General features: G+C 35.3%; 2 protein-coding genes and 1 pseudogene across 2 annotated transcripts; 1 reads left to right on the forward strand and 2 right to left on the reverse strand.

Annotated features, from left to right (window-relative positions):
• Nucleotides 1-10,379: 10,379 nt before the first annotated feature.
• Nucleotides 10,380-13,754, reverse strand: LOC127541636 (NGFI-A-binding protein 1-like; annotated as a pseudogene).
• Nucleotides 13,755-31,691: 17,937 nt separating this feature from the next.
• Nucleotides 31,692-32,651, reverse strand: LOC127541256 (olfactory receptor 5A2). The gene has a single exon (XM_051966499.1). It carries the CDS (start codon nucleotides 32,649-32,651, stop codon nucleotides 31,692-31,694), a length of 960 nt encoding a protein of 319 aa, XP_051822459.1.
• Nucleotides 32,652-59,566: 26,915 nt separating this feature from the next.
• On the forward strand, nucleotides 59,567-60,511 carry LOC127541084 (olfactory receptor 5A1). Its single transcript, XM_051966176.1, has one exon. It carries the CDS (start codon nucleotides 59,567-59,569, stop codon nucleotides 60,509-60,511), a length of 945 nt encoding a protein of 314 aa, XP_051822136.1.
• The last annotated feature ends 11,578 nt before the right edge of the window (nucleotides 60,512-72,089 follow it).

Below are 72,089 nucleotides of genomic sequence, written 5' to 3' on the forward strand. Positions count from 1 at the left end.
AAACATAGAAAACCAGGTCAAACAACTTTCACAATTCAGGGTTATTGTATAGATTCTTGTTATGGATTGTATGGACAGATTTCAGGAAATCTATGAACTTAGAGAAAAATACTTGTTTTTATTAACCTTTAAAATTTAACATTTCTTTCAAATATGAACTTATTTAACACATTATTTTAATAAGTTCAAAGATTCATCAGATTGCCAAAGTGGACCATGAGACACAAGTTGGCAAAAAATATGAAAGATTAAAATAGGCAATGATAGTAGAGTTATGGAAAGACAGGCATACTGAGATGCTTTTGGTAGCGATGGGAATTAGTCCAAAGGAGCATGCATCACCTTTAATCTAGAAATCATCCTATGAGGCATATGCCCCAGAAGGTCAAAGATAGATCAAAAGATCAAAATATTGATTGAAGTACTTTTTGCAGAAACAAATAATTGATAGTGATACAGAATCCCACTAATTGAGGAATGACTGAGGTATACAATGGAACATTATTCTGCCATAAGAAACCATGAATATGAAAAATTCAGAGAAGTATAGAAAGAGCCATGAACTGATGCAAAATGAAGTAAAGTAAGTGATGAATGAACTGATGCACAATGAAGTAAAAAATCATCAAGCATTAGAATAGTGTATAACCCAAACTTTAATAATCCCTCTCATAGAGACTTTAAATACATATACAGTATTGCATTATATCTGAATAAAATCTTAGGTACTGTCAATTAACTTTGATGGCCAAAGAAGTCCATGAGAGAAAGAAGTTCCTTCTTTCCTAAGGACACTTGAAGAGTTAATTGTCATATAGAAAGAGTCTGTGAGAGATCAAATCCCCAGGGTCTTAACCTGATGTTCATGAACTGGTTTACGTTTGAAAAATATTTACTATATTTCTAGATAAAAGATTTCTGTTGTAATATTTTATATTATGCAATTAAAACATGATTCTGAGAAGAGATCTATGGATTTCATTGGACTACCCCAGAGGTAAATGACACTCAAAAAAGTAAAAAAAAAAAACACTTGTCCGAGAGTTAACTGTTATTTTTAGCATCCAATGAGATAATGGAATTTATTATTCCACAAAGGAACCAAGTAACTCCAAATAAGAATTCAAATGATTTTACTCTTATTCCGAGGGGATTGCATCCTGAAGAAGACCAATTTGTTGGACTATGTGTGGTTCCAGTGTTTTGGGGGAGACGGCCATTGCAGTGTTGGTAAGAGAAATCCTAGACGGCAACTTATTATCCTCTATCTTTACAGAACACTGATGTAGTTCTGGCTTGTTCAAAGTTGACACATTGTGTAAATATTTATCTATGTCTTTGTATAAACTGCTAGTGTTAATTAATGTTAGGGACTATGACATTGTGTTTTTCTAAGCCTATGAGTTTAGAGCTTAAGACTGGGAGGAGAGAGAATTTATTGGTCAAGTTGTTCCTTTGAGTGTCTTTGAACCCTGCGAGGGAATTAATTAGGTAGTAAATTAGTAACAGACTGAGTGAAGTTGGCGGGATGGGAGATTGCTGTACAAGAGCACCTGAAAGGTTTTCTTCTCACCTTGTTTCATACTCTGCACCATTGCTTCCTCCTCTACAACTAGTGAGGGAGCTATATATGTTACATATGAGTAGCATGTAAATGCAAAGGGGATTAAGGAGGGTAAGAGAGATTACGGGAGAGGGAAAGAGGAAAAGAGGAAGGGAAGAAGGAAACAAGGAGGAAGGGTGGAAAGAAAATAGAACAATACCTAATTATAATGAGCAAATCTTTCCCTGAAGATAGAGTACATTCATCTCTTCTCTGGTGGGGGACTACGGATTGTGGATATTGACTCTACTGGCAGAATTAATAAATATATGAGTGAATTTCATGGAGATTATTCTTTTCCTTAATTATTTTTGTTTATTTAAGGAATTGCTCACTAGATAGTAGAATAAAAAAGAGAATCAGGGATGATACTAATTAAAACAAAAACTTCAATAAAAAAATTAAAGTGTGAAAAATTTTTGCAAGAAGTGAGTATGATAAATACAGTTAGTACAGAGTGGGAGTTAGTTACATTAGGATACAAATATGATGTTATTAATAGAACTTTTCATCTGGTACACAGCCATTTCAATTATTGGTTCCTAGTAACATATGCTACTAAAGGAGTGCTAGTACAACCAACAGCTTAATATGGACATATTTTTAAATCATCATTTAACAGTTTGTGCCTTTTGTTTGTGCTCTGGATCAAGGTTGCAGTTTTCTTGTTCTAGTTGTAACTCTGGTCACTAATCAAGACTAAGATTACTTAAAGATCACATCCTTTTGGCCCTTTCTCTATAACACTTGTTCTCTATGTCTCTGTCTCTATCTCTGTCTCTGTCTCTCCATCTCTGTCTGTCTCTGTCTCTCACTATTTCTCTATCTCTGTGTGTCTCTGTGTGTCTGTGTCTCTTTGTGTTTGTCTCTGTCTCTCTGCCTGTGTGTGTTTGTCTCTGTGTCTATCTCTGTGTCTATCTGTCTCTCCCCAGCCACTTGTCTCAGAATCATCCTTCTTAATTCTTTCCCCCCACATTCTCCCTTCATTAGAATCTAGTACCAATAACCAGCTTGGGGGCTGGTGCTTATTCTGAATGCAAACGGACTCCAGAATATGAAGTATTTATGACTGACACTAATCATGTACATAGTCTCACTTCACTTCCACATCTGGTCACATGGTATACTTGCTATTTCAAGCCCACACTTTATCTCCTATAGCTTCTGTATCTTTCCATTGGTCAACTCCCATACTTTCAAAGCCTTTCTTCCTTACCTTTGCGTTTTAGTTTCTCTGACTTCCTTTAAGTCCCATTGAAATCTTGCCTTTTGCCTCAGATATTTCCTAGTTCCCTGAACTGTTATGCCCTACTCTCTTAGATTAACTCATCATCTCTGTATATATATATATTTTATATCTGGTTATTTAGTATCCATTGTCCATTAGAATGTGAACTTCTTGAGTGTTCATTTGTGTGTGTGTGTGTGTGTGTGTGTGTATTTTTTTCTGTATCATCATTATATTGCACAGGTGCTGGCTTAATAAATGACATTTTCTTGATTGATTCCTCCTATACCTCTCAGGACCTCAAAACACAAAGCAGTATATATGTGGATCATTATATGAGATGACTATATTGCTCTCACTCATACTAATAAGTCACTTCCTCAGAGATAGGATGACTCTCTTTCTTCTCATTATTTGTAACTCTGAGGGATTGATAGTTGGTGTTTTTTCATACTATAGCTAAGAAATTCCCACCATTATGCTTCCTACCACAATCATCAGTCAATATTAATACATAATCCAACTTAATTAACTTTTAGAAAAGGATATTTGCTGCAGTACTATATTGGTACAAATATATTTCCCTACAAGTTTATTACACGTTTTCTCAAAAGTAAATAGGAAATCCAAGGAAAAATAGGTAAATTTTTAGACAACATTCTGGCGAAAGGTAATAAATCCTGTAAGTCCTTTCACAAGTGTCATCAAGATATTCTACTTAGCCATGTTGTACTATTTTATTGTGCTCTTTATAGATTCTTGAATCTGTAGTCATTTTGTCTTTGATTCCCAAAATACCTGTGAAATATCTATTATGTAGAAAGATGGCAGAATAGGTTCTTCGGATATCCCCCATAAACAAGAAAAAAATGTGTCTTAGGGCAAATATAGAAATGGCACAAAACAATAGTCCTCCTGGGATAATCAGGAAAAGATTGGAAGGAAAATCCCTCAGAGGTATCTACATGAAGCATAAACACTTCCAGACTAGTTCTGCTGAAACAGTCAATGGTGAGCCTCTACAGGCTACAGGAACTTTTACCTCCCACAGAATATGGAGAGTCAGATGTCTACTTCCAAGACACGACCCTGGAAGAGTAAGAATACTCTGTGAGTGAAGAAGCAATTGGGCACTTACGGGAGGGTAGCCTTCTTAATATCCAGTTGCAGACAAGAGGTAAGAACTGAACGATGACATGAGGTCAGAGGCACCATTTCCCATACCCTAGGACTAGAAATGATTATTCAAATAATCTGCTATATAATTTTTTAAATGAGCAGGCAAAGAAGAAAGAACCAAATTATAAAGGACAATACTGAACCCAAAAAAAAACCATCCTCTATTCCAAACAGTAATATTAAATGGCCATCTGCCTGAAAAGACTTTATAAAAAATCAAATGAGATTGAGGAAAATCTAAGGAAAAAAGGAACAATTCAAGGAAAACAAGAAGATCATGAAAAGAAAAGTCAGTCAACTAGAAAAGGAGATGTGCAATCTTAAAGAAGAAAATTATTCTTTGAAAACTAGAATTGGAAAAAGGCAGGCCATCAAAGTAATAAGAGATCAAGAAATATAAAGAAGGGAAAAATAGAAGAGAATATGAGAAATCTCATAAGAAAAAACAAGTGATCTGGAGAAATGGTCAAGAAAAAAAACATAAGAATAATTGGAGCCCTTGAAATGTAGGATCAGAAAAAAAAATCTTGATACAGTAATACAAGAAATAATTAAAGAAAATTGTCCTGAAGTGTTAGAACAAAAAGGGAAAGTAGAAATAGAAAAAAAAAACACCAATCACCATCTCAAAGAGTTCATACAAGGAAAAACTGATAGGAACATTATAACGAAATTTCCAAAACTAACTCCAGGATAAAGAGAAAATATTATGATGAAAAGATGAAAACAATTCAAATATGGCAGAGTCACAATTAGAATCAGACAAGAATTAGTAATGGTTCCACTAAAAGATCACACGTATTGGAATACTATAAAGCAAAGAGCAAAAAAAAAACTTGAGTTGCAGTCAAAAATCATACCCAACAAATCATACCCAACAGAATTAAGCATATTCTTGAGCAGGAAAAAAAACCATTTAATAAATTGCCAGACTTAGGATTTTGTTTCAAAAAGACCTAAACTTAATTTTTTAAAAAAATGATGTATAGGTTGCAAGAGAACTATTAAGGTAAATATCAAATACTAATTTCAAAGGAATCAATAAGAACAAACTGTTTATGTTTTTATGTGGAAATGTAAACCATATATTTAAGATTGTCAATAGTAATTAAGTAGTTTGAAAGAAAGATTGGATTAAAGTTGAGTATAATATGATTATAAAAAGCAATACTATGCAGGAAAAGGTAAAAAAAATGTTATCAGAATGAGGTGTGGAAAAAAGTGACAGAGAAATTAGGGGAGGAGGGCTGATAGTTATATATATATATATATAGTAGGACATATAAAAATCTTCAAATTTATAAAGAAATAGGGTGAGGGAATATATAAAAATGGTATAGATCAATGGGAATGGGATAAGAGTATAGTTAAAGAGAAATGGGATAAAGAGGGAGGAAAAGGATTGGGGGGAAAGGATAGTGGAGGGATTCTTGGCAGAGGGGGGTAGGTTAAATGATAAGGCAGATTCTGGAGAGCAATTTGGAACTATGCTCAAAAAGTTATCAAGCTGTGCATACCCTTTGATCCAGCAGTGTTTCTACTGGGCTTATACCCCAAAGAGATACTAAAGAAAGGAAAGGGACCTGTATGTGCCAAAATGTTTGTGACGGCCCTGTTTGTAGTGGCTAGAAGCTGGAAAATGAAAGGATGTCCATCAATTGGAGAATGGTTGAGTAAATTGTGGTATATGAACATTATGGAATATTATTGTTCTGTAAGGAACGACCAGCAGGATGAATACAGAGAGGACTGGCGAGACTTACATGAACTGATGCTGAGTGAAATGAGCAGAACCAGGAGATCATTATATACCTCACCAATGATACTGTTTGAGAATGTATTCTGATGGAAGTGGATCTCTTCGATAAAGAGAGCCTTAATTGATCAAAGATGTACAGAAGCAGCTACACCCAGAGAAAGAACACTGGAAATGAATATAAACTGCTTGCATTTATGTTTTTCCTCCCAGGTTATTTATACCTTCTGAATTCAATTCTCCCTGTGCAACAAGAAAACTGTTTGATTCTGCACACATATATTGTGTCTAGGATATACTGCAACCCATCCAACATGTAAAGGACTCTTGCTATCTGGGGGAAGGGGTGGAGGGAGGGAGGGGAAAAATCAGAACAGAAGTAAGTTCAAGGGATAATGCTGTAAAAAATTACCCTGGCATGGGTTCTGTCAATAAAAAATTATTTAAAAAAATAAATGATAAGGCAGGGTAGTGGGTAGAAGTGGATAAGAAAAGTCAACAAGGATGGGAAATGGGACATAGAAACAAACAATTTTAATGATCAGGAATAGAATTTATTAGAAAAAAAGGAGGGATAGTAATCATTAGTCTCAGGCAAAGTTAAAGAAAAAATGAATTTGGTTAAAGAGTAAGGATAGGGAAGCTGTACCATATGTCAGCCACATTGATCATTATTGTTTTAGGCCATTTGAACAGATAGTATAGGGATGAAATTTTATCATACTATGGGAAATGATGAGTTGGTGGATTTAGAAAAGTGTGTATACACACACACACATATACATACATTATATATGTTTAATCATGGCTTTTTTGAGGGAGGTGTCAGGAGAGGAAAGGAGAAAAAAAGAGTAGGGTAGAAAGTGATAGCAGAGAATAAAAAAAAAAAAACACCTATAGGGAAGTGGAAAGACAGCTCCAAATATAATGTATAGTGTTTATTGTACAAGGTTTCTTGAAATAGAAATTTATTGTTTCATTAAAAAGAATAAGATAAAATGAGAAAGCCCCTTCTGATGTCTCTGCCAAATGTATATTTCTCTTCATATACTATAGCCCCTTCCATCTTATACTTTATGCTCCAAGTTTTTTTTTTCCTGGTCTGATGTTCTAGGTTCTGAAGACCTTCTGGCTGTAAACATATTATGTTCTAAAGTTTATTTGAACTCTTCCACTTTAAGTTCTACAGAACCTTCCACTCTAGCATTTAATGTTCTATGATATCTTTTCATTCTAACATTCTGTATCCCAAGACCTTTTCAGTCTTGTGATCATTAAGAATCAATACTATTACTAGGACTTCTTATCTCTATGACCAAGAAGATTTCAATAGACTCACAGTGACATCCTGGGTCCCGAAGAGAAAGTTATATTTACTATCTTGACCTGAGCAAAGGTGTATTCTACCCTGGAAACAATAAATCATAGAACTTATAACATTTTAAGATTTGCATAACATCTCATGTGTTAATTCTCATTTAATCATCACAACAACTCTGTGAGCTGTTACTAAGTGCTATTATCTTCATCTTATAGATAGGAAACCAAAACTAAGAAAATTAAGTGATTCACTCACAGTTACACAACATTTTTCTGAGTTAATACATTATTTACTGCACTTTTCATAACTCAAAGTTTAAAACTCTGTCCAGTGCTATCTATTTCTAAAATATTTCTAAGAATGTCAACTCATAGCTCTATTGGTAAAGAATCTTCATCATTTCCAGGAAGCTATATTACTCTCCTACTTACTTTTCATTGCTCTTTGGGTCTCACCACCCAATGCTTAATGCCAAGGGAATTAATTCCCTCACTACATACATCAACAGTGTTTCTTTAGATAATCAGAAGCTCTTTGCAATTGAAGCTTAATGACATGTAGAAACAAAGGGAATTTCTTCAGCTAAATCATTCACAATATACATATGATGAAATGTGGGCACTATTCTTCCCATGCTTAGGCTCTTAATATTTACACCTGAACAAGGATTTAGAAGTTATATAGCTCATTTTACATATTAAAAAATAGAGGCATACAAAGGAAATTATTTGTTCAAGATTTTATATCTATCTATCTACCTATATATATACACACACACACACACACACACATACACACACACATATATGTATGTGTATGTGTAAATACTATAGCTGAGAAGAAGCAAAGAGAGGATTTCAGATCCTAATCACTTGATTTCAAATTCAGTAATTCGGTGATCTTTCTACTACATTTCACTTCCTTCATGATCATTCTTTTTTCTAATTACTACAATTATTCCCACAAGACTCATCCCATAACTATCCTCGGTCTCCCCATAAGGATGTTTAAACAACTGATCTATTTCTTTGTCTAGTTTCCTCATCAACCAGAGCCTCCTCTAGGGATTCTTCCAATTCTGGGAAATTCTCCAGAGGGAACACTAGAGAGCATCCTAGAGGGAAAATCAGGCAACACTGAAAACTCTGAGAGAATTCTTTCCTACTTAGCAGATTCAAGGCAACACTACCTTCTTAGCCTATAAAAACTATTTTCCTCCCATTGGTTCACTGCCTAATTATAAAATAATTAGGAAAAAGCCAAGATGATGGATTAGGGGCAGCCATCCAGCTAAACTCTTCAAACATTCCCTTCTAAACAACTTTAAAATAATGTCTTAAGTTAAATTTTGGAGTGGCAGAGACAACAAACAATTCAGGTGATACATTTTTCCAGCCTAAGAAAACTTAAAAGATTGACAGAAGTCTGTGACACCAGGGTGGAAGCTTGTCTGGAGCCCACTAACACACTGGTCACAACATTGACCATGACAGCTTTGAATGCTCTCAGCTCAGAGCCAGTAAGGGAGTCAGACAACTAGTCAGAAAAAGAATACAATGAACCTTTTGCTGGCACTGAGTACATCTGGTGCTGCTTGGCAACTCTATTGCCCATACATAGTTTGGAATTGATTCCAGGGTAGAGAGAAGTGTGGATAATCAGCCACAAGGGAACAGGGGTCCTGGTCACAGTTCCAAAGCAAAGAGAACATTCATACTTGTAGTTGCAGGGTACTAGGTTCCCTTCCTGAGTAAATATCAGAGCACAAACTAGGAGAGCAGTGACCAAACCTTTCCCAGGATCATAGCATATTGGAAGCAGCAAAACTTACAAACTCTCAGAACTAGCTCTGAAAACAGGAGCATCAAAAATCCTAAAGCTTAGGAGAGTGCCTTCCCATTGTCGGGTGAGCAGAACTCAACTTTAACATAAAGATCAAAGTCAAGAAATGGCTAGAAAATAAGCAATCAACAACAACAAAGAAGAATCTGACCATAAAAAGCTGCTATGATGGCAGGAAAGACAGACATTAACTCAGAAGAAGACATCAATTTGAAAATAGCTACAAAGCCTAGGAGAAAGTTGGGTTTTTGGGAAAAAATACTAATTGGACTTAAACTGAACAAGAATTCCTAGAAGTATTAAAGAAAGAGATGCATAGTGAAGAAAAATTGGGGAGAGAAATGAGAGGGATGCAGGAAAATTGTGAAAAAAGAATTAACAGCTTGGTAAAAGAGATTCAGGATAGGTAGGTGGCACAGTGAATACAGTGCTGGGCTTAAAATCAGGAAGACTCACATTCCTGAGTTCAAATTTGGCCTTAGACATTTACCAGTTGTGTGACTCCAGGCAAGTCATTTAACCTTTTTTGCCTCAGTTTCCTCATCTGTAAAGTGGGAAGAGGAAAATGCCACATCACTCCAATAACTTTGAAAAAAAATCCAAATGGAGTCCACAGAGTGAGACGTGACTGAAATAACTACACAACAAAAAGGATGTATTCCAGATAAACTAATCATGGATCAATGAAAATTGATAATACTTGGTCAACCTGCCATCTGAGGGAGGAAGTAGAGGGAAGGAGGGGAAAGGTTGGAACAAAGGGTTTTGCAATTGTCAATGCTGAAAAATTACCCATACATATATCTTGTAAATAAGAAGCTATAATAAAAAATAATAAAGACTAAGAACTGAAAAAAAGAGAGAGAGAATTGATAATACTTAGAATTGAGACTGAGATAGGCTTTCCCTTCCTGATACTTGCTGCTGTTGTTGTTAAATGCCCAAAGTCACATAGCTAGTAAGTAGCTATCTGTCAGATTTGAACTCAGGTGTTTCTCACTCAAGAACTGGTATTCTAACCACTGCCCACCTACCTGTCCTTTCTTTCCTTAAAAATATTAGCTGCTTATTTACAGGGCAGCATAGTGTGTATAGGGAAGAGGGAAAGAAATGTGTCGGATTTGGGAAAAGAGGATATTCATTCAAATATCAAATAGACCACTAATTCTGTGAGCTAATGCATGTAATATAACTTACTTGGATTTTACTTTCCCCTGCAAAATGAGAGGTTTGGACTATGTTAGCACTATGGTCTCAGCTTTAAAAGAAAGATCTCATGATCCAGTAGTTCCAGGCTGCTACACAACGTTTCACAAAGGATATGGCTCTAAATGGTCCTGACCCAGACCTTAACTGGCTTATTTTCATAGCAACAGTACCAACCAACCACTAAGGTTACCACCACCAGAAAATAGTTAAGCAATAACTAAACAAAAAGATTTTCCAAATCATTGAATTATATTCTTTATGCAAAGTAAGAGAAGGATTTTAGGAGTTAATGGGCTGATTTGATCACTGTGGAAGGTCAAATAGATCACTCAGTTCCAGAGTAAGATTTTAGCAGAATCATTTTATCTGGTTTGGCTGCTTTCTATATTTAACTTTGATGGGGATGGAGAGGAATAAAAACCACCTATTTTAATAATAGAAAAGTAGACTGGTGTTTCTACTATATAGCTTTTCCATAGATCAAAAATGATAAAAACAATTATACACATTAGAGTAAATAGATTATAGTTACAGACACCTCATTTAACACCAGGCTGACAAATTTTTCGTATGACATATGAGATGACTGAGTAATGATTACATATCTACTGAAATGGAGACAGAAAAGGTGCATTTCATGGTGTCTATCATGTTCTCAACAAAGGACTGAATTACTTTGCAACGAGTATGGAGATCTGTCTACTACTCATATCTTGTTACTGCCTGTCAAATCAATAGGGAAAGTATGTTTTGATAAAAGCCTTCTATTCATTTTATCAGGGAGGAAGGATTCAAATGTGAAATTCTTATTCTTAAGTAGAAAGGCAGATATATGTTCTTATCATGTCAAAATGACTAATATGTATGTAAATATATAAAATTTGTGGAACAGTTTTATAGTGGAAACATCAGTCAACAACTTTTCTGTTATTAAAAGAGGGTTTTTCCTTCCTTCACCAAGTAAAATGTAGAAGACATAGACAGATAAATCCAAATATCATATAGCTATTTATCAATCAATCTATCTATATATATATATCTACATTTATACAAATATTTGTACACATCTGTACATATATTTACACATATACACACATACATCCTCTTTAAAAAGCCCAGCTTTATCTAAGGTAATAGCCACTCAAACTTCCTTCAAAATATGAAATAAAATAAAATAAAAATATATTTAAAATATAAAATATGAAGTGCTTATTTTCTATTTTCACAAATAAACCTGCTATTTACCTGTCACTTTCATTAGCTTTTTTTCCTATAATTCCATAGATTTCTAAATTCTGATGTATAACAATCATATTTAGAATTAGATTTAAAGTAGACATTAAAATTTTAAGTAAAACAAACTATTTATATCTACTGAACCCAAGACATATCCCAACATCTGGATTTTACTTTTATAAGTTATACAAACACACATTACATTCTTAAATCATGTATAACTACAATATTAATTTGCAAGCTTCCCCACATAATGAAACAACTTACACAGAAATATGAATTTATTAATATTACAATTCCAGATTGTGATGTTTTCTCTATGCCTTCATCCCTTCCCCTATCCTCTCCACTCAGTTTCCACAGACTGACACACCAGTCCTTAAGCTTTGGCTATGAAATCTATTGACTTGAATGAGACAACATTGGCTATTAAGGCTTGTTTTTGTAATATAGCTCTATCCTCAGATCTGATGCCATTTTCCCCCCAAGGTGCAGTGGGAGAATCATGACTACATTGGACCTTGAGGCTGTGTTTTAAAAAATCTTCCATTCCAAGTTAAAAGCTGATTTTGGAAAATCTTTTAAACTCCCAGGGTTTTCTGATGACTGAGATTTGGCTTCATGACTGGAATAAACACATCCCAAAATGTGGAAGCTGTCAATTTTGTAAATTGTCTTTGTCCTGTTCACCCTACTATCAAGCCATATGGGTGTGGTCTTCAGAGCTCTGCTGTAAAATCCAGCAATCACTTTTCTGAATGTTGTAGTCTCTCATTACCAGTTTGGATGCAAAGGAATTCCATCTGTTTTGCCATCGCCCTTTCAGCCTACTGCAAATCCTTCATATTTAGCTTTGTCTACTGTTCACTGTATTTTTACAGCTTCCTGCTGGGAAAGGGTCTGCACAGTATCCTGGAAATCTGAGAGTCCATCCTCTATTTTAATTCCTTTGGGGGATAATTCATCTCTTCCTCCACATTCAAGGCTCCTGTCTTGAATCTGCTCTTCCATCCAAGACTTGGTTGTTTTATAAATGTAAGTGAGCTCTTGAGAAATCTGCCGAGAAAGGGTCTCTCTCTCTCTTCTTATCAAAAGGTATATTGTCTTTTGCACAGAGCCGAGAGGCTGCTTCATTAACAGTCAGCTCATGAAGTGTAAAATGTTTGCCATCTTTTCCTTTTTGAGTCGAATCTCCCCTATATTGTTGCACTATATATCTCTGAATCTCCTCCTCCTTGAGCAGAATCGTCATCATTCAGCTCAAAACCACGGCCAATCATTTTAGAGAATTTCTTGTCGGTTTGGGGGAGTGGGGAGCTGTTCATTTCACACTCTCAGCCGCAGACAAAGCAGCGGCTGCATCTCGAATCGCTGTGCTTTCCTTTGGTGAGCCTGGGGAGTCGAGATCTGCTGGACAGAGGCTATGCTCACTTCCTTAGCGTGCCAAAGTCTGGTGTGGAGTGGCAGGCTTTCTGGAGCCCCCCCACAGCATCCCGCTTACCTGGTTCCCAAGCTCTGCACACATTTTGAATCTTTAAACAGGTTCCCTTTTGTAAGTGCTACCGGGCATTCCCCATCCATGCGGGAGAAGCCTCTGAAAATTCATAAATTGGGGTGTCGACAGGCAAGGAAGTCAGGTTAGGGTTTGGATCGCAGCCCCTCAAAGCTTTCTCTAACCTTCTGAGGTGAAGGGGTTTGCTAGCAAAAGCGCACCGGGGCCATGATTTCCCAGAACTCTTCTCCGGCTTCGTCGAGCTATTAGACATCATCACCACTTTGCTGGAAGAAGGCATCAAATAAGAAAGAAGGTTTTGTGATTTTTGGTGCAACAGCAACTCCCCCAGGATCCTACGGAAAGCCGAAGCCGTTTCTGAGAAGTTCCACTGGGCAAGAGGATGCAGCTGTCTCTTTCCTCTCTACCCAGCTTGCCCCAGTTCCGAAATTAGGACCAATCGCCTTCCCCTCAGGTCTCTCCAGGCAGTGACATCAGTTAAGACTCCTGCTCTCCCACCTTGGAGGAGGGTGAAAAGATGGGAGCCTTTCCCCTCTTTTTAACCTCCCCCAAATATCTCCTCTTCTTCCTCCTTCTTCAATCCTCCTCCCTGGGCTCAGGGTGTGAGCTCTGTTGTGCCCCGGGCTTGGAGACTCCTCATCTCTCCACGAGCACCCGAATTGCTAGCTCCGGGATGATTGTGGGGAAGAGGGGAGCCAGATGGATGATAGCAGCGGCAGCAGCTGCAGCAGTAGCAGAGTCAACTGCGGCTCCCTCTCTGCCTGTCAGCTTCCACCCTCACTCCCATTCCCCACTCCCTATCCTGATGCTCTCTCTTTCCCCTCAGTCTCCTCTCCACATCTCACCTGACGTGTCTACGGGAGACATGGGACAGAGAAGCCCCTCTTGTCCAGTGAATGCTTCGCTCAAGTTTATCCACTGGCACTAAGGTTACCACCACCAGACAACTCATTTAATAATTAAATTGCCTGGGAAATATAGATCTGCCATGATTTCTGATGTACCATCGGCAGCATTGGGAATTGGGTCATATATTCAGTATTTGTCAGAGGACAGACTTAAATCAATATTCATGTCTTTGAAGCCAGCCCTCTGTTCCTTATTTTTTTTTTAATTTAAAGCTTTGAACGCTTCTAAATTTCAAAGAAAAGAAGAGGAATATGGGTGCACCAAAAATGGTTGATTAATTGCTGCTGCTGCTTCTGTATTCCAACTGTGCAAAGACATTCATTAAATAGGGATACTTTTCCTCTTCCCTTCTTCTTAGCTTTCTTTGCTGAGAAGAATTAGTTATGCCAGGGTGTGGAGACAGAAAGGACAAGGAGAGATCAAAAGTAAATGCTTCCACCCAAATCACAACAGACAATTTTGGAGGTATAGTATCAAGCATCAGGTAATAATCTTAAAGGTGATTAGCCTGGAGTCTGGAAGATGAGTTTAAATTCTACCTGTGATATAATAGCCAAGTCCTTTAACCTATTTCAGATTCAATTTCCTCAACTGCAAAATGAAGAAATTAAACTAGATAGAATTTCAAAATTCTATGGATTCTACATAAATTGAAGCATGTGAAAGCTTGGACTCAGATCCCATCTATGTTACTAGATAACTAGATACTAGATAATAGAGATTATTATTGTTATTCAGTCGTTGTCAGTTTGGTTTGACCCCATTTGGGGTTTTCTTGGCAAAGATGGTCATTTGTCATTTCCTTCTCTGGATCATTTTACAAATGAATAAACTAAGGCAAAAACAATTAAATGACTTGCCTAGGAGAAGGAGTATCTGAAGGTGGATTTGAATTTAGGAAGATGAATCTTCTGGACTTCAGGTTCAACCCTTCATCCACTGTAGCACTGAACTATCCAAGTCATTAAATTTTTCTGGGAATACTTTCTCAGGGAACTGAGAAATGAAAAAAAGAGATAGAATATCTAATTTTTGGGGGGGTTCACATGGCACACGCTTGGAGAATCCAGGTTCCACAATGAGGCATCAGAGCAGGCTGTCCCAGGAGAAAGCCCTCATTAATTTACCAATGACAAAACACCTATTTATTCCTATTCCTATATTGCATATAACTTAGCAAAAGGTTACATACTACTTACTGACCAAAATTTGTCTATTCCTTATTCCTACCAGTGAGAAGATAATAATGTGGTCCAGGGCAAAGGGTCCTGGATTGAAAATCAAAAATACAGTTAAAATTCTGGCTTATCCATTTACTACCTGTGAAGCTATAGAAAAATTGTTTAATATCTCTGAGCCTCAGTTTCCTCATCTGAACTCAGTTTCCTGAGCCATTCCTTAAAACAAGAATACTGGATCACTTGGTTTCTATTTTCTTTTCAGGGTCTGTTTGTTTGTTTTTTAAGGTTATTACTGCTAACTCTTCATGCTTTTTTTGAGAATGACTTTAATGTTTTCATTACAAAACTCTAATGTAGCTGTCCCACAAATGGTCAAAAGGATCTTAAAACTTCCAAATTTTTCATACTCTATGATGTCCCTCCTTAGTTATTTTAAGAGAAAGTCTCTAAAATGGTCAATGAAAGAATACTTCTTTCAGGCTATGGAGATAATATCATTAATATTGTGATCCATATGGCTGTCAGTCCTTGTAATATCATTGGATCTGCTCTCCCATTCCAGAGATCTGAGGAAGGGGAACAGAATAGGGAAAATATTCTCAGAAAGTGCATTGTGCATTAATGGAAGGATAAAATCCTCATCAATACGCATAATCTCAGGAGACCCAAAAAGCAATGGAAAACAAAGTAGAGCTATTCTGTTGGCCTTCTGGGAATCGTAATTCTCAGTTAATGGAGCCATTCGTTGGTATTCCTAGCAGGATTTCCCGGTTCTGAATTAGAATATGCTTTTGTTCAAAGCTTAAGATAGCAATTATTTGGCTCATAATACTTTCCCTCTATATCTTCCTGATCTTCGGGGTGAGCAATACCAGTCATAATATGGAATATTAAAAATCACAGTGTTACAAGGGATTGTAAAACATTAGAGTAGAAAGGATCATTATGGCAAAGACCTTAGATGAAACTAGATGACTAGAATGGATGGAGTTTTATAGTTGTGGAGCCAGGAATATCTGAATTCCAATCCTACCTTAAACACTTAGCTGTGAGATCTTGGAGAATTCACTTAAACTGTCTCAATCTCCATTTCCTCATGGGGAAGAGGAGAGGGAACATAGGGAGAAGGTACTAATAGCATCCTCTTTCCAAAATTGTTTTGAGGATCAAATTAGATAATATCTATCAAAGTGATACAAATCTTAATAATTATGACTAACATGGAAAACAGAAGAGAAAATATTTATTTGGGAAGACACAAAACATAGAATTTAATTGCCAGATGCACTATAGGATGATAAGATGTCAGATTTCAAAGTGACCAAATGCACAGAATAAAGGATGCTAAATTTAAAAGAGATATTAGAACCTCTCATTTAGTCCTGATCTCTCATTTGATGCCCAAAGAGGGCAGTGTTGCAGTGTCACTACAGGCAGATCACTTAATATTTCTGACTCTCAGTTTTTACTAAAGCTCCTCTTCTTTAGCTAAACATAAATCTCCAAAGTCATGAAAATTTCAAAAAATCAAAAGCCTGAAGCAAAATTCTCCCACATTAGGCAAAATGACATTAATAAAACTCATTTATTCTGTTCTTTCTCTGGTTCTAGAATGATGACATCCAAAGTGATTATATTTCTATTAAAAATGAGTTTTTCTTTTCTATTTCAGAGATATGAAGCAATGGAATTAGGATGTCTTTAAAGACATAATTCACCCACTAAATTTCTTCTTCCTCATATTAAAAAGAAAAGATCCCAGGCTTGATGATTAATAAATGCTGATCAATTGATCATATTTCTTTAGTCAGTTACAGTGCACAAATCACTTTTATCATATCAAGGGAATGTAGGCCAGTCATGGTCAAATATTTTGAAGTTAAGTTTCTTGAGGCAGAGAAGTAAAAAGACCTTTTTAAAATTATATAATAGTTAAGTAATAAACAATTAGGTGATAAATTAAATATTTGGGAATCAGAAACAAAGATAAAAATGCAACAGCTCTGGCCTTAAAATGTCAGCACATTTTTAAGAGATAATATGATATGTGAGCAGATCTTTCATATAATTTTTATGCAAAGTCATTTCAAAAAGCAGAGAAATCGAAGTGATCTGAAAAGTTCTTACATAGAATGGACAACCTGAGGAAGAGGAGAGGGAATAATCATGTGTACAACACTCACTATGTATCAGAAACTGTGCTAATTTAAAAATATTATTTCATTTGATTCTTACAACAACCCTACAAGATAAGTACTATTATTATCCCCATTTTACAGTTGAGAAAATGGAGAAAAACAAAGGTTATATGTCATATTGCATTTGAGACTAGAGATAAATTCTTGATTTTATTCATTGTGGCTATAACTGAGCTATACTTTGAGGGCAGTCAGGGATGGTAAGAGGTTGAAGTGAGAAGAGAAATGTTACTAGATATGGGAGACTAACTGAGCAAAGCACTGAATGAGGAGTTAAGACAGAAGAAATAGAAACTATGCTAACTTGGCTAGAACAAGGAATGGAGGGAACTCACCCAAAATAAATTTGGAAAGATAGACGTATCTAGATTGTAGAGAGTTTTGAATATCAGGCTGAAGATTCTGAATATTTTTCTAGAGGAAATCAGGAGTCTCTTGAGTAGGGGAATGACACCTGCAATAAAAAACCCTACAAATATTGTCTTCCTTTCAGTTTTTCCTTCAGTATTTCTGTAGATATAGAGAAGAAATGAGACTTTTGTGACATTGGCCATTGTCCAGGGATTCTCAGATCATTCAATCTTTTTAATATTTCTAGAAATCTATCTCATGACTCTGAAACCATGATTTGGAAGCTGGGTTTAATCATTCTAATTAAGACTCCCATTTTCAGAGGAACATTATGAAAGGCAAAATGGACAACTTTGATTACATTAAATTAAAAAGGTTTTGCACAAATAAAACCAACAGAAACAAGATTTGAAATACAAAGCTGGGAAAATATCTTTACAGCCAGTATTTCTGATAAAGGTCTCATTTCTAAAATATATAAAGAACTGTGTCAAATTTATAATACATGTCATTCTTCAATTGATAAACAAACAACATGAACAATTTTCAGATGATGAAATTAAAGCCATTTATAGTTATACAAAAAATGCTCTAAATTACTATTGATTAGAGAAATGCAAATTAAAATAACTTTGAGGTACCACCTCATACCTCTCAGATTGGTTAAGATGACAGGAAAGGATAAGGATAAATGTTGAAGGGGATATGGGAAAATTGGGACACTAATGCATCATTGGTGGAATTGTGAAATGATCCAATCATTCTGGAGAGCAATCTGGAACTATGTCCAAAGGGCTCTAAAACTGTGCACCCTTTAACCCAGCAGTGCCATTACTGGGTCTGTATCCCAAGGAAATCATAAAGGAAGGAAAGGGACCCACATGGGCAAAAATGTTTGTAGCAGCTCTTTTTTTTTTTTTTTTTTGGTAGCAAAGAACTGGAAAAGGAGTGCTTGCTCATAAATTAGGGAATGTCTGAATAAGTTGTGGTATATGAAGATAATGAATATATTGTTCTATAAAAATGATGAATAAGCTGATTATAGAAAGGCCTGGAAAGATTTATATGAACTGATCCTGACTGAAACAAGCAGAACCAAGAATACATTGTACATAATAACAGCAAGAATGTGTGATGATCAACTATGAAAGATTTGGTTCAGCAATTCAAAGGAATCCCAATAGACTTTGGATAGAAAATGTCATCTGCAACCAGAGAAAGAACTAAAAAGACTGAATGTAAATCAACACATGTTATGTTCACTTTGTTTCTGTTTTTTTTTTCCTCTCCCATGGTTTTTCCCATTTCTATGATTTTTTCTTTTCCAACATAATTCATAAAACAATTATATTAAAATAAATTACCTAATTAAAAAAAAAGGACTTTCACCTCCACTCTCTCAGTTTCCTGAGAATATTTCCTTCCTGGCCTGTGTTACTAAGTATTTCTTTATGGCCTGCATGGGAATGGGACAGTGCCATCTCTTGGCAATGATCACTTATGATCATCTGTAGTCCACTAAGATACTCCACTATCATAGATCTCTAAGTCTGAGGGAAGACGGTAGTTGGAGATCATGTGTAATGGGCTGAGGCTTGGAGGAGATGGCTCAGTGGATAGAGCACCAGCCCCGAAGTCAGGAGGACCTGAGTTCAAATCCAGCCTCAGACACATAACAATTTCTGGTTGTGTGACCATGGGCAAGTCACTTAACCCCAACTGCCTCAGCAAAAGCAAAAAAGAAGAAGAGAAACAAACAGAAAGGTCGTCCCAATGGCAATCCCAAAAGTCTCTCCTCCCCTTCATTTTCCACTCCCCTGCCTCCACCCACCAAAATCGTCATTTCCCATACAACACATCAGGACTTGCACAAAGAGTGGGTGGGGACCATTCTTTCTCCAAGTTTATATATTAATAGAGTATGGTCTAATTACTATTTAGCCTCATGTGCTTGGGACCTCAGTGCATCAACTCAAGCCTCAGCCCATTACAATCATGTGGTTGGATTTTTTTAAATAGCCTTATTCAAACAATCTCCACCACTATTTTAGTGGAATAGACATAGCTAATCATTTTTCTGTGATGTGTCACATATCACAGCCTTATCCTGCTTCAATTCCTTCATTAATGAAATAATGATATATTTATAATTTGCATTGTGTTGTTCTCATTCTTCATTATCATTGTGCCCTCTGGATACATAGCAATTATAATTCTAAAAAATGACCTCCCCCAAAGGAAAACTCAAAGCCTTCAAAATCTTTTGCCTCCTATTTGACAGTTGTGATATTCTTCTATGACACTACTTTTTTGTGGATTTTCTTTCCATCTCTGACCACTTTCCAAAATTGGGCAAAATTATCTTCTATTTCATCCTTACCCCTGTATTGAAACCCTTGATCTACAATTTCATGAACAAGAAGATCAAAGATGCCCTGAAGAGGCTGATAAAAAGAGACATTTCCCCTTAATAATAACATTTATCTTTATCTTTATTACTTTGAATTGATGCTGCTCACCTTAGTAACAATTGGGGGAAGTGAAAGCCACTTATCCCATTGGCATTGGTGAAACTGATTAGGCTGAAACTCTGTTCATTAAAACAGGTGAGCTATATCCTTATAAATTGGTTTTAGAATGTTTCCTGGGTCACTAAAAGGTTAAATGACTTGCCCATGACCAAGTAGTGTTAACCCAGATCATCTAGACGAGTCTTCTATTTACAAAATTATACTTGTTTATAATAATCCTAATAATAATCATCTATGCAATTATTCCCAAAATTACCAGTGGTAAATTTTGTGTGAGGAGTGAATTAAAATATATAAAGAGGTCTTTTTTTAAAAGTAATTTTTATTAATATTTTGTTTTTATATTGCTTAATTTCCCCCTCTCCATATTTTTTCCTTTCCTTTCCCAGAGATCTGGCTCTTATAAAAGTTAATTTCACCTTTTTTACTGAAAAATTAATTTGGCCCATCATTTAATGACAGAGAGGATAAACTAGGAAACGCAAAGCTGAATTGATTTCTTCAAGATATAAAAAAGACACAAAGGCATGCACTAATCCAGTGAGTAGATCTTCTCTAGAAAACATGTAGACATCATTAAATGAGATCACACATATATCTATTGGGGGTAATTCATATTTCTGGAGCACTATATATTTTTCAAAATGTTTTTCTTATAGTCAACCAGAGACATTGTAACTATAAGAATTAATCTTTCTATTTGACAGCTGAGAAAGGATGGAAGGAAACAGGCATTTATTAAATGCTTCCTATGTGGCAGGTACTGAGTTAAGAGTCAAGGATGCAAATACAAACAAAAAGATAGTTCCCGAGCTCAAAGATCTTATATCCTAATAGGGGAAAATAACACAAGAAAAGGAAGGTAAAAATAGAGGAGGAAAGATATCTGGAGGGGTGACATGGTTCTGAAAGTCAGAAACAGGGCCTTGAAAAGAATGAAAACAAGCCGATCTAGATTTAGCCAGAAAATGGAGATTCCAAGGAAAGGTCCAAGGGAGCAGGCCACAGGCATAATAGGCTATTCCAATGTGAGGAAGTCCCAAGCACTCAAGGAAGATTGGGGGTGAGCCAGGACTAGAGAAGGCATGGTTTTGAAGTCCAGAAAGTTGGAGATAAGACCAGGAGGAATACAGAGGAGATGAGGAAATGAGAGTTCACAATGAAAGGTTTTATCCACATCAACACAATTAATAAATGTCAAAGGGAGAATTTGATAAATCTTGGAGCCAAGTCTCCCACTGCAAGTTGGGAATGCAAAATGGGAATAATAATATTTGTTTTATTATGATACCTATCTCATAGGGTATTGTGATGCTCAAATGAGATAATATATTCTTATGGTTCTCTGGCTACTCCCAAGCTTCATATGCCTGTATGGGGTATAGTCTTTTCTAATTGATGCTCAAAAATCTACAATCTTCCTGAATTTCTTCACACAAAAAGTGAATAAAAAGAATCATCATCAATCACACAGGGTTAGAGAAAAATGAATAATTCACTTAAAAGAAAAATGATAACACATATTTCTAACTCTTATGTTGCAAATTAAAGTACCTCCCAACTCTTCTGGGTTAGAAACTTGTGCATCTAGCCCAATCCTGGTCCTACAATGAAGCTAGAAGTCAAGCACTCTCTCTATAGAATCTATAAGCAAGCATTGGATGACAAATTTCTATCAATGTGTCCAATCTATCATCATGCATTTATGTCTACTACTGACCTATTATGTTTTATTCACTGTGCTAGAATCTGGAGAAATAAAAGCCAAAAAATGAAGTAGTCATCCTCAAGCAACTTATATAGTATAAGTGGGAACAACTTGCACACACATAGACCCATACAATACACACAAATATATAATACAAGGTCATTTGAAATCCAACATCATCATTTTATAAATATGGAAACTAATGCTTGAAGAGGCTAAATTAATTTGGAATATGGGTATAAGTTAGCCTAAAACTCTTACATGGGGCTCATATAATATAACACCTTAGGATCAAAGTACTTAAGAGACCATTCCCCTTATTTAGGACTAAGGCAGTTTAAGTGATTTAACTAGCAAGCAGCAAATCCAGGATTCAAAACAAGGTCTATTAATTCCATATGCAATGAACTCAATATCATACCCCAACGTATGCCTTGTTTCTGCAGAAACAAAAAGGCTTGTGTTCATTGGTGTTCTAGGAAGGGATAGCAAAATCAAAGCAGGCCTTGAAGCTGGTGGGATAAGGAGGCCCAGCAGTTTGTGGAAAATGGGTGTGCAGGCCAAATGGAAAACAGAATGGGAGAGTATGTGGAAGAGATCATCAGATTAAGGCAAGATTGTCCAAGTGATTTGTTTTCATTGTAAGTAATTTGCATCCTAGAATCTCTTCACATTGGAATAAAGACTACACTCTGCTGTCTGAGTGTGTTAAGCTAGGGTGAAAAAGGTGAGAGTAAAGAAATCCTTCTAAAGAAGGAAAGAGATAGAGGGAGGGGAATGGAATTTTTGATAAATATTTCCCCTGATAATCAGGGCTGTAACTAGAGCAGGATAACCAAGTGCTTGTCCCAGGATACCAAAATTTTTTTTAAAAAAAAAAGGAAAAATAAATAAATAATGATTTTAAAAGATGATACAATTTTACATTTTGTTACATTTATATATAAAAAGCTTTCCCCTAAGCCCAAAGGACTATCAAATTGCACATAGCCTTTGATCCAGCAGCTTATCTACTGGGCTTGTGTCCTAAAGGGATCATCAAGGAGGTAAAAGGATCCACATTTGTGAAAATGTTTGTGGCAGCACTTTTTGTAGTGGCAAGAAACTGGAAACTGAGTGGATGCCCATCAGTTGGAGAATGGCTGAATAAGCCATGGTATGTGAATGTTACAGAATATTATTGTTCTATAAGAAATGATCAGCAGGATGATTTCAGAGAGAACTGGAGAAACTTACATGAACTGATGCTAAGTGAAGTGAGCAGAACCAAGAGATCATTATACATGGCAACAGCAAGATTATAAGATGATCAATTCTGATGGCTCTTGTTGAACAATGAGATGATTCAGGCCAGTTCCAATGATCTTGTGATGAAGAGAGCTATCTACACCCAGAGAGAGGACTATGGAAATTGAATGTGGATCACAACATATGTTATTGTCTGCTTGAATTTTGCTTTCCTTCTCATTTTTTTCCTTTTTGATATGATTTTTCTTGTATAGCATTGTGAAGACTGTATATTTTAAAATCAGCCAGAGCCAGGAATTCAGGTTAAGAGAAAATCCTTGATCTTTATTCTTTGTGGAGGTGAAGGGGGAATGGCGATAGGAAGTGAGAGGCATCTCGACATGAACCTGCCAGCAGTCTCTCTGCTTCTCTCTCTCCACCCACCAAAATCATCTCTACGTCATTTCCTATACAACACGTCAAAACTTGCAGAGAGTGGGCAGGGCCATTCTTTCTCCAAGCAATAGAGTATCATCCAATTGCTATTTAGCCTCACGTGCTTGGGACCTAAGTGCATCAATTTGAGCTTCAGCCCATTACACTGTATGATAATTGTGAAAATATGTACAGAAAAATTTCACATGTTTAATATATATTGGATTACTTGCCATCTAGGAGAGGGGATGGAAGGAAGGGAGGGAAAAAATGGAACACAAGGTTTGCAACATACATATGTTTTGAAAATAAAAAGCTTTAATAAAAAAATAAATAAAAGTCTATCCCTCTCCTAATAGCACAGAAACTACATTTAGCACTTACTTACAAGAATAGTTAATCAATACAAGAACCTCCCTGATGTCATACATTGCTAATAACACCATATGTGAGCTATTAACTTTACTAATGCCTTCTTTTCAAATTAATTACTTCTTCCATTATTTTATTTTTAAATCAATTAAGGAAAAGTATTTGTTAAGTGCTGAAAAGACAAAGAGAAAAATGAGATAGTCTCTGTACACCAAGTATTCAGAACTTAATTGGGAGAGATGACAGAGCTCAACTTCAGGGTAGAAGAGAAAATACAAACAAACAAACAAACAAAAACAGTTCCAGAAGTTTATCAGTAAAGCAAATAATAAGGGATGACATTCTTAGGGTACACTAACAGGTTGATGACAGTGCCTAGGGGTATGGCAGGCACTGTGGTAGTGCAGCTGGTAAGATCTGAGTGACAATTTTGATATACCTACCCAACTTAATCAGCATTTATTCAGTTTGTTGTGATTTGATGAATATCAGTGATTTAAGCAAGTGATTAAATTTGAATTAGTTATTATCAGTTAAAACTGTTAGGATAAGATTCATGATTAATTAATCTACTACGTATTAATGGCAATGTCCATGTATTGATTATGTTGTTTAAATGATTTATATATTGACCAATGTTAAAGATAAGAGACCTGCTGAATTGCACTTTGTCCTCTTACCCCAACCCACTCCCACTCCACTGATGTCCCTATTGGTTGCCACATTCCAGAAAACCACAACTTTCTGTTTCTCATGCACCAGATGGCTGTAACAAACATTGGAAAGTCCCAAGAATTTGGTTACCCATCTACTGACTAAATAGTAGAAAGTCCCAGACTTCCATTTCCTGGTCAGTAATTACAAAAGACAGTCTTTCATTATGATCTTTTATTGCCAAGTCATGACTAAGCAAACAGGTGACTGGAGTACATGATCATCGACAAAATATGGAATTCTATTTCCTTCCTTTGACCAGTCATGCAACTTTTACTCTTTTAGAATTGACCAATCAAATGAATTGTGTTACTCCATTCTATTTTTAGTACATGCCTGGTGCTTGGGCAGAAAAGAGACTACAGATCTGGGATACAATTTCTTGGGAATGACCAGATTCCCTAATAAAATGAAACTGCTCATAGCCCTCATACCCCAATGGCCTTTTGTTGCAGAATTTTGGGGTCATAACTCATGCACCTCCATCTCACCATTGTAGTTAGTTATTCCCAGTTTGCCTCAACAGTATAAGAAGTCAGTTTTTACTCCTTATTTTAGGGTTAGGTATGGGAACTAGAGAGGTCTGAAGTCTCATCACTGAGAATCAGGGAATGTCTAAGGGGCTGAATGGAGCATTTCCTTCATGCAAGGATAAATAAATAATAACGTCCAATATACTCCTGTGTTTCTGTTTCTGCTCCTCCCCAGTTTTCCTGGCAAATGAGCCATGGAATAGAGCCAAATTGCTTTGCTCTGATCCTCCCAAGACAATGATAGATTAGTAAACTCTTGACCTACCTCCAAAACCTACCATACCCAACTAAAATAGACTCTTTTCCATGTTTCTTATACTTCATGAATTATATTTGTACTGGAAGGAAATTATTTGTATTTAAAGCTCACTATAGCTAACAGAAGAATGCAGTCATTCAAACTCTCACTGCTATAGTTTATTAAAACCATACATCTTTTCTATCTAAACTTGACCCAAATTACATGTAAACTATGGTATTTTTACCATAATATATGAGTTTCCATAAAGTCTCTTATCTTTGCAAAAAAGAAAAGGAGCTTCATTTTCTCATTTAAGGGTGAGGAAGAGTCTTGGTCACGATACTCTCAAAGCTTTCAATTTTGTTTTGTTTTTATCTTTTCTCCTATTTTTTTTGTTGCCCAAATATATATTCTTGTCCTAATTCTACTTATTTAATTTCACATTATTTAACTCATCCTTTCATACTTCTCTGAATTTTTTAGAATCATAATTTTCTTCAACACAGTAATATATTCCATTATATTCCTTCACCACAACTTGTTTAGCTATTCCATAATCAATGGAAATTTCTTTTAAATTCTTGGTTTTGCTAATACATAATTATGTAGAGAAGGTCCTGATTATTCATTTTATATCTTCTCTTTATCATTGCTTTACTTTCTTAATTTCTATCCTGAGTTCATTTTCCTCTCTCATCTTTTTAATTGAGTTTTAAATGTTTCCCAATTTTGTTAGTCTTTTTAACAGGCCAATTTTAGTTTTGTTTATAATTTTTATAATTTTAAAATATTTTATCTATTTTCTAATTTTCTTCATTTAAATTTTTGACTCACTTATTTCCAATGTTTGGTTTATTTTCTATTTTTTAAATTATATATTCAGTTCATAAATATCCTTTTTCCATTTTGATACTTGTTCTGAGGACACAGTTTTTTCTTCCAAGGACTACTTTATCTCTAGCCCAAAAAATTTGGTATTTTATTTCATTGCTATCATTGTCTTCTATATAATTATTAAATGTTTTTATGACTTATTTTTGGTCCATTAATTATTAATGATGAGATTAATTCTCCACTTAGATCTGTATCTTTTTCTTTTTCCTCCTTATTAATTACTATTTTATGATATTTATAAAGGATGTTTAATATTTCTGCTTTTTTACATTTATTTTATATTTATACATTTATAATATCTATGGTGTTGAATGTGATCTATTTTGTAGTTGTACCCTAGAGTGCTAAAATGTATATATTATTTATTGTTCCCTTTCATAAAGCACCATAACTCTTTTAGCTCAACAGCTCTGTTTTAGGTTTTCCTTTTTGATTACCTTCCCCTAAATTTATCTGGATCTGAGAGAGCAAAATTGATGTAATGACTGTGATACTCTTTTTTTCACTTCAGTAAATTTCTCCTTTATAAATATAAATACTATGTCATTTGATACATACTTGATTAATATTACTATCAATTCACTATTTGTGGTTTCTTTAAACTTAATTTACTTTTCATTTATCTCTCTTGTTATATTGATTTTATTTTTATTTTTGTTTTATCTAATATCATGAGTGCAACTCCTATTTTTTCTGGATTCATCTCATATATACTAAATTTACTCTCATGAAGTAAATTTTTCTTCTGTCTGCAATTTTAAATTATATGTGTCTTTATTTTTAAGATGGATTTCTTATATACAACAGATGATTGGCTTTTGTTTTCTTAGCCATTTTCACTCTCCATTTTATCAGAAGGTTTAAGCCATTTTTACTTAAAGTTTTAAGATTTTAGCTTTTGCTCCTTTAGATTTGTTTTATCTCACAAGCTCAAATGTTTGACCTAATTAATTCCTAACATCTTCTTTCATGAGTTTTTTCCTGGCTCTCTGAGACTTCTTATTGTCTCATGATCTCTGGGCAGTCCACAGCAGAGGTGCCAAACATGAAGCTTAAGGTTTGGAACATGATTCAAAGCAGATTAAATTAGAAAATATTTAATGTATTAAGTAAAATACAATAAAACATAAATAATATTAATTTTCTATGTCAAAAGACATCCTATAGGGATATCTGTGTGTGATTTTGTGACCTCATTTCTATTTGAGTTTGACACCTCTGACCACAGAATTCTGTTTTTCACTAAATAATATTGGTTCATTGTCCTTCATATTAGATTATTCAGAGGACTGGTTTATCTGAGTTTCAAGTTCATTTGAAAAGATTCAGCCTCTCATTGTAGTATTCATTCTTTCATTAATTGTTAACTAATCAGAGTTGATTACCATCCTCTGGGCAACACTCATCTTCCAATGAGTGTACAAATCATGAGCCAGTTTCCAAGATTATCTTTGGTCTAAGCGAGTGATAGCCAAATGGTTATCTTTTTAGTAATAAACATGCTGCCACTGTTAATAAAAGAATTAAATTACCCACAATTTATGTCTCCTCAAATTTTTAAACAGAACACAGGGATAATGTGAGAATGACAAAGTTAACAGATCTGGGTAACTGGAGAAATGACATCACCCTCAACAAAAATAGAAAATTTAGAAGAGGACAGGTCCAGGTGTGAAAATTTCTGATAAGTTGAGTTTAAGGTTGCTATGTGATACAAAGAAGAAGGCAGCTAATGAGCAATCAATGGTAAATGACAGAGGTTCAGTAAAAAGATGAAGGAAGAAGAGCTAGAGATAAAGAGAGAGATATAGGTAGAAATATAGGTGATATAAATAGATATAGATATAGACATGTTTGCCATTCATCTATTTAGGATGATACTTGAACCCATAGGAGCTGTGGAAGTGGAAACAGTGAGGGTAAATGCAGCTAGGTGGCATAGTGAATAAAACATTGGACCCTAGAGTCAGAAAGAACCGAGTTCAAAATTGACCTCTGACATTTACTAGTTCTATGACCATGGACAAGTAATTTAATTTTCATATACCTCAATTTCCTCAATTGCAAAATGAAAATAATTATAGCACTACCTGACAAGATTGCTATGAGAATCAAATGAAATATTTGTAAAGTATTTAGAAAAAAGCATTGACACATTTGGATGGTTTAATAAATACTTATTTGTTTCCTCTTCCCCCCAACTCTCCTCCCCAATTGTGAAGCCCATGTAAGCACCTTGGATATTTTAGAATCAGCCAGAGTCAGGATCCGCAAAAGTCCTTGATCTTTATTCTTTGTGGATGTGAATGGAATGGCCATATGAAGTGAGAGCAATTGGGACAAGAGTGATTCTGGTTTTTTCACTCCTCCACCCATCAACTCTTCCACCCAATCTCCTATGCAACAGATCAACCCTGCAGCACAGTGGGCAGGGCCATTCTTTCTCCAAGTATATACTGATAGAGGATTGTCCAATTGGTAATTGGCTTTAAGTGCTCTGACCTCAGTGCATCTGCTCAGAGTTTTCAGCCCATTACACCCAATGATATTTTATTTTTCTGAGAGTTTGAGAGTGTTGGGTGAAGAAAGGTGGTTTTTTTAAGAGAATAAGGAAGTATATAAAAGAAAATTAGGAATAAAAAACATAGAAACACCAAAAAGCAGGCAAACATCTATAGAGATAGAGATACACATAGATACACAACAACACAGAATAATTATAAGTTGATGAAGCAAGATCCTTGTTGGTTCAAAAGAGAAAGGGATTTACAAAATGTTAGGAATTTTGGCAAGAACAAGGGCCATCCCTTATTAAAGCAGAGAGTAAAGGAGTGGAATACAAGTGAAGATCTAGAACACATTAGAAATATGTAGAAACTAGAAATGATCAACTGTGAATTCCTCTTCCTATTTTCTACAACAGAGTGATATGGCAGCCAAAAAAGGGGGAATGTGCTCTTGAGAGGTCATAAGAAAGTTATAATGCCCAGAATGAGGAAGTACTAGTCCTGTGGTACTCTGTCCTTGTGAGGTCATGTGTTCATATGGGCAGCACAGTTAAAAAGGAAGTAGACAAGTTGGTGTGAATCCACAAAAGGAAGATGAGAATGGTGAAAGACAGAGACAACACAATATGAGAACTGTTTGAAGAATCAAGCACATTTATCCTGAAGAAGAGAATGGGAAGAGGGGGCAAAGTTAAGGGAAGGGAAATTATAAGTGCCATATAAATTTTAAACAAACAAACAAATAAATAAATAAAATAATTTTTAAAAATTCTATGAAAATAATTACATGTGATCTACTTGGCCCCAAAGTAAAGAAGGAGGAACAATAGAGGGTGGCCATAAGAAATAGATTTTGGCTAGGTGTTAGACAAACTTCCTTTCAAGCAGAGCTGTCCAAATGCTTCAGGAAGTAGTGAATTTCTCTTCACTAAAGATCTAATAGGGGCTGAATGACCCCTTGTTGGCACTGTTGTGAAGGGATTTTTGCTCAGGTACGGATCAGATTAAATGTCTTTGGAAATATCTTTCAAGGCTGAAATCACATAATGCCATGACCTCAGAGGAATTACAAGTTACAGTTGACTCAGAAAGCTGCAAAAAGAAGCTTCTAACATCTTATCAACAATGACCTATACATAAATGACAGTGTCAGTGTTCTTGTCTTTCTCAATTATTTTCATATATATCTGCAAAAATACTTAAAATATTAAAAGTCCTTAAAGGCAGGACTAATTTTCATTTATTCTCTGTGACCTTGAACCACACAGAGTGCCTGATACACATATGTCCTTAATAAATTAATGCTAGATTGATTAATTAATCCATGGCCAAATCCATGGTAGTTTGACCACAGAGATGGAGAGAAGCATAATATGACAGATAATATAAATCTACATTGGAAGAATGAAATTTTAAAAGGCAGAATATATATTCTTAAAAAGATGAAAGTTCATATGCTGGGTAAGAGCTCCATGAAGGATTTATGGAAAGAAGCACTTTCTTCTAGGAAGATATTGAATAGAGGTATGCTTGTTTGACTAAGAAACTGGCTAAAAATGAGCATAGGCACATAACAGTAAGCCATAAACTTAAAGCACATGTTTCATCTCTAGCTTTGGGTTTGTGGGTAACTGTAATGTCTCTATGGTCATTTTTCAGCCTTGTGTTATATACATACCCAACTCCCTCCCACACACACACACACACACACACACACACACACACACACACACACAGAGAGAGAGAGAGAGAGAGAGACACAGACAGACATAGAGAGACAGAGACAAAGATACATACACACACACACACACACAGAGACAGACAGACAGACACAGACAGAGAGACATAGAGAGACAGAGACAAAGATACATACACACACACGCACACAGATAGAGATAGAGAAATTTGTGATCTTCAGATATTAGCAAGAAAATACTGTTTTTATAATGGACCATTGTTGTTCTTCTTGGATTTTAGCCTTGGAAGGATTTCCTGCTCATGTGTGATTTCTTTAATTTACATAGATTTAAAGTTAAAAGAAGTTAAAGACCGTCAAATTCAATCTCATCCACAGGCTTTGCCTCATCACCCCTTTCCTGAAGCCCAGAGAAGTTCAGTCTCTTACCCAGAATTACCAAGTTAGTATGTATCTGAGGTAAGATCTCAGATCTCCCTGCTTCCAAGTCCAGCCCTTTTCCCAGTACACCATATTGCCTCTGCTTTATATCCTTATTATGGCTTTTCTGCAGACTGCCATGAACAGTTATAAACATTGCTGTCCATGTGGCCTTTGTTTGTCATTAATCTTGGCTATTTCTCAATCCTTTCAATGTTCCCTATCCTTTTCCTTATTCTAATTTATCAGAAACATTTAAATGTTCTGCAACACTGATCTCATGAAGCACTTTCTAGTTCATTGTCTTGGAGGTCAAAGAGCTCTCAAAGTACAGAATACCCTCTACTTTCACTAATAAATAATATTATTAAATAATACAAATATTATTTAAAAATATTATTAATAAGTAATAATAAATTTAAAATCAAATAAATGCAATTCTAATTACACAGTAGTCTTCCATACCAGTGAGGCAAGTGGAATGAGGGAGATTCAGGGAAAGAAAGTGTTTTATTGATGCCATCTATAAGTTCCATGAAGTCAGGGACTATGTCTTAAACTTTGTATTTCCTCTGACTTTAGTAGAATACTCTTTGGATTATAGAAATTTAATAATTTGGATAGTAGACAATTGTTTCTTAAATTTCTTTTTTTTTTCTTTTTTCTTTTTTTTTTTTTGCTGAGGCAATTGGGGTTAAGTGACTTGTCCAGAGTCACACAGCTAGAAAGTATTAAATGTTTGGAACCAGATTTGAACTCAGGTCCTCCTAACTTCAGGACTAGTGCTTGTTTCTTAAATTTAATAACCTGTGGATGGTTTTGCCCACTACTTGTCATCTTCTGCATGGCTTTTTCAGTTCACAGCTCAAATGCTAACCCTGACTAGTTCAAAAGTAGATAGGGTGATGAGAAATTCCCCATTCCCTCTCAATTATCTTCTTCATGGCATTTTTAATCTCCTTGTTTCGAAGGCTATATATCATGGGATTCACCATAGGGATCACCACCGCATAGAAGACCGACACCATCTTATCCCTGCTCAGGGCGTAGCTGGAGCTGGGACGCATGTACATGAAAAGGCCAGAGCCATAGAACAGTATCACCGCAGTCAGGTGAGATGCACAGGTGCTAAAGGCCTTAGACCTACCTTTGGTGGAGTTGATCTTCAGCACGGCAGCAACAATATAAACATAAGAGATGAGGATCACAAGGACAGACATTATCCCGACAACGACCCCCACAAGAAAGGTCACGATCTGACTTGCGAAGGTGTCAGAACAAGCTAAAGCTAGAACGGGAGGAAGGTCACAGAAGAAATGATTGATGATATTCGGTCCACAGAACTGATGATTGTAGACAGAGTAGGTTTCAATCAGAGAGCTAAAAAACCCACCCGTAAATGCGCCTCCCACCATTTTGATACAGAGTGTGGGGGACATGATGGCCGTGTAGAGCAATGGATTACACACAGCAGCATAGCGGTCGTAAGCCATAGCAGCCAGAAGAAAGCACTCGGTCAGCCCCATGCCACAAAAGACAAAATATTGAATGGCACAACCCAGGAAGGAAATGGTTTTCTGATCTGCAATGGTACAGGCCAGCATCTTGGGAGTGGTAGAAGAGCTGTAGCAGATGTCCACAAAGGATAGGTTGCTGAGGAAGAAATACATAGGTGTCTGGAGGTGGGAGTCCATCCGGATCAGGGTGATGAGCCCCAGATTCCAGGCCAGAGTCAGGAGGTAGATCCCCAAAAATACCACAAAGAGGATTATTTGTATTTGGGGATGATCAGAAAAGCCCAGGAAGATGAATACAGTCACAGTGGTGGCATTTCTGTTCCCAGCCATTGCCCTGATCCCTGAAATTATAGACACAAAGAGAGCTATTCCTGGGAAGTTCTTTGTATTTGTATTGATTTATCCTTTCATGAGAAGACATATAAATCTACTAAGAGGCAAATCTAATCCTGCCCCCTCTGTGAGGGTCATGTAATCAATCAACCAACAAACATTTATTAACCACTTATGATATGATAGATATTTATTAACCACATAATATTTGCCAAGCATTATGCTAAGAACTGGGGAACACAAGTAAGAAAAAGAAAGACAGTTCTTGCTCTCCAGGAACTTAAAATATAAAAGAAAGCTGAAAAGAATAAAAAAAAGTATACAATCATAGAAGAACCAAACTACGCAGAATGGTTGGTAACAAATGAAGAGATAGCTGGCATTTTGAGCCCTCTGAAAAAGGAAGCTATGGAAGAATTTTTATTTTTATTTTGCTGAGGCAATTGGGGTTCAGTGATTTGCCTAGGGTCATACAGCTTGGAGGGTTAAATGTCTGAGGTCAGATTTGAATTCAGGTCCCTACGGAAGAATTTTTTGATCCACCTTCCAGTAGTTCAGTCACAGAGATGAAAGCCATTGAGGCTACTACTGATAAGGTACTTACCATGTGCCAGGAAAAGTGCTAAGTACTAAAGATATAAAAACAAAGCAAAAAAATAGCACCTGCCCTCAAAGAGCTTACATTCTACTAGAATTCTAGTCTTCTAATTTCAGATCCCACACTTTTTTACCAGAAGCATAAGTAAGATAGGGCCATACTTGGGCTCCGGTATGACATCTTACAATAGGATCCACACTTCCTGGAGAGAGATGACTTTTCCTTCATGTAGATGTCCAGAAACCTTCATTTCTATCCTTCAGAAATTCTCTGCCAACCTGAGTTCATCCACAGGAACCCAATACATTACACAGCTTTACACTTTGTATTACATTTCTTTGAAGCCCCCACTTCTAGATGACAGATAGCACAACTTCTCACATTATGACAAGTTGCAGATAATTTTTCTTGAGCTTCACAATCGTAATACTTGCAGGTATTATTCCCATTTTATAGATGAAGAGCCTGAGACCTAGAATGTTATTTCAACATTGCCTAATGTTGCAGAAATGCTAAATAAATGGTGGAACTGAGAATATAACACCAGGATTTTGGCTCAAAGTCTGGAGCATTTTCCAGATTCCTAGGTTGCCTTTTTCAATGAGTGTGTTATCACCTTAAGAATAGGGACTGGATCTTCTATTCTTGAGAGTTGTAAGGACACAGGAGAAAAAGTGTTGATGGGAAAGTCATCTCTATGACTTCGAATCATACTGTAGACACAAACTAGCTTTGTGACCCTGAGTGAGATCACATCTGAGAGCCTCCATTTACTTATCTTCAAAATGGGAACAATCATATTTGTTCCACATATCTTTTTGGAATTGTAAACAAAAGACAGATCAAAAATGATCTGATCAAGCATATTATGGACATTTGCTATGTTTTTGTTGAGTGCATGCAAATATACCTACATATAAGTAGATCACACAAAGACCTTCCCCTGATGCTTCTTGATAGTGTATGGGTATTATGGGCTTTGCAAGGCTATATTCTATCAGTACAAACTAAAGTCGTACTAAGTTTGAAATATTTTCAGTAAGGGACAAGTAACCTATTGAAATAACAATTAATCGTCAATCTGGCTATTAGATGAGAAACTCACCAAATATAGAATCTATGGTAGCCCCAAGAAAATTACCTATTTAATACTCAAAAAGGTTAACCCTTAGCTTGGAGCTGCAGAGAAGCAAATTTAGACTCAACATAAGGGAAGACTTTCTAAAAAAGGAGAGTTAGCCCAAAGTTAGATTTTAAACTCGTTGAGGAAAGAGACTGTCTTTTGTCTCTTTTTGTATTCCCAGCTCTTAGCACAGTGCCTGGCACACATTAGCCATTTAATAAATGATTGTTTAATTTGAGGAGAGAAAGACTGCTTTGGGAGGGTGATATTAAGAGAGGCAGCACAGTAAAGTGGAAAAAACACTCGATTTGGAAGCAGAAGGTCTGATTTTGGATCCTAGCTCTTCCATTTGCTATGCAACTGTAAATAATTGACTTACTTCTGGTCTCAGTTTCCTGAACTGAAAATAGATGAATTAGACTAGATGGCCTCTGAGATCCTGACTCAGATCTAAGTCATTAATTTATGAAAGCAAATTTTCTGTCAATGGCAGATTTTAATTGAAGGTTAGAGAACCATTCTTCTGGGAATATATACTGCTGAGTGAATTTTTAAGACACTGTGGTAGAGTGGGTACAATACTGAATATGGAGGCAGAAGACATTGGATCATAGGTCTTCTACCCATTGCCTGTGTGATGTTAGCTAAATCATTTACCTTCTCTGGGCCTCAGCTTCCTCATCTGTAAAATGAGGATGTTGAACAAGATGACCTCTGAAAGTCCCTCCCACTTTTAAATTTATAATCTTATAGTTGTAGGTTGAGGTAGGAATTGGACTAGTTGGACTCCAAGGACACTTCCAGCCCTGACCCTGAGATTCAGTAAAACTGTAGATTTGCAGAAATTCTCAGGAGATCTCATTTGGCAATTCCTAAGAGAAACTTCAACAAAATTAACCTCTCTGGAAATCTTGCTTCAAGGTCTGTTGGCTATTATAGTCTCTATCCTTGTAAGTGATAATGGCCTTAGATCAAGTTTAACTGCCTCCCAGTTCTACCTTCTACCCCATAAGCCTCTGAGATTACCCTCTCCTTTTTGGGGCTTCCCCTCTCACCCCTGTCCCATGAGGCAGTTCATTCTATTTTCCAACAATCTTAAAGAAAAGTTTCTCCATATCCCTTCTACCTTGATGTTCAGAGAAGAGGATACTCCTTCTCTTTCTTTGTCACATGGTTATTAAATGTTAAAGCTGGATTCCAAGCTGCTGATTCTAAGTCCAGTTTCCCTTTTATCACACTATCTATTCAGATCTTAAATTTAAAACATGGTTTTTAATGGTCTTACTTTGGAAAGTAGAGAAAACAACTACTTTTCTCTACTTTGGAAAGTAGAGAAAACAAAAGGGTGTGGGGGAAGTAGAGTTTAATGATAAAATAAGCTTTTGGATCATAGATTTAGAGTTGGATGGAATCCTGAAAGTCATTTAGCTCAACCTCTTATCTAACAGACTTGGAAAATGAAATTCAGAAAGTTGTGGTTTGCCCATGGTTACATAGGTAGAAAGTAGGAGAGTCTAGATTGAAATTCATTATTTTTCCATTACTCTGGGAGTGTGGAGCCTGTTTGGATACTTTGGTCTGAGCTCCATTATATCCAAGCAAAATCTCATTTGGTAATTTTCACATAGGCAGGTGTATTTAGCAATAATATTGGGTTTGATCATTGTAGTATCAGAATTGTTCTGCTTCTTGATGTGATTGTCAGTATTCGGTAGACTAATTCTGAGCTAAACAAAACATGCGCATCAAGTTTTAAGATCTTTTGCTTCCTGTATAATTTGGGGCAAATGACTTCATTTCCCAGTATCTCAATTTCCTTACCTGTAAGGGGATTGAACTAGTTTACCTCTGAAACATCCTGTATCTCTGTGATTTGTATAAAGTGTCTTATTTAGAGGATGGGAAATTTGCTACAAAATCTCCATTATGTCAGCAAAAATGCTACTGATGGAATCTTTGAAATAGAAAATTTCCCTTTGATATAGAGCTTTAAGGTAAGACTTCTCAAACTTCTATTTGTTACCTTTTTTATCTGAGAAATTTCCATATGCCTCCAGGTATATAAGTATATAAAGTCAAATATCTACTGATAATAAGTCAAAATTTCACAACCCCAATATTCAGGTATGAGACCTCATATTAGGTTGAGAATCATAGTTTTAAGAAATTGGGCTGCCAGGTATGCAAAATATTTTTACCATAGCACCTCCGAGGTAGATTATCAATGTCATGTCAACACTGTGATGTGTCTATAATAGATAAAAGCTCTCTTTGAAGTCAAGAAGATCAGGAATCGTGTTTGAAGCAAGAGGCCATCTAAAATCTCCTGCTTGCAAGCCCAGCACTATTATGTTCTACTATGTCACAGTGCCTCAATTGAAAGGCCGCCTGTTCCTCAAAGTGTATTCTTTGACTTTCTCCTTTTCCTTTTTCTAATTTTTGGAGTTACAGAATTGGAACTCTGTTGACATCCTATTACTGTGGAAAAATCCAGAGAGGAAAATGGTTAAGGGACTTTGCCAATTTGCTACCATATTTGCATGGATATGGGGCATTCTTTGTGATCTCAGGGCCCGTTGAATTAGTTAATCAAGCTTGCCCAGAAGAATGGAGGGGAAGGAATCCCCCAAGAGCTCTTTGATGAAGATCTCATTCCTGTTATCAGTCTCTCTTGAATTATTAACTCTCCTTAGTGAAAGGGCAAACGAGATGGCATGCCTTCTACTGGCTAGTACAGAACCAGTACAAAATAAAGTTAGTGGTCTCATCTTCTCCATTTACCCTTCAACTGCCACCCTCAATAGCTCTGGGTAAAAAAAAATACAGGAAAAAAAATCACAGGATGAGGAATAAAAAAGGTCTGGTCCAATTTCTGTTCTACTACTAAACATATGTGTAATCCATCTCAAATAAATTCCCTTCTCTGGCCCTCACTTTCTCCATTTGTAAAATGAGGGATTTACTGCCCTTTCAACCCTTCAACACATTTTAAAAAATATGTTAAGAAGCTAGAGAATATGCAGGATAGTGCAGGGTTTTAGTCATATGAGGATTGGTAGCCAGGTGGTACAATGCATATAGTACTAGACTTAGAGTCAAGAAAGACTGAATTCAAGTCTGGCCTCAGACAATTATAAGTTCAATGATCCTGGGCAAATCACTTTTAAAAAAAAGATTTAGAATTTAAATTCAAAATGAAAAAAAAAATATCATGTGCACAGAGAGAGTATTCAAAATATGAAAAATAAACATCCATTTCATGAATGTCTATATAACAAATCTTATACATTGTGCTTGGAGCTGTCCATCTTTTCTTTCCTGTAAATTTTCTTTTGTTCTCTGCATTGTACTTTATTCTTTTTCACTCTTTCCTCCTCTTCTCTATTTGCTTTAGTTTCCCTCTTTGTAAAAGGGGGGAATAATAATACCTACCTATTTGGGATTTTATGAGGATCAAATTAGCTAATAATTACTTTTAAAGTGCTTTTCAACCTTACATTATACAAATACTAGTTATTATTGTTATGGAAAATAGGAATTGGGAAATTGGAAGGGTGGGTAGTATGTGTGACTAGACAGCCATTTTTAAGCATTCAAAAGGGGGTGATGTAGAATAGGAATTACATTTGGCTCACCAAAGAGCCAGAAGCAATGAGTCCAAGTTGCAATGGCCAAAATTTAGGCTTATTTTCAAAAGAAACTTGCCATCAATTAGAACTGTCCAAAAAGGGATGCACTGCCTCCAAGGCATCTTTATGTAAAGATGAACATCTTTAATGAGAGGTCTAATTACCATATTTATATTTGGTGTATTGGAAGGAAAACTATCTTTTTTAGGTCTTGCTTCATGATGGACACTGAGGTCCCTTCTAACTTGAAAATTCTACATTTGTATGACTGTCAGAGAACATAATTAGGACCCTTAAGTTTTTGTTGTTCAATCATTTTTCAAATAGGACCCAATGCTCCTATTTGGAATTTTCTTGGTAAAAATATTGTAAGGATTTGTCATTTTCTTCTCCAGCTTATTTGATAGATGAGGAAACTGAGGCAAATAGGGTTAAATGTTTTGCTTAGTCATACAGGTAGTGTCTCTGACCATTTTTGAACTCCAGAATAGGATCTTCCTAACTCCAGACCTGGTGGAGTGCTCTCCACTTAGCCACCTAACTGCCCACCCTAATTTCAACATTCTATTTTAAGCGCTCTACCTCAAGACATTTTTATCTTCTGAGTTAAGGTCCCTTTTACATTTTATATTATAAGACCATTTCCAGAACTTATAGTCTATAGTTTTAGGCCTCTCTGCTGTGATTTTCCATTTTCTTTTTTCTAAGGGCCATCCTAGCTCTGACAGTTTATGTTCTAAGGTCTCTTTTAGTTCTAAAGTTTGTGACCACTAAAATAGAAAACAACTTTGTAAAGCAAATGGCAAGGAATGCATTCAGGACTTCCGGGGATCATATGACACAAGTAAAACAATGAGTGACTTGAATTGCTTGATTGAATTAGGTCAAATCTTTTTCAATGTGCAAGACAAAAGACAACGTGGGATGAGGTCATCAGTTGAGAGCTTATATAGAACTGTCACTTGACCAAGCTTCTTCTCTAAGGCTCAGTGAAGATGCCCCAAAGGCTCTAATCTATTTTTGTGCTGTCCTCCTATTCCGTTTTTCCTCTCTCTCCTCTTTTCTCCAGCTCAGACCTTGTACCCTTGCTTGATTAGTTAAGAAAACTAGGAAAAAACTTAGGAAAATGTCTAAGAGTCTTTAACAAGATGTCAAAGACATTGTGATAACCAGGTCCTTGTTCCTTTTGAAGAATATTTTCATCTCAAAATTAAACTTTCCCCTTGGAGGACAAGCTTCATCCTCTGATCTTGGCAATCATTGAGTAAATAAGGAAAGAATTGGGGCAATAGATGGATGGAAGGGATCATAGGAATCACTGTTAGAAACATAATAAAGTTAAATAGAATCACAGACTCAGAATTGAAAAAGAACTTAGAGGCCATTTAGTTTAAACTGGACCTGAGTATCAATCTTTTCAACAATATCCTTAAAGATATTGATGGGATAATGTGAGTAAAGAGCTTTGCAAACCTTAAAAGATCAGAAACATATCAGATAGCATCATCATCATCATCATCACCATCAATTTGACTAGAGCAAAGGATGATTAACTCTAATCTTCCTCTTTCTGGATTATATTAATGCAGTCTAAAATTACATTAGATTTTTGACCATCTTATCCCATTGACACATTGAATTTATGGTACAATAAAAACTCCAGATATTTTTTTCAGACAAGTTGCTATCTAGTCACACTGGTTCTGTGATTTTTAGAACTCAGTGGTCTGGATTTATATTTTATTTCTCTTAAACGATAGTTTATTTGATTTTAATCCTTGTCAAGAGAGGAAGGAGAAAAGCAAGAAGTCAAGAAGGGAAGGAAGTGAATGAATGAAGGAAGAAGAGTGAGGGAGATAGAGTGACAAAAGGCAGAGAAGGGAAAAGAAGGAAGCAAGGTGGGAAGGAGGAAAGGAGGGAGGGAGAGAGAGCCAGAGAAGAGGCAGGAAAAGGGAAGGAAAAAGGGAAAGAAAGAAGAAAGAAAAGTGGAAAGGAAGGGAGAAAAGGAGAAAAGGAGAGAAAGGAGAAGAGAGCTGAAAGGAGAAAGAAGAGAAGATAGGGGAGAGGAGAGGAAAGGAAAGGATTGGAATGGAAGGAAGAAAGGAAGAGAGGGAGAGAGGAAAAGAGAGAGGGAGGAAGGAAGGAAGAAAGGGAGGGAGGGGAAAGGAAAGGAGGAAGGGAGTGAGAAAGGAAGGAACCAGTTGAACTCACCCCCTTATTCTGGGTCAAGAATATCTTGCTGTCCTTCCTGCCAAAGGAGTGGAGATACTAGTGGGATTTCTAAATTTGCATCTTCTGATATGACTCAGATGTAATTCCTAAAAAACGTGGGTAATTTTTAGTTATTTCATTTTCTCATAAATTACCAGCCAATGGATAATAGAGTCTCCTCACAAAGACTTGGCTGCTGCTCTTAGATCAGGCTCTGCCAGAGTTAGTTTTAATATGACAGGTAGCCAAGGTATTCCCCAGGGATATCATAGCCTCTCATTTCTGGGCCCCAGACAAGGAGCTCCTTAATGCTGTGTAATCCTGGAAATTAATTGTTCTCAAGAGTGATGGCTATAGGTATTGTGATGAGAATTAGAAGTCCTGCACCTTAACCTTTGCATTACCTTTCTCTTCTAATTCCCAGACTAGAATTCTGCCCATCACTTCTCTATTTTCCAACAGTCAATGAAACACTGTTCACAGGATCATAGAATCATAGACTTGGAGCTGGAAGAGACCTCAGGGGCCATCTATTTCTCCCCTCACCCATTTTTAAAATGGACAAATTGAAACTTAATGAGGTTGAATGATTTAACCAAGATCACACAGGTGGGAAGCATCTCAGTTAGGACTCAAAGCCACTTCCTCTACCACTACTTTCAATGTCCTTTTCACTGTACCACAATGGCCTCCCCAAACCAATGGAACTCAGCATCTCATTGGGTGAAATATCTATAACAAATAATATTGATGTACATGCATTGTTGTTTTTGTTTTTGTTATTGTTGTTGTTACAGACCTTTATTTTCATTACTTTAGTGAACTCCCAATGTTGAAGACCATTCAGAAATCAATTTTTTGAAAAGGAAAATGGAAACTTTTAGAAAAGCTAAAAGGAAACTCAGAAGAGCTAGAAAGAATCCTAGAGTTCAAACCTTACATTTTACAGCAGAAGAACTCAAGTCACAATGAAATTAAATGTCTTGCTCGGAGATGTACAGAAGTAAAGTCTCTATATAGAGAGTAGATGGTTGTGTAATTAAATTAACAAGAAGGGTGTTGGAAGGAAGACAAGATAACAGATCCAGATTCCTTATTGGAATCTGATACTTTCTTTTTAATGCAGTCAAGATGTGATTCTGGTATCATCAGCCATCACTCCAGTGCATGTCGTCATCTGAGAAGAAATCAGGTAAAAGACAGAAGCTATCTTTCTTCCTGGTTTTAGAAAATCAACTAAAGAACATGCATCATCAGCATCATGTATAAGCAGCAACTAGTGGGAAGAACAATGTCTTTAAGTTCAATCAGGAGGGCCTCTTCCTTGTAATTGCAAATCTATGATCTCTAATTTTGATGTAGATTATTATAACAGGCATGAGAACATTCAGAACTTTAGATAAAAAGAGGTTTCAGTTTGGGAATAGGCAAGGATCTCTTGGAATGTTGATAGCATAATAGAGTCCAAATGTGATTTTTAATGCTTTTTGAAAAGTGAAGAAATCAAGTATGTTTCATGTTTACATTTTAGTCCTAAAAGGCTTCATGACTCATTAGCCTCATCTAGTATTTTCCTTTTGTTTATAAAAAATGCTTTGAAGTTTTCTAATGATTCATTTCAGATTGAAGTCTGGTCTAGTAATTCCCAGATATCCTCCACTATTTGCAAGCGACAAGCAGATGATTTCCAGATGTAGGACTCCCATAATGTTCCTTAATGAATAGTGCTCATTATAATGTTAATTAGATAAAGGACAAAAAATAAGGCTAATGATTGTCCCAGATGATTGTATACAGAAATAATCTAAAATTCAAAGAACTGAGAAGAGGTGAAAAGCTATGAAAGATTCAAATCCAAGTTATCTTTTAGATCATCCTTTCTTTAGGGGAATTGCAAATACATGGATTTACATGCCCTCCTGCACCATCTGACTCTACTTTCATTTCTTGGATTTGGAATAAATGAGAAGATATGACTAAAAAATGATTCTCATCCTTATCCAGGATCTATCTACTAACAGAAAAAAAAAGAAGATCAAGAAATTTTCTAACCAACCTCTTTGGGTCTCATTTTCGTCATCTATAAAATGTACAAGATATATTGGGCAATTTCTAAAGTCCCTACCCAGTTCTGACATTCTGTGTTTAGCATTCTAACTTTCTCACACAGCCAGCTCTGACATTCTTGTTTCATTTTAAGGTCCCTCCTTCGATAATTATTCCTTGTAAAGCCTTTCCTAGTCTCTGTGTTCTCAGACATGTTCTATGTCCTGTTGAAACACACCGACTGGTTCATTCTGTGTTGTGTTCAATGATCAGATCTATAGATTATGAAAGAATAGAATTAGAAAAATATATTCAACCACTTTGGAGGATAGTTGTTCAACACCGATCTTCTTTACCAACAAATGCCCTACATTTTACACAAGAAGTTTGGGTGTGATGATCTTGTAGGAATCTTCATGAAAATCTTTAGAAATAATCTCATACTGAAGAGTTTTACAATAGTTCAACTTAGAGTGTTTATTAAATAGAAGGGAAAATGAGATTTTGTTATATTGAAATGTCATTTTATATAATTTCTAAAATCTGTAAATCAGAACTCAAACAATAGGAATTTCATAAAAATAAAATGAAGGCTAACCTATGATGTACCTAAAATGTTAAGTGCTTTTGGACATTTTATAGTGTTTACTACAGTTTGCACTTAGGCTATTTTGTTTATTCACCTTATAGCTTAAAAGTGTAGAGGTCTAGGAAAACTAACTAAAACTTATGCATTACTCAATTTTGTTTATCTATAAGTCTGATATATTGCTTCCACAGTGCTAAGGTGCCTTCCAACTCTAATGGTGGAGGACACTATTAAATGGAAGTTAATCATCATCAGAAGTTAGATATCATCAGAAGAAGCCTTTACCAAGTAAAAGTTAAGTTATCAATTGTATGAAATGCTAATGTGTGCATTGATAATGGGATGCTGCCTTCAAAATATCACTGTTAAATTTTGAAATCAGAATACTTTCAATACCATGTACCTCCTTCTCAGATTAATGAAGGGAATTTGATTGATGGACTGGCTCTTGGGTATTTCACTAAGTTAGTAACTGCTAAATATTAACACTTAATTTCTTTCTCAATACTACCCCAAAGAGTTATTTTTGTTTTACTTGAGATGAGTACTGGGGATGAATAGTAATTCAATACTGCTCAAATTAAAGAGGTGGGGAAGAAGGGGAAAATTGAAACACAAAGTTTACAAGGGTTAATGTTTAAAAATTATTCATGTATATGTTTTGAAAATAAAAAAAACTTTAATTAAAAAAAAACCTGACCAGAACTTCAGAGTTTACAAAATAAAATTCCAATTGAAAGAATTCACAGATTACTTCTAGAAAACAAAACAAAACAAAAAACTCACCACCAACAACAAAGCTGCAAACTACAAGATACTGCAAGTAATTAAACTTGACAATTTAATTAAAAAATATCAAGTTCTATAAGCCATCAAGAGAAACCTTCAAATACAAAGGAAAGGACATTCAAATAATGCAAGATTAACTCTACATGCATGAGAAAAAGGAGGAGGAAATGAAACATGTTCCAAAGAGCAATAGAGCTCAGGATAAAATTTAGGGTGATATATTTTATAAATATGAGTTCAAGCATATAAGACAAAAATGAAAATTCAATAATAAGACAGAATTTGAAACAGTTTTATAAAGAAAATCACAGCTGAAGAGATTATGTGCTTCTTTAGCATCTCAAATAGCAGAATTCCAAAAGAGAGCTCCATGAGAATGAGTAAATGCAGATGTAACAACAAGAGCACCAACAGAATGACCAATAAGACACTTTCTTCTGAATATATACAAGGAAACAGGATTAAGGCAGAAATCTTATAGAAGTAATAAGGAAAAGGTGGACAGGAGGCATTATGAACAGAATCTGTCAACACATTGCCTACAGGTAAAAATGCTTCTTTTGCAAGTATATATTACAACTTGGAAAAGAGCATACAAAGGAAAGGGAAGAGAGTACATTCTCCAGCTTTTGGTCAAAATGAATAGCAAATAGCAATGAGCTCTGCACCTGTTCTGCAAGTGAACCATTGTTTTATGCACCAGTTTCTTAGATCTTTATTGAGCCTGATTGCACATTAATTCCTTTCATGTTTCTTTCCAGCAAGGTGGTTTACTTGATGTTCCTTAAACTTACTCTTCCATTTACTTTCACCTCCATGCCATTGTATAAATAATTGTATTCTATCCATGGAGTTATTTCCCTCTTTATTTCCCATCTCTTGGAATTCCTAGATCCATGCAAGGTTCAACTCAAAAACTTCCTCTTCTAAGAGGTTTTTCCTGATCCCCCTCTAGTTGTTAATGTTTCTCTTCCCCTCATTAATTTGAAAATTACCGATTGTTTCCACCAATTGCATAATTGGGGATTTGCACAATTTTCTCCCAATAGAAAATAAACTTTTTTGAGGGCAGGGAGTGTTTAATTTTTGCTTAGTATACTGCTTGACACCCAACCCATACTCATTAATTTCTTGTTGAACTGAAATTTTTGATGTTGAAATTTCTCAAAGTCTATTCTATTAATAATCAGTATCTTGGAATCTCAGTCTGTATGTCACTTAGTTCTAATAAATGGTCACCGTCTATTCCCCTTATCCTCAAGGCAGTTATAGCAATAGAGATCTATGACCAATCCTAAATGATTACCTGAGAGGGTCACTCAAAAAGGAATCTCTTCACCCCTTTCTTTCTAGTCTACCATTCTTGCTATGGTCAACCTTTGCAACTGTGACCCAAATTCATATAATCATTTCAACTATGCATTATTTTCTCCAGTATAATACCTTATAGCATCCATGCATGCTGTGACCTAAATTTCACACTAATTTGCCACTTTGGTGGAAGGAATAAAATTTAAGGATTTAAATTTGTCTAAAGCAGTGTTTGTTTTGCCAAAATACTTTACAATAATAATTTGAGATTTTCAAAAATCTGTTTTATAAAATTCAATATATGAGAAATAACTAAAAAAAAAACAAGGTATCAAATAAATCTTTTATTACAAGGGTATCATCAGTTTAAATATGGAAGTGACCAAAGTGACCATCTAATCTAAGGACTTCATTTGCTATTTGGGAAAGCAGAAATTTGTAAATGTTATTTTCCCAGATTTCCAAAGACCTACATTTGAAACATCAAAGGGAGATATGAATTGATCTCAAGGCACAAAAGTCTTCTTGAAAGAACTCAACAAGTATTTTAAAAGTTAAATAAGAGAGGTAGAAGAAAAACTTGGATAGGAAATGATAGGTATACAAGATAAAATCAACAAGTTGGAAAAGAAATGACAAAAAATGACTGAAGAAAACAATTCCTTTAAAAATAGAATTAGTTTGCTTAAATAGTCCCATTTTAGAAAAAGAAATAGAACAAGCTATTAATCAATTACCTAAGAAAAAATCCCCAGGACCAAATGGATTTACATGTGAATTCTAGCAAACATTTAAAGAACAATTAATTCCAATGTTATGTAAACTATTTGAAAAAATACTGAATGAAGGAATTCATTCCTATCATTTTCCTTTTATGACATAGACATGGTACTGATATTTAAACCAGGTAGGTTAAAAACCGAGAAATAAAATTATAGACCAATCTGCTTAATGAATATTGATGCTAAAATCTTAAATAAAACATTAGCAAAAAGATTACAGAAAATTATTCCCAGGATAATACACCATGCTCAAGTAGGATTTATACCAGGAATGTAGGGCTGGTTCAATATTAGGAAAACTATTAGCATAATTTACTATATCAGTAGCCAAATTAACAAAAATCATATGATCATCTCAATAGATGCAGAAAAATCATTTGATAAAATCCAACATCCATTCCTATTAAAAACACTTGAGAGTATAGGAGTAAATGGACTTTTCCTTAAAATAATCAGTAGCATCTATTTAAAACCATCAGTAAGTGTCATATGTAATGGAGATAACCTGGAACCATTCCCAATAAGATCAGGAGTGAATCAAGGTTGCCCACCATTACTATTCAATATTGTATTAGAATATTGTATTAGAAATGCTAGCTTCAGCAATAAGAATTGAGAAAGAGATTAAAGGAATTAGAGTAAGTAACAAGGAAACCAAATTATCACTCTTTGCAGATGATATGATGGTATACTTAAAGAACCCCAGAGATTCTACTAAAAAGCTATTAGAAATAATCCACACCTTTAGCAAAGTTGCAGGATACAAAATAAACCCACACAAGTCATCGGCATTCTTATATATCACTAACAAGATCCAACAATTAGAAATACAAAGAGAAATTCAATTTAAAGTAACTGCTGATAATATAAAATATTTGGGAATCTATCTGCCAGGGAAAGTCAGGAACCATATGAGCAAAACTACAAAACACTTTCACACAAATAAAGTCATATCTAACCAAATAGAAAAATATTAAGTGCTCTTGGATAGGTCGAGCAAATATAAGAAAGATGACACACTACCTAAACTAATCTATTTATTTAGTGCTATACCAATCAGACTCCCAAAAAACTATTTTAGAAAATAGAAAAAAAATAACAACAAAATTCATCTGGAAGAACAAAATCTCAAGATTTTCAAAGGAACTAATGAAAAAAAAAAATCAAATGAAAGTGGCCTAGCTATACCATATCTAAAACTATATTATAAAGCAGCAGTTACTAAAACCATTTGGTATTGGCTAAGAAATGGACTAGTTGAGCAGTGGAATAGATTAGGTTCATAGGACAAAATAATCAATAACTTTAATAATCTAGTGTTTGAGAAACTCAAAGCCCCCAGCTTTTGGGATAAGAATTCATTGTTTGACAAAAACTGCTGGGAAAATTGGAAATTAGTATGGCAGAAACTAGGCATTGACCCACACTTAACACTGTACACCAAGATAAGGTTAAAAATGGATTCATGATCTAGGCATAAATAATGAGATTATGAATAAATTAGAAGAACATAGCATAGTTTACCTCTTGGACCTGTGGAGGAAGTCACAAAGGAATTTGTGACCAAAAAAGAACTAGAGATCACTATTGGCCACAAAATAGAAAATTTTGATTATATCAAATTGAAAAGTTTGTGTACAAACAAAACAAATGCAGACAAGATTAGAAGGGAAACAATAAACTGGGAAAACATTTTTACAGTCAAAGGTTCTGATAAAAGCCTCATTTCCAAAATATATAGAGAACTGACTCTAATTTATAAGAAATCAAGCCATTCTCCAATTGATAAATGGTCAAAGGATATGAACAGATAATTCTCAGATGAAGAAATTGAAACTATTTCTAGCCATATGAAAAGGTGCTCCAAGTCATTAATAATCAGAGAAATGCAAATTAAGACAACTCTTAGATACCACTACACACCTGTCAGATTGGCTAGAATGACAGGAAAAGATAATGTGGAATGTTGGAGGAGATGTGGAAAAACAAGGACACTAATACATTGTTGGTGGAATTGTGAATACATCCACCCATTCTGGAGAGCAATTTGGAACTATGTTCAAAAAGTTATCAAACTGTGCAAACCCTTTGATCCAATAATGTTACTTTGGGCTTATATCCCAAAGATATTTTAAAGAAAGGAAAGGGCAATATATGTGCCAAAAGAAATATATGTGCAAGAATGTTTGTGGCAGCCCTCTTTGTAGTGGCCAGAACTGGAAACTGAATGGATGCCCATCAATTGGAGAATGGTTGAACAAATTGTGGTATATGAATGTTATTGAATATTATAGTTCTGTAAGAAATTACCAACAGGATGATTTCAGAAAGGCCTGGAGAGACTGACATGAACTGATGCTGAGTGAAATGAGCAGGACCAGGAGAGCATTATATATACTTCAACAACAATACTAAATGATGATCAATTCTGATGGACGTGGCTTCTTCAACAATGATACAAACCAAATAAGTTCCATTTGTTTAATAATGAATAGAACCAGCTACACCCAGCAAAAGAACTCTGGGAAATGAGTGTGAACCACTACATAGCATTTTCAATCCCTCTATTTTTGTCCACCTACATTTTTGATTTCCTTCACAGGTAAAGTATACATTATTTCAAAGTCTGATTCTTCTTGTACAGCAAAATAATTATATAGATATGTATACATATATTGTATTGAACATATACTTTAACATATTTAACATGTATTGGTCTACCTGCCATCTGGGAAAGGGAGTGGGGGAAGGAAGGGAAAAATTGGAACAAAAGGTTTTGCAATTGTCAATGCTGAAAAATTACCCATGCATATATATTGTAAATAGCTATAATAAAAAAATAAAAATAGAATTAGCCAAATAGAAAAGGAGGTACAAAGTTTATTGAAGAAAATCATACCTTTAAAAACTAGAATTGAGCAAATATAAGCTAATGACTATCAGACATTAAGAAGCAAAAAATAAAATAAAATAAAAAGAATGAAAAAATGGAAGAAAACATAAAAACCCATTGAAGGAAAAAAAAACCAAGCAATCTTGAAAACAGATCCAGGAGAAATAATTTAAAAATCACTAGACTACTTAAAAGTCATAATTAAAAAAAAAAGGTTTGGACATTATATTTCAGGAAACAATTAAGGAAAACTGCCCTCAAAGCATAAAATCTAGAGGGCAAAATAGTCATTGAAAGAATCCACCAATCATCCCCTAAAAGAGATCCCAAAATTAAAACTCCAAGAAATATTGTAGCTAAATTCCAGACTTATCAGGTCAAGGATATTATACTGCAGGTGACTAGAAAGAAACAATTCATATATAGAGGAATCACGGTCAGAATTATCCAGGACTTGGTAGCCTTTACATTAAAGTATCAGAGGGCTTGGAATATGATATTTCAAAAGGTAAAGGAACTTATATTACAACCATAATTGAACAGCAAAATTGAACATAATTTTTCAGGGAAAAAGATGGATATTCAACACAGTAGAAGACTTTAAGTAATTCCTGATGAAAAGATCAGAACTAAACAGATAATTCAATCTTTATATAGAAGACTCAAGAGAGATGCATGATGTGCAAGCAGATTTCAGAAAAACCTGAGTTACATGAACTAATGCCAAATGAAGTGAGAACATTGTACACAGTAACATCAACATTATGCAAATGATCAATTTTGAGAGACTTTGCTTTCCTCAGTAATACAGTGATCTAAGACAATAACAAAAGACTCATGATGGAAAATGCTATTCACTTCCAGAGAAAGAACTATGAAGTCTGAATGCAGGTCAAAGCTAAATATTTTCACTTTTTGTTGATTTTTCTTTCTCATGATTTTCCTCTTTTATTTTTATTCTTCTTTCATAACATGACCAATGTGGAAATATATTTAATACAATTGTACGTGTATAATCTATAGCAGATTTTTTACCATCTCAGGGAGGGGAGAAGGTAGGGAGAGTAGGAGAAAAATGGAAAACAAAATATTATAAAAGCAAATGTTGAAAACCAATAGATAAATTTTAAAAAAGAAAACTCTATATGGCTAGTGACTTGAAAATGGCTGAACAACTCCTTATATGAATTGATTGGAGTATGATTGTTCAATAAAAAATAAATATTAGAAAAAAAGACACAGTAGTAAACGATCAAAGTAAACTAGTGTTTAATAGATCAAAAGACCTCAGCCTCTGGGATAAGAACTAACTATCTGACAAAAACTATTAGGGAAACAGGCAAATATGACAGAAACTAGATATTAACCAACATATTACACTATATACCAAGATAGGATCAAAATGAGTACTTGATTTAGACACAAAGGGTGATATCATAATCAAATTAGAAACACAATAGTCTACCTGTTAGTTACATGGAGAAGGAAAGATAAACAGGAGATAGAGAGCATTATAAAAAGTAAAACAGATCATTTTCATTATATTTTTTAAAAGTTTTTACACAAACAAAATCAATGCAATTGATATTAGAAGGAAATCAGAAAGCTGAAAAACAATCTACATTAAATGTCTACAATAAAGGTTTCATTTTTCAAATAACAGAGAGAATTGAGTCAAATTTATAAGAATATAAAATTTATCAACTCAACTCAATTTATCAACTGGATATGAATATGACTATGAATAGTCAGTTTTCAGATGAGAAAAATCAAGGCTATCTATAGTCATATGAAGAAATGCTGTGAATAATTTTTGATTAGAGGAATGCAAATTAAAACAACTCTGAGGTGCTACCTTATATATTATTACATTTGCTAACATGATAGAAAAGGAAAATGATTAATGTCAGAGGGCATGTTGGAAAATTATAACACTAAAGAACAATTGGTGGAGTTGTGAATTGATATAACCTTTCTAGAGAGAAATTTGGAACTATGTCCAAAAGGCAATCAAACCGTGCATACCTTTTCATCCAGCAATACTACTACTAGGTCCACATCCCAAAGACATCATAAAAGGGGGGATGCCTCTCATCACAAAAAATATTTATAGCAGCTTGTTTGGGGATGACAAATAAGTGGAAATTGAGGAGATGCCCATCATCTGATAAATGGCTGAACAAGTTGTAATATATATAAATGTAATAAAATACTGTGGTGTGATAAGAAATGGTAATCAGGCAAGTTTTAGCAAAAACTTGGAAAGATGTATGAACTGATACAAAGGGAGTATCACCAAAGGGAGGTGAGCAGAACCAGGAGAATACTATACACAGTAAACATCAATATTGTGTAATGATTAACTATGAATGTCAGCCCTTCTAAGTAATACAATGATCTAACACAATTACAAAGGATTCATGATAGAAAATACTATTCACATGCAGAGAAAAAAAAACTGATGGATTGTTTGCAGATGGAACACTATTTTTGCTTTCTTAATTTTTTTTTTCTCTTTGGTCTGTTTCTTCTTTCACAACTGTAACTAATATGGAAATATGTTTAGGAAAAGAAGAGGAACAAAGGAAAAATTTGGAACTCTATTTTATAAAAACAAATGCTAAAAATTGTCTTTATTATAATTTGAAAAAATAAAATGCTATTATACGAAAAAGGCAATATATATCTGATCTCAGTTCAGGGGAATCTTGAGTCTGGGACCTGACCATTGGGACAGAGGTGAATAACCCCCACATTTGTAAAAGTACAGGAGATGAGTCTCTTTCACCCCTGAGAACAATTAAAAATTTATCTGTTTGAATGGCTGTGTTTTCTGGGTCTCGTTTTAAAAAAAGTCTCCAAGGATAATGGAACATCTCTAAGGAGAAGGTGAACAACTAACATGCCCCCACAACTGCTTTAAACCACCCTCCCACAATGACCTCAGTGATAGGTTTCTATAGATAATAGGAAGGAATAAGCAAAGATTAAATCTTGGAAGGGGACCCCTCCCCCTTAGTCACTTTGAGTAGTAGATAAATAAATGAATAAGAAGATCCATCAAAGCTCATTAGGGCTTGGAACATGAAAAGTAGCTAAGGACACTGAATTAGTCAATTTGTGAATTAGAATAAATCAAGACAATGGCTTCCAATTACCGAGAATAATAGGGTGAGTGTAGCCAATCTATTTTTCTTTATGAACCTTCTTGTCCTCCCCCCCTTTTAGCCCTTCTAACCCCTCTACTGTCTCCAAGGAAAGGATTTGGCAAAGAATTTCATAAAATTATAGATTTAGAGCTTTAAAATACTTTTGACTTAAAAATGTACTTGGAAGGAACCTTAAAAAAATAAAAATAAGACCAAAATTAGAAAGAATCTTGTAATATGGAACATTGAATGGTAAATTGGATCATGAGACACAGAATACAGAATTTTAAAAATGGAGTGAATCCTAGAACATAGAATATCACAATTGAAAGGGATCTTAGAACACAGAATGTCAATCCTCAAAAGGTCTTAAGACAAATGATATGAAATATTAGAACTGGAAAGGGCTTTAGAAAATAGAATGTAAAAATTTAGAGATAGAAAAGATCTTTGAACATATAATTCTGATGTTTTTGTTCTAACTTAAACAGTCTAACCTAATTGTATGGAAAAGAAAACAGATACAGGGAGTAGGTTACTCAGATGTTTTTAAATTATGACTCCAGCAAATCATTTACTTCTATGTCTCACTTTCCTCAATTGAAAAATAGAGTTAATATTAGCACCTATTTCACAGGATTTTTGTGAAGATTAAATGAGATAACATTTGTAAAGTGCTTAGCACAGTACTAGGCAGGTAGTAAATACTTAATAAAGATTTGTTTCCGTTATTCCTACTTTTCTCCCTTGCTTATTGCTCAATTCAAATTGCCTTTTCCCAAAAGTCAATCCATCTTCTAGGTTTTGTTTCTGGTCTTCTGATTGCTTTTCCAAACTGCTCTGGTCTTTTTGCATTCAAAAGAAACTTAAGAATGGAAGTGGCTCTTCAAAAGATTTTTACCTAAAGATGCATTGCTATGGGTAGACAAGGCAACCAATGAGAAATGGTTGTTGAGGCAATACACAGTCTATAAAATGTGATTCTGGGAACATCAGGAAAGTCTTTTCCCCCAAATCCCTCTACAACTTTTATCTGATGCCTAAAAATTTTACCATCAAGACTCTGATTCTAGCCAAAAAATAGATATTGATGTATAGATATGGAAAAAATAAAACCATTCTAAGTTGGAATTTACCATATGAATTTGCCAATATGAATGAGGATCCATTTGGGAGAAGTCTGAAGGCATTGGGTGCCTGAAAATGTAAAGAGGATGATACCACTGGGTGGGGATAAAAGCCCAGGACAAAGAGACTGTGGATACCAGTTTCAAATTCAATTGCTTCACAACTTAGCAAAGGGACTCAAAATCATAGAAACACAGAGTCTCTGAACAGGAAGATGCTACACAGTTTAACACTCATCTCTACTACGTCACGGGCACATAGTCATTAAGTTTTTACTTAAGTGGTAGGAAATTCGCTTTTATTGTTCAGTCAAATCAGTCATGTTTGATTCATGACCTCATTTAGGGTTCTTCTGGCAAAGATATTGGAGAGATTTGCCATTTAGTTCTCCAGTTCATTTTACAGATGAGGAAATTGAGGCAAACAGGACTTGTCCAGTGTCATACAGCTAAGAAGTGTCTGGAGCCAGATTTGAATTCAGGAAGATGAGTCCAGGTTGAGCTTTCTAGTCACATTATCCTCTAGTTGCCCCAGAAAATTCACAGAAGAACCGGTTACCTCTTCCTTCCAGATGGCCACATTCCACCTCCTTTTAGGGTTGACCCAACAAAACCAGTTCCATTGTCTACAGCCCCATGGAATACTCATCCTTTGAGCATATGGTATTTGAAGGTTTGCAAGATTCTTTTTTCAAAACAACTGAGAGAGATAGACTAAGTATTATTCTTACTATTTAACAAATGAAGATCAAAAGGTTTGGAGACAGTATGTGACTTTCTTGTGATATTAGTTAATTAGTGTCAGATCAGGGGCTGAATGTAGGTCTGATGCCAACTCAGGCTCTTTTCACAGTGATCATTTCTCCCCTGATCAACAAGCATTATATTATAACAAAGTCTCTAATAGAACACCCCCAGTCTGTCCTGTGCTGGTCAACACTTTTATCAGTGACTTGAATGAAAGCATGGGACAAGTTTACCATACTTGCAGCTTTAGACACTTGCTAGTTCTGTGACTCTGGACAAGTCACAAATTCTGCCTGCCTTAGTTCTTCATCTGAGTCATTCATCAGCTGGGAGAGAATGGTAAACTCCAAAAAGCCTTGGGTAAGTTAGAAAAAGAGGCAAATCTAATAATACCTAGCATTTATATATTACTTCAAGCCTTACAAAGTGCTTTACAAATATCTCATTTTATCCTCACAACAACCCCATTTTACAAATAGGGAAACTGAGGCAGAAAGCAGTTAAAAAACTTGCCCAGGGTTACAGATCTAGTAAGTTCCTAAAGTCAGATTTGAACTCATTTTCCTGACTCCAGGTTCAGTCTTATATTCATGGAAACATCTGTGTCCTGTAACTTGATTTTTTAAATCATGAAACTGTAAAATTATGGTTGGGTATCAGTTTTTTCTGAAAATGATTTGAGGTTTTAATTAACCAAACCTCAATATAAGACAATATGAGATGACAGCTGGAAAAAGTAAATGTAATCTTAGACTGCATTTGGAGAAGTTTCACGTCCAAATATAGAGAGATGATTGTCCCATCATACTCTAGTCAGAAAATATATGAAATACTATGTGTTGTTCTGGGGATCACATTGGAAGAAAAATTAACCAACTGGGGAGTATCCAGAAAGGGGCAAGAATAAATTGAGAGGACTAGGAATCATGCCATAGTCTTGGAGAAAGCACCTCTGAAGGCCCTTTTAATCCTGAAATTCCATGATCTAGCAAATTAAAGTTCTTCAATTTGTGTCCTGATTCCTTTCAGCAGTCTGGAAAAACCAATGGACACTTTCTCAGAAGAATACTTTCAAAAAATTGGAGGAAGAGCTAAATGTCATTTAGAGGTAGGTGAAAACAAAGATGCAACTTTTCCTATCCAAATTTAGGGATCACTGGAAATCTATGCATGGATCTCTTTGGAGTCTAAAATCCAAGGTAAGATCCACTGTTCTCTAAAATGTTTTCTCAATCTGAGCATCTCCAATTATTTTAATTGTTCTCTAGGGAAGAAAAGATTAGTTAGGGATGGAAGGATGGGACTTCAGAATAACATTCTTTGAACATGAAGAGTTGTCACGAAAAAAGGGATTCTACTTGCTCTTCTTGGAATCACAGGACTCTAAGTGGGATCTGGAGAGAAGTAGCTTATGAGTCTTATGTCAAAAAAGAAAAAAAAATGTTCTTTATGATGAGAATTCTGACAGTATAGAACAAGCTTCTGAAGACAAGAGATTCTCATTCCAACAGGCCTTTAAGGAGAGCTTGGATAACCATTTACTCAAGATGATATAAAAGGATTTGGTAGGTATTAGTTCAGATGACTTCTGAGGTTCCTTCTAATTAGGTTCCATAGGGCCCCTTTCCTTCTCCTGGTTCAGTACATTCAGTTCTTTTAACTAATCCTTATAGGATTAGTTTCTGGTTTTCAGATCCCTCTTCCCAAGCTGGTCCCCATTTAGATCAATCCCCTCTGCCACTTGTCAAACTCAAACTTGGCAGGTGGTTATTTTCTCCTGACCCTAAACAACCAAAAGTGAACACTTTCATCTTTTCATAAATCTTTAAAGGAAGGTTGGCTAGGGATCACATAATTCTAAATGATATACAAGATTCGAGGATATGTAGGCTATGCAGAGGTTATGTATTTGGTGACTTAAACATGAGAGCAGAATATTCAAATGTTATATATTTAAAATGGTGAGAGAAGAAAGAATAGAAGTGTAAGGCAATATGATTTGTTTCAGTGCAACAGTCACTTATTAAATACCTATTATGTGCCAGCTAGGTGGTGAAGTGAATAAAATATCAGGCATAGAGTCAGGAGGACCTAATTTGAAATCTATCATTAAACGCTTGCTAGCTGCATGACCCTGGACAATTCACTTCACCTTGTCTCAGTTTCCTCATCCATAAAATGAATTGAGGGAAATGGCAAAGGCTTTATCTTTGCCAAGGAAACCCCTAATGGGGGTCACAAAAAAAGCTGGACATGACTGAACCAACTGAATAGAAGCTGTTTGCTATTAGTAGTAGCTGTCCCCTGGGAACCATCTGGCCAATTCTAGGTGGGCCATGTTGCTATTTCCTCATTTTCCCCACTCCCCTTTTCCTTTCTTTTTTCCTTCCCCCTTCTCAAAATGAGGGGAAGGAAATTTTATGAATTTCCTGATAAGGAGCATATTTCAGCCTCGAAGCTTTCCATGGCAATTACTTTCATGAGGTTTCTCTATAATAGATGAATGGCATTTAATTTCACCAACACTCAGTTTTGACTAGTACAGCTTTATATGCAATGGACATGTAATAAGTTTCTTTTAAATAAGTGAAACTAGGATTCAAGCTGCTTTATTAAAACAGATATCTCTTTACAAGCAGATGACAATGACTGGTGTAGAGGTTTGTCCTATGCCATCTACAGAACTTATACAATGCCTCTTCTCCCTGGTACATGGGTTTGGTGAAAAAAATTCACACAGTCTCCAAGTTAAGGGGCAAAGATTTATTATAATTGTCACACCAATTAAAGCAAGCTAAAGTTCCAAGAGAATCTAGCAAAGTCAGAATCAAGGAGATAATTGTATAGGAAAGAGAAACAAAGATTAGGTTAATATGCTTATATGAGGGCTTAGAGGTACAATTGAGGGGTGATGGGATGGGGTCATTCTCATCCAGTTCTACAGTTTACTGACCAACAGATTGGCCAGCATGGCTTGTGGCACTCCCAAGGCCTTCAGATTTCTCAGGAATTGCTACTCTCATACCTCATTGTTCCCCCCTCAAGCAATTGAAACCCAAATTCATTTGGGGCAAAGGGTGATGAACTCATCTTCTAGAGCTGCTTCAGGCTGACAAGGGATATATAATTGATGTTTCCTAGCCAAGTTCAGACTGAGGAGGAGAAACTTAAAGATGGAAACAGGAGCATAGAGTGAATAGTGAATCTTAGAATTAGGTAACAGGTGGTATTAGATTGGGAAGTTCATAGCCTGGAGTCTGGAAGTGGGGGAAAAAATAGTTATCTTGGAGAAAGTGGAGGATAACAACAACAAAAAGAAAGCTAGAATGAGACAGACCTGTATAATTGTTTGACCAGTGAAAATAGGTTTCCCAAGGGATTGGAGGGAATTCTTTCCCAAGTGAGTAGTTGGTGTAAGCAAAAAAGAAATCTCCACTGTTTGGCCTCTGGGATTAGAGGCTGGCCTGAGGATGTTTGAAACCACCCAGAAGGCAAAGATGTATCCCCTTTCTTTAGCCAAGGTCTGTTTCAGGGAGTGTAGGAATTGGGGAATCAAAGGTGTCACTGGGGGCACCTGGGCAGCAGCACAGTGGTTGAAGCTGCAAAGCTGTTTCCCTTTACATGAAGTGAATCTCTTTCCTGGTGTCCTTTACAAAACACAACAAACCTCTCTAGGTCTACAGATAGCTTGCAGTAATTGTAGAATTTCCCTGAATATTTAATGGGGGGATTTTTTGTTGTTGTCATTAAAAGTCCCCTTTCTTTCCATATAGCCCCATGGACATGCAAGACATGAAAGGCATATTTAGAGTCAATATAGATGTTCACTCTCATTCCTTTCTCAAATTTTCAAATTCTTAAAAAAACACAAGTTTGGTCTTCTGGACAGAAGTCCCAGGGAGAGTGGCTTAGCCTTCAAGATGCTCTTGAGACTCATCACAGAATAACCTGCTTTCCTTTCCCTATTTAAATAAGGCTGGACTAACACCAGGGCAGAGATCAGGTTAGTTTTCTTCGGGAGAGTTCAAGAAGTAACAAGATCATCTACTTCCTCTCCTCTGTGAGTGAAAAGGAGGTGGAAGTTAATTCATGGTCCAAACACTTAACAGATTGATAGGCAATGTGGGCCTAAGAGAAAGAAACTTTATTGACTAAGAAGCCTATGAAGTTAACTGTCTCATTAATAGCTCTGAGATGCTTAAGAAATGTTTCAATCAGAGATTTCAATCATTCTCTGGCCTCTGGATTTATTGGGTACTGAAGCCCATGAGGGAGCATACTGAGATCTTGTTTCTGCCCAGGGATTCCTGAATCCCAGACAGAGGAATCTACTTCCTCCCAGATTTCAGAGGGAATTCAGGGTGCCTAAAAGGAAGCACAAAAAAGCACAAGGAGATCTGAGAAAGTTGGGTCCCCAATTTCACCATTGTCATGCCCCCAAAAGGGGGTAGAACAGGAGCAAATGATAACAAAAGAGTGTTTAAATAACATGTCACCAAACTAACAAGGCAGAGAGAAGGCCTCAAAACAGTTCCCTTCAATTCCCATCACCCTAAGAGGGGAGGGGTGGATGGAAAACCTGGAGTACAAAGGCAGAGAAAAAAACCACAAGGCTCCTATAAAGTCAAAAGAAATTCAATGGACTTATCTGCCCCATCCAGAGTTACCCTGACTTTGGCCATTGTGATGGAACAAGGGAGAGCCTGACCAAACCTCTGTCCTGAAAGTTGACCCTACTATGGGCAGTCTCTCTTCTTGTGCCCCTCTTGGTGGTATTTAGGGTACAGATTTGGGGTTTCCTTTGAGGACAATCATGAGACCAATGACTCTGGCTATGGCATCTGAGGCACAGACCCACATGATTCCCAGATGTGGCAGCAGCTAAAATTTGAACCTGTTCTCTGATCCCCTGGCCTCTGCTATAGTTTGTTACCCTGTATTGAAAACTCCAAAAGCTGTTTCTAACAGCTGTGTTTGGGAAGTTTGAGGTAAGGTAAAGGAGAAGGAGGAGATGGAGTTGATGCCAAGCACTGAGGAGGCCAACTATGGGAAGAGTGTTCCCTCTAAGGCACTGTTCTCAAAGTTTCATTTTCAGTATCTTCATCCTATTAAAAATTATTGAGGATCTCTCCAAAGCATTTTTGTTTATCTGGATTATATTTATAGACATTTACCATATTGGAAATAAAAACTATTTTTGAATTTGTAGACCCTCTAAAAGGGTTTCAGACATCCCCAGGATTCTCTAGACCATACTTTGAGAACTACTACTCTAAGGGAATGAGGTGGGGAATAGAACCCTGGACTCAGAAGCAAGGAACTGTTTTAAATGGTAGTGATGCAGGGTCCCAGAGAAGAGAAGGGATAGACTCAAAGAGGCATGGATGGAATCAGGAGAGAAAAAACACCAAATGTGAGGATCTAGGAAATTCCTATGACCATCTGGCCCAGCTGGCAATGGTTTGCATTTACAGGTAAGAATTTGCAAGCGTCAAGCAAAGGTAAGCTGTGTATCAACTGCACCGATCAATAAAACCCCTACGATATTTTTCTCTTTGCCCCAAATGCCCAACTTTTAATTAATTGTATGAATCAAATACATCAAAGATGGCTGATATGGGTCTCAGTTTAAAATATGTGAAATAATGGAATTGGATTATATCACTTCTAAAGTAACTTCCAACTCTTGAGTCTATGAGCCTTTGATTTCCTTAGTCATATAAACTTGACCTGTATCAATATTTTTTTCTTCCCTTGCCCAATGGAAAAAGGTCATCATCAAAACAGAAAAGGATGTCCAACAACACCTTACATGAAATTGGAAGATCATAAATTTCAGCAAGTATCACAATCCCATGCTAAAAACACCTTTAATCATTATCCTAGGAATCCTCCTATCTTTGTGGTTCCTGGGGAATATGCCCATAGCCAAGGAAAAGAACAGCACATCAGTGACTATTTTCTTTCTCCTGGGATTCTCAGACCATCCAGAACTTCAAATCATCCTCTTTGTGACCTTCTTGGCAATTTATCTGGTGACTTTAGCCTGGAACCTGAGTCTTATAATCCTGATCAAAATTGACTCCCATCTCCACACACCCATGTACTTCTTTCTCAGCAACCTGTCCTTCATAGACATCTGCTATTCCTCCTCCGTTGCCCCCAAGATGCTTTCAGATTTCTTCAAGGAACAGAAGTCCATCTCCTTTGTGGGATGTGCTACCCAGTTTTTTTTCTTTGTTGGCACAGGTTTGACTGAATGCTGCCTTCTGGCTGCTATGGCATATGACCGCTATGCTGCCATCTCAAACCCACTGCTCTACACAGCCATCATGTCTCCAGATCTCTGTGCCAAGATGGTAGTTGGGGCTTATGTGGGAGGTTTCCTGAGCTCCCTAATTCAAACGAGCTCTATATTTCAGCTCTACTTCTGTGGCCCAAACCTTATCAATCACTTCTTTTGTGATCTCCCCCCAGTCCTAGCTCTCTCCTGTTCAGATACCTTTCTCAGTCAAATGATTAATTTCCTTGTGGTGATCACTGTTGGGGGAACATCTTTCCTCATCCTCCTCATTTCCTATGGGTACATTGTCGCTGCTGTCTTGAAGATCAACTCTACTGAAGGCCGATACAAAGCTTTCAACACTTGTGCCTCCCACTTAACTGTAGTCACCCTTCTCTATGGCACTGCCCTTTTCATGTATCTTCGACCCAGTTCTAGCTACTCACTAAGCCGAGATAAAGTTGTATCTGTGTTCTATTCAGTGGTGATCCCCATGTTGAATCCCCTCATCTACAGCCTGAGAAACAGTGAAATCAAGGCTGCTCTGAAAAAGGTACTAGGGGAAAAAAGGTTTTCATAGAGACTTTATGTATTAGCAAGCTGAAACATTTTCCCATAGGTACCTGGGGCTAAGTCCAATGATTCTTTGTGAACTAGACACAAAAGTCGTTCATATGTGTGTTGGCGAATGTAGAGTAGCATTCAAAGAGTATGTAGATTAATCTTTGGAAGTAAGTTGTAGCCTCTCCTTTGTGTTTCTCTCTTGGGCTTTGGGTGACCCACAGATTTTATTTTTTGGAGATTATGGGATTCCATGATTACAACCACATAATATCTTTGGAACAATATTGACTTCAAACACATGGGCTTTTGTTTAAGGAAGAAATTAGGATTATTAAAAGCACTACATAATTTCCTAAAATAATATGATCTTATTCATTTGGGGCCCAGTTTATCATCCATTTGCCAAATTTGACGAAGATAAATGTACTGCTGTATCAGCTGTAATGGGTGTTTTCCAACTATATTTCATAATCTAAATAGGAATTCTACATTCACTTTTGTGGCTTTCTTCCAATGTGAATATTTGTGTCACACTCTTTGAAATAATTATGGACAACTTCATTGGATCTTTATTTCATATAGAATATTTAGAAAATGATAATATTCAGAAAGTAACATAAAAATAGGTTTTCAAGGCACATTACAAATATCTTTTGACCCTTTTGACAACCATGAGATGTAGGTATTATTATCATTCTCATTTAACAGATAAGAAAGCTGAGGCAGACAGGTTAAGTGACTTGACTAGGGTCACATAGCTTGAGATCAAATATGAAATTAAGTCTTCCTGTCTCCAGACCCAGGACTCTGACCATTCACCAATTTGCTCAAGGATGCAAGAAACAGCCTAATGACATCCAAGAGAACAATGACCTGAAAAGGTAATCCAGTTATGTAATGGGATTAAGAATAATAAATCATTTATATAAAGGCTCTATCCATAAGAATAGGTGACAAAAGCCTAGCCATCTGTCTGAAAGCAAGGAGTAAGCAATAAGCAAAGCAGAAATATCATGGTGAACATCCAGACAGTACCTACTGGAAAAATCCAGTGGTCTTTCAGATCAAGAAGCAAGAACACAATCAAAGAGAATTAACTAAGAAGCTCAGCATTAAAACTCCACATAGGATATGTGGAGGACACATATCCACAAGAAGAATCCCTCTACCAGGGATATCTTCACCTAGTACAGTGATCAAGATAAAGATATAGATAACTTGCATTACACATGCAAGTAAAATTGCTTCAAGTGTCACAAGAGTATTTTGATGCAATAAGTTGCCATTTGTAAGATATCTAGATTGGGGACATCGTGAAAATAGGCAAATATTAGACTCTCAGTAAAACAATGTATTTCAATGTGCCAAAGGTCGCTGAGACATTTAGGAGCCAAGATATAGTCCCAGAAGTTCTGAGCTCTTCCTCTTTTCAGACAGGTATGTGGGTGAGGAATAGGATAATGAAGTTCTAGAACCATCTGTCCAGCAGCCCTACCAATTTCTCAGAGGAGGAAATAATGAAACACTTTGAAGAGGCTTTTTTTTTTTTACTTTATGTCATAAATCCATTGGGAAATTCTGTAATATCTATAGACTACCCTCCTCAGAATAATGCTTTTTTATAATAAAATAAAAAGCATAGCGTCACAAAGGAAACAAATTATATTGAGATATGCTTATAAACATAAAAACAAGGTGATAGACCTCAAATTTATCCATCTATGTTTCTTGGACCCCACGTTAAAAAAAGTCTATAAATATTATAGACTACCCTGTTCAGAATAATGCTTTTTAATAATAAAATAAAAAGCATAGAGTCACAAAGGAAACAAATTATATTAAGATATGCTTATAAACTTAAAAACAAGTTGATAGACCTCAAATTTATCCATCTATGTCTCTTGGACCCCATGTTAAAAAAAAAAAAAAACAACTTAATATAATGACTAGACATGTTGGATAGACACAGTTCACTGGCTGGGGAAGGATGAATGAGTGGCAAATATCACTGTGAAAAGAATCCCTTTGACAATGAGATCAGAGATTTTGAAGACTACCACACAGTGCTTCCAATGCCCACTTCCTTAAAGAAAAAATTGTTTTTCTCTTTTCATGAGATTATGACTGTAAATCATAGCATATGGAACAAAGTTTCACTGAACAAAAGATGTAAAGTGAGAACAAGTGATCTACAGCATATTAATAGTAATAAATTTACTGTGAAATGCATCATAAAAGCCATATGAGAAGGAAAGATGGAGGGCATATATATATAGCAAAAAAGAAAAACAATAGACAGAGCTTCAATATGATGTTGGAAGCCCTGGGATATTTAAAGGACTAAAAGGATATAGAACACGTTGGGATGATTGATTTGGATAGTTTGGAAGTCAAGGAGAGCAACAGCTTGGAATGAAAAGCCATAGAAGGGTTATATGCTCCAGTGAAGAAAGTGCCACACTTATGAGATTTGTCACCTTTATGTGCTTCAGTTTCCTCATCTGCAAAAGAGGATCATAGATTTATAGTTGGAGATCATATTATAAAACTCCTTGACTTTATGGATGAAGAAGCTGGGACCCATAAAGGTGAAGTAGCTTACCCAGATCACACAGATAATAACATATAAAATACAAATTCAGGTCCTCTGACTCCACTGGCTAATGGATGAAGAGTAAGAACCAGAAAAGCTCAAAGAGGAGATGGATTTCACAGAGATGGGGACATACTTATCTGCAAGGAGAACTGTATATCCATGTAGCCTCTCTGAAGAAACAAATTCATTGATAAACTCTCAAACGAAAAGGAGTAAGCAAAAACTCTGGAACCAAAGCTAACTGAGCTGTTGGAGGAATTCTGGAACAATTAATTAATCAATAAACCAAAAATAATTCATTAAAAAAACTGCTATATTAAGAACTTCAAACTTTGCTAGATCCAAAAATACAGAGAAAAATGAAACAGTCCCTGCCCTCGAAAAGTTTATAGTCTTTCAGGGACATATACATCCAAATAGTATGTATTTATACATAGGCACTATACACACACACACACACACACACACACACACACACACAATATTTCAGGGGGAAATTCAAACAACTCAGCAAAATCTGCAAAGGTCTTGGATGGAGAGATGACTTTGATTTGAGCTTTGAAGGGATATAAGGATTCTAAGAGGCAAGATGAAAGAATAATTCAGGTATATTTTATACAAAAGTAGAGATATAGGCTGGAATATCATTGTGAGGAACAGCAAGTCAACTAGTTTAACTGGAATGTACCAAGATGGGATGAAGAATGAGTCATTTCCTTTTCAAAATTTAGATTAAGTGAAATGTCATATTCAAAGTCTCATTGAATACCAGCATGGTTACTGAGGAACCATTTCCCATTTTGTATAGAAAGATATGAGAAAAATACTTATTTTCTTTTTTTATTATAGCTTTTTATTTACAAGATATATGAATGGGTAATTTTTCAGCATTGACAATTGCTAAACTTTTTGTTCCAATTTTTCCCCTCCTTCTCCCCCTCCCTCCCCCCAGATGGCAGGTAGACCAATATATGTTAAATATGTTAAAGAAATATTTATTTTCTTGAAAGGAAATCTAGTGAAAGGACTCAAACTGATGAATTTGTGCAAAAGTCATCCAAGATTGAACCCATTTGTTGTAAACTCAGTCTGGGCTCTGGATCTCAGATTATGTGCATACTAGAGTAGAATTATCTTATCAAGCTGCATATAATCTTGTCCTGGTGCTCAAAATTCAGGTTTCAATCTGAAATTCTGCTTCTGAGAGGAGCATGGAGATTATGGAAGTGAAAGAAGGAAGGAATGGAATAGGTGTACTAGAAAAGAGACCCAAGTCAAAATCTCTCGGCAAACAATCGAAGTTTTCTTAGTTTGCCCACTCAAAGTTGGGCATCAAGATTTGCATCTTAAATACATAGCACAAGGGCATAAGTATCTTCAGTCACATGGGATTAGAGGCTGGCATGAACAGTAATAGAAGCATCCTGGGCTAGCTTTTCTGGACCTATGATTCCATTGATGTAGGGAATTCATGGTGAAGAAATTCCTTTGAAACAAACAAAAAGTAATTCTTACTTTATCAACTATTTTCAAACAGAGATAAAGATGATACTCTACTCAGGAAAAATATTTGGCATGCAAATTAGGAACAAATAAGACAGAAAAAGGTTAAAAACTAAGACATGGAAGAAGTTAAAGGATTTGACTTGTAGTCACAGTTAGAAAGTTGTCTGAGTCAGGTAGGTCTTCATGAGTTATTCTAGCTGGGTGCTCTATCTATCATCATTTATAATAGAGAAAGGGTAGAACCTTTCATACATTGGGCATGAAGAAAAATATCTGTTCTCAAGATTATTAAAAATAAATACTGAATCTGAGATTGCAGTGGTATAGGGAGCATCTAGATGAGGAAATTCTCCTATTCAAAGATTGTGATTTCTGTCTTAGCTACCTAAAGCATTTAGATCTAGGTTTAATGACTTGTCCAAGATCACATAGTATGAATACACAATTAGAGATAGGAAATGAAGCTAAGCAACCTGGCCTTATTAAATGCTCTACTAGACAACATTGTCACTACAAAAACTTGAAAAATTGGTGAACACCCTTTCAAATAATTACCAAATAAAATAATAATAAAATTTATTGGAAGTCCAGTGGGGGGAAAAAAAAGAAATAATTGGAAAATTTCAGTATCAGAAGGCCTGGTAAATAGTAGGCATTTAATAAATGCTTGTTGACTATGGAACTAAATAATTGCAAAGATATTCAATATGCATGCTAAGTTACACTAATAACAAAGGTGGCCATATTGTCCAAATTAGAATCTAATTTAATGCTATATCAACCAAAATAATAGTAGTAGTATTCAAAGAATTGGATAAAATAATAGCTAAATGCATGTGAAAGAATGTCAAGGAAAAGTAGGGATGGAGGAAATTCATTGCAATGTCCCAAATTAAATTATAAATCAGTAATCACCAAAGACTTGGATTTTTAAAATAGAAACGTAGATTGGTAAAAAATAAATTATATAAAAAATAAGTTAAATTTCTACTGTAGTTTTGTACTTGATAAATTAATGTACAACAAATAGGAAGGAAATGAATTATTCAACAAAACCCTTTAGAGAAAATTGGAGCAGAAAACAATAACATTGTTGATCTCTCAGAAAAGATAAAAGATAATGTAAGAAACAAATTACTCTAAATGCCATAATTTTAAAAAAAAAATAATGAAAGAAAAATTTCTCTCCTCCCCCTCCCCCCCAATCAATATTGGTGGAAAAACAAAAACTACAGAATACAAATGAATAGAATACAAATTATGCCTTGGCAAAGAATCTTAATTCTAATACATGGGATAAAATAGGGTTAACTCTCATAATTTATGCTATATACATAGCACAGTAATTCAATTAGATTCATTTAAATAAATCTCCATTAAACTGTCAGGACTGAATGTGGATCACAATATGATATTTTTACCTTTGTTGTTGTTTTTTTGCTTTTTGTTTTCTCTCATGTTTTATCTGATTTTTCTTGTGCAGCATGATAAATGTGGAAATACTTATTGAGAAATTATATATATATTGGATTACTTCTAGGGAAGGGATTACATGGAAAGAAGGGAGAAAAATTGAGGTTTTTTTTTTGAAATTTGCAAGGGTGAATGTTAAAAACTATCTGCATATATTTTGAAAATAAAAACTATTTTATAGCTTTTTATTTTATATAGATCTTCATCAAGGATAAACCTACTCTGTGCAAGGTAATGTTATTCAATGGGATATTCTTATAGGCACAAAAATATAGATTATGTTCAAAGTAATACAAAAATCAGAGGGAGAAATCACTAAAAACTGAGGTGATGTAAAAAGATAATAAATTTTAAATATGCCAGCAACATGTAAAAACATGTAAAAATTCACACAGTCAAAAAGTTAGATAAGACTATAAAGATGTATTTCTTACACCTCAGAACACTGGAAGAAACTAATCAATTCAGACAATAGATGTTATGAGATAAAATAGAAAGACTAAATTAGAGGGAAAATAAAGTTTTGCACAACTAGAAGCAATGCATTCATAATATATGGATATTGAAAAAAATCCTTTGTTTTCAAAGTTTCTGTTTAAAGTGTGATTTCAAATCTACAAGGAACCAATTCACATGTATTAGGGTAAGAGTCATTCTCCATTAGGTAAGTGACAAATGACATAAATAAGCAGTTCCTGAAAAAAGAAAAAAAAATCTAATTATTTAAATATATGTATATATAACTGATAACTTGAGAAATACCATGTAGAAAAAAATTGACTATGTTTACAATTGGTTAATATGAATAATCACCCATTAAATTGATTGAAATAATAAAAGATTACAAAATATAATATTTAATGTGTAGTGGAAAAGATGATCCACTTTTCATAAGCTGATGAAGTTCAGAAATGGACCAATATTCTTATAAAGCAATGTAGAATTATACAATAAGAATCACAAAACTGCATGTATGTCCTGTGACTCATTAACTACACTATTAGGATTGTCTCCTGTGGATGTTATTAACAGGAGGAAAAGACCTATCTGGTTAAGCAATTGTTCTGGTAACCATATTTGTAAAAGCAAAGAAGAAACTAAAAAACAGATGCAAACTCTATGCCCAATCACTGGGGAATAGTTGCATAAATTAAAGAATATAAAGAGACACAATGAGGTAGTAGAGAGCTAATGCTGGAGTCCAGAAGACTTAGGTTTAAGTAATTTCTCTAATATATAAAGTCTATGTGATCCAAATATATTATGTATATAAGCATGTATATATTATTGTTTGATCATTTTAGTCGTCATGACCATATGTGGAGTTTTCTTAGCAGAGATACTGGAGTGATTCACCATTTCCTTCTCCAGTTAATTTTACAAATGAGGAAACTGAGGCAAATAGGGATGAGTGAATTGTTCAGGATCAGACAACTAGTAACTATCTGAGATTGAATTTGAACTCAGGACTTTTTGACTCCAGGCCTGGTACTCCATTTTGCCATCTAGCTTCCCTAAGCACCTAAGTGTGTATGTATGTAGAAATACATGTAAATATACATATATATGCTTATGTATGATGTATATATATAGATATTTTCATGATATATACATATAAAAATACATGCATAATGAGCATATGTAGTCTTCTTTCACCATGTACATGGATTTGATTGGTGAATGAATAGGAATTGATCTAACTAGTTCCAGAAACTCTATCACAAACATACATGGCAGACAGATGTCTATTCACCCATTTTATCACACACACACAGTTCAACTTCCATTCCTCTTCCATTCTACCTCTTGTTTTGGGAATAGCAACCCAAGCTTACTAATATTTAGGAGCTTAACAAAAATTTGTTAACACTGGATCATATTGTATTTATAATTGTTCATATTTTAGCATGCTGCTATTTGTCAGTGGAATTTAAAATTAAATATATTAATAACAAAAAAATCAATGTTTAAAAAGGAAAGCATTACACCAGATGATCTTTAATGTTCCTTCTAGTTTTGAAATTGTTCCATTCATCATTTCTCAAATTCATCCAAAATCTTTTGCCTATGATAATACAAACTCTTTAAGCTGAAGGACTTTGGTATCTGTATTCCTGGGACCTAGCATTGTGCTTCACACAAAATAGCCACGTATTAAATGCTTTTTTATTTATTCATTCACTGACCCATTCATATGAATGAAGAGGTGATATAGGAGAATGAGCACAATTTGGGTTCAAATTGCATCTGTGTCACATTCTAATCACATAACTTTGACCATGATATTATACCTCTTTTCCAAATTTCTTCATCTATTAAGTGATTAGACTTGAACTAGGAGACCCTAAGAGGTAGAAGAGGATTCACTGATCAAGGAATATTATAGGACTATAGGAAATTACGATGAATAGAATGAACTATGGGAAAATTTCTGTGAAAAAAGGCTGAATTAAGCCATAAAACTGAAAGACCTCACACACCAACCACAACTCTGAAAATTAAAACCAACTCAGACAGCAGAAAAGCCCTTATAAAATTAGGTGGCCAAGTTACCATATCTTCATTAGCATTAAATCACAAAGCTTTTGTTCCTTTTAATTTATAATCCTATGAATATTTAGCAAATGACAGAATCATAGGGTTATATATAGGGTTATAAATATAACTCCCATCTTTTAAATTTTTTGATATCATTTGTTTTTATATTACAACTATTTATGTTATTCCCACTTCATGAGCTATCATGTAATGAAATAAAATCATTATGTAAAACTAAAAATATAATTACCTTATTTAGAAGTGATTCTGATTCTGTAACAACATTCTGGATCTGTAATACCCATCTACAGTAGAAAGACTGATAGGTAAAAATAATCAAAAGATGCGGACTCACCTCTCTGAAAAAGGGACTTCATTATCCTAAAAGCAAGTACAACATTAAGGAACTCTCTGATCTGACAAACTTGGCTGATATTTATAAGACAAGGGTTGTCTCCACCCAAGGAAAGTGTCCTTCAATCATTGGTTGAAATTAACAAGCTTCAGCTGAAATCTCATTTTAAAACACTCAGCATGATCCAAAGTTTCTACACCTGGCTAAGTGGGCAACAACATCTCCTAGCAATCAGCTGCCCACGCAGAGGTCTTGTTGGGGCCCATTCCATCTCTAGATTTTTAGATTAATGGAAATTCATTATTTCTCCCTGTCCCCTGAACCTCATTTGGGGAAAAAAAGAAAAGAAAAATAAATTTCTTAGAACACATAAGGATAGTAAAGCAAAATCTGTCATGGAAATGGTGTTTCCTTTCTGGCATGGATTTAGTGTTTCATCATCAGTCTTCTGGAATTACAAATGATTATTATATTGATCAAACAATGTTCTTTCAGTTTTCAAAATTGTTTGTTTTTGCATTATTCTCATTAGTATATAAATTATTCTCATTCTATTCATTTCCTTCTTCATCAGTTTGTAAAGGTCTTTATATTTTTTTAATAATATTGACATATTATAAATCATCTTTTTGGTTCTTCTGACTTTACTCTGAATTAGTTCATTCAAGTCAAATCATTCATTTCTTACAGCACAATAGTAATTACTCACATTCATGTAACACAACATATTGAACCATTCCTCATCTGTTAGTTACCAGTTAATTTTTGTCTCTATAAAAAAGTTGCTAGACGATCACTTTTTAAACATTGTTTTTTCTAATTGTTTTCATTTGTATTTTTCTCTCCTTTTTAGGTGGATTTTTTTCTTTCATGTTTCTTGTTTTATTCTCCCAGTAGACTAAAAGCTTCTTGGGAGCACAAACTATTTTCTTTTGCAATTCCATGAATATTCTAAAAATGGATCTGTATTCAAAATGATGTCTACATTCCCTCAAACAACATCTCAGATTATCTATACTTGCCCAAACTGCACACCTTTTGTCCATGTCAACCCATTATTTCCCCGTGAGGTCGGGACAATAGGAGGAGAGAATCCATGCAATGTAATAGAGGTCTTTCTTTTGACATCACAAGTATAGCATAGAGGGTATTTTTCCAATATCCCTACCTGGTGCCACATGTCCAGTCTATTTATTTTATTTTATTTTTTGCTTGTAGATTTTTTTGATGACATCCTGTATTCAATTATTTTTCAGAGTTCCTGGTTTCAGAATGTGTTACCTACTCACATATCCTACCGTACAGGATTAAGTGTGATCTCTGCACTTGTAAGGATCTTAGTAAAACTTTGTTGCATTGGATTAGAATGGATCTGTAACTCTTTTTATCTTACCATGCAACTTAAAATTAAATACATTAATGAAAACTCAATGGTTAAAAAAAAGGATTGTACTAGATGATCTCTAAGGTACCCTCGATATTTAAAATATATGATGTTAGTAGAGACAAGAATTCTCTATTAACTGAAATGGAAAGATGTTATATTCCATTTAACCAATGTCAACATGCTCTTGGCCATTATCTCCAGGGTATAAGTCCCAGAGCACAGAGACTAGGAAGCACAACACTAACTAATTAGAAATGAGATTGGATATCTTCCAATAGTATGTGCATGTGTGTGTGTGTGTGTGTGTATGTGTGTGTGTGTGACATTTTAATGACTCTGTACTTGCACTGTTGCATTTGTACAAAACAAACTTGTGTCCTTCCCAAGTTCCAACAGAATTACCTGCCTAATTATAACAAAGAATTGTGTACCTGGGAGTAGAATAGATTTGATAAAGCTGAGGTGGACCACATCAGACCAGGGAAGATGGGGGTCCCGGAGACACCACCACAGTGATGTGGAGGTAGGTCAGAGAGTAGTCTGGCAGTATTGAAACTCCAACCTTAACTCAAGATTCAGAGCTTTTAGAGTTAATGGAGCATTCTTAAAAGAATTACATTGCCTTTTAATATTTTTTTTAATTACAAATTGTGTTTTCTTCACAAGATCTTCTGATCTTGCAACATGATTGAGACTTACTATGCTCTTTGAAAAACAATGACTGCTGAGCCCAAGCTCTGGCAGAATCTACCAAGCTGAAAAGCTCAACAATTGACTGGGCATTCAAAGATTACCCCAACTCTAGGTGGAGAGGCTCACCAACACCAAATGGTTCTAGGCTAATCATTTCATGACTCCAGCAATTCTTGAAATCAGCATCTGAAAAGTATTTGGTCCTTGTAGGCACTTCACAAATGTTTGTTTCAGTTACTGGTTTTTGATATATTCAGCTTATTTATATTATTAGTTTGTTTTGATTTGTTTTGTTGATTGACTGATTGAGGAAATCATCTACTAGGTAATAGAAGGGATGGAATCTGATGGATACTGAATCAGTTCAATATATCCATATTAATGAAATCACAAATTCCTAAAAGAAAAGTTAAGAAAAAAGAGCAGCATCTACTTGATGTTTTATAATCTTATATGGCAAAAGGATCATCAATGATTGTTACCATGTGACTCTTGTTTTTGAGCTAAAAGGGGTCATTTGATTTATAGTTTTAAAAATATTATTCTATTATGTTTTATTTAGTTTCCAAAACTTGTTGATGCCTTTTATCAATTTTTATTAGTCTTTACTGATATCCACCTCCATACAAATGAATTTCATTTTGCAACAGATGAAAACAGCTAAATAAAAACTAACCCATGTCACCAAGTCTGACAGCATATTCTGTACTCCTAGAAGCCTACCTATCTACTAAGTGTACAGAGAATGTTTTATCCTCTGTTCTTCAGGATCAAGTTAGTCATTGCCATTAATGAGTCTGCCTGTCTTTTGGTGATTTTTTTTCACATTGTCGTTGTTGTATATGTTGATTTCCTGATTGCTTCCTCATTTTATAGAGAGGAAGGAAACTGCTGTCAGAGAAATAAAGTGTCTCCCAAGATCACATAGTGACAGGCATGACTGGAACCTACATTTCCTGACTCCTGCTCTTTTCTCTTTTTCTTTTTTCTGTTGAATATATATTGAAAGTCCAGGTTTACACTCTCGAAATTTGAGACAGTATGAC

The sequence above is a fragment of the Antechinus flavipes genome, chromosome 6 (assembly GCF_016432865.1).
Source record: "Antechinus flavipes isolate AdamAnt ecotype Samford, QLD, Australia chromosome 6, AdamAnt_v2, whole genome shotgun sequence".
NCBI classification, from domain to species: Eukaryota; Metazoa; Chordata; class Mammalia; order Dasyuromorphia; family Dasyuridae; genus Antechinus; species Antechinus flavipes.

What these genes read in the sequence shown, in the direction of transcription:
- LOC127541256 (XM_051966499.1), bottom strand. Translation starts at nt 32,651, where the DNA reads ATGGCTGGGAACAGAAATGCCACCACTGTGACTGTATTCATCTTCCTG.
- LOC127541084 (XM_051966176.1), top strand. Translation starts at nt 59,567, where the DNA reads ATGCCCATAGCCAAGGAAAAGAACAGCACATCAGTGACTATTTTCTTT.